The 65,822-nt window shown below is 32.7% G+C and overlaps 1 protein-coding gene across 26 annotated transcripts; it reads right to left on the reverse strand.

Moving 5' to 3' along the window:
- Nucleotides 1-35,203: 35,203 nt before the first annotated feature.
- Nucleotides 35,204-40,033, reverse strand: LOC129311191 (uncharacterized). Of its 26 annotated transcripts, none has more exons than XM_054953285.1 (7): nt 39,737-40,033; nt 39,297-39,402; nt 38,858-38,906; nt 37,984-38,063; nt 37,108-37,137; nt 36,509-36,537; nt 35,901-35,968 (listed from the first exon to the last, which is right to left on the reverse strand). In XM_054953285.1, the coding sequence occupies exons 1-5, from the start codon at nt 39,992-39,994 to the stop codon at nt 37,109-37,111; spliced, it is 522 nt and encodes a 173-aa protein (XP_054809260.1). In that variant the 5' UTR covers nt 39,995-40,033; the 3' UTR covers nt 35,901-35,968; nt 36,509-36,537; nt 37,108. The 26 variants fall into 26 exon arrangements, 24 of the variants coding, with proteins under 24 accessions (XP_054809261.1, XP_054809266.1, XP_054809254.1 ...); XM_054953284.1 differs by having other exon boundaries at nt 35,960-36,276; nt 36,493-36,537; XM_054953274.1 differs by having other exon boundaries at nt 35,960-36,276; nt 36,493-36,537; nt 37,876-38,063.
- Nucleotides 40,034-65,822: the final 25,789 nt, after the last annotated feature.

Here is a 65,822-nt window from a genome sequence, read left to right on the forward strand (position 1 = left end):
AATTATAATCCTTTAAGACTTCCATCCATTACCTCTGATGCATGTAAAGCTCTTTCTGATCCATAAGATATCTCAAATTCTTGTGATCATTGCACACATTAACTCTACCCCATAGGACAATGTTGCAAAAACTTAAGAGCAAATACCATAGCTGCTAACTCTGGCTCATGCGTCGCATAACTCTCCTCATGAGGTTATAGTTGCCTAAGCGTGTAAGCCACTACTCGATCACCTTGTGTTAGCATACATCTTAAACCTTTCAAAGAAGCATTTGTATAAACCTCATAAGGCAATCGCGGATTAGGAATAACTAACACTAATGTTAAGGTTAACTTCTCTTTAAGCTTTATGAAAGCCATTTCACACTTCTTGTCCTAAAGGAAAAGCTAATCTTTTCATGTCAACTAAGTTAAAGGAAGGATAATTTGTGAAAATCCTTGAATAAATCTTCTATAGTAACCAGCCAAACCTAAAAACCTTTATACTTTAGTCATAGTCCTCGATCGCTCCTACTGTAATACTGGGTCAACTTTGTGTGAATCCCATGTCTAAGAAATTGCACTTCTCATAGCCAAAACTCACACTTACTCATCTTGACATACAAGTGGTTGTCTCTTAAAGTTCTTAGCATAGTTCTTAAATGCCTTGCGTGCTCTTCTTCATCCTTAGAGTATATTAGTATTTCATTTAAGAACATGACAACAAACTGATCTAAAAAGGGATGAAATATGCTGTGCATATAGTCCATGAAAACTTCAAGCACATTCGTTAACCTGAATGGCATCACTAAGAACTTAAAGTGACCACATTAAGTACAAAATATTGTCTTAGGCACATCCTTAGCTTTCACCATCAACTGATAGTACCTAGATCATAAGTTAATCTTAGAAAATATAAAAGCTTCTACCAATTGATCTAACAGATCATCAATCATAAAAGGTATATACTTATTATTTATAGTCACCTTGTTTAGCTACCTATAATCAATACATAGACGCAAGCTGCCATCCTTCTTCTTCACAAATAGGATGGACGAACCCCAAGGCGACACAATAAGGTGTATAAAGCCTTTCTTAATAACTTCTTCAAGCTAATTCTTAAGTTTCATTAATTCAAAAGGAGCCATTCAATATGGAGATTTTGAAATAGACTCGGTACCAGGTACCAAATCAATCAAGAATTCTACTTCTCGCTCTAGTGGCAAACTTGAAATCTCATCTATAAATACTTCTAAAAACTCATTTACAACTCAGATCTTATCAACATTTCCAATACTACTGCCTTGGATTAAAAAGAAGACCACATAAGCTTGGCAACCATTAGAAACTAACATTTTGCCTGTACTACTAAAAGAAATCTTGACTGACTAGTAGCCACTGTAATGTCATTGTAGGGATCATCCTGATCATGCAGATAAGTTACAAATTTTAAAGCTGATTGAATTTCTTAATGAAGGCTTCCTCATCCATATCACCCTTATTGAAAGGCTTAAAATTTTGCCTCCTTATCTTTGAATGTTGTCAAAAAATGATGGTGAAAGAACTTTTCTTTACACTACTCTTAGTTGAGCCCACTACCATTAGAAAGTCTCATAGAATTCCAACAGTGCTTGGCATCTTCTACTAGCTACACTATAGCCAATACAACTTTTTGCTCTAAGGTACATGGAGTAACCTCGAAGATTACCTCCATCCTCTCTATCCAAATCTCTACATCTCCTTCCTTCACACTCCTATTAAAAGTTGGCAAATTCAACCGTGAGTAAGTCTTCAAAACCTAGTCCATGGGAATCTCCTGATCTTTCCTACCAGTCATTTGCCTACTCCTCGATACATGGGAGGTTACAAGCCTACTCAACTATGCCTCATAACACTTCTTTAGCTCTACCCTTACTTCAGCCTTAAGCTTTGCCTCTTATTTTGGGCTTAACTCCTCATGATACCTATTTCAGTTCAAGGCATTATGACCAGCTAGACTCTATTGTATATCTATCATTACTTTCAATAGTTGTGCCATTAGCTGGTCATTCTCTTGAGGTTATTCCAATAGCACCTCCAGAATCTATGCCTCTTGACCTTGAGCACGTCGTGGATTCTCACCATGCACTCTCATAGCTACTGTTGTCTTTCTCCCCTCCTAATGAGTAAAGTAAGAAAATAAAGGAAATAGGTGATTAGAGACTGAAAAAAGAGTAATGAATGTATAAAAGCTACTAACTACTAGGGATGCAATGTATAACTAGGGCAAAACAAAAGTAAGCTAATACCAAATTGTAAAGTCTCACTTTTCACCTCAAACTTCACTTGCATCCATTACAAATCATAACAAAATACAACATCATAAATATAAACAACCCTTTAATTTTGTTTTTAAAATGTAGGATCTTAAATTCAATTGAAAACACATCAAACATAAATTTAAAGTTCAATAAAAAGGGCTTATAGAATCGTAGATGCATACCCAACCACAAGAAAAAAATGAATAATTGTTTTTCTCAAAAACATGCCATGCGTTATGACATGTAGTACAAAGCTATGAGATCTTACTCTGTGCCATGTATTGTGCCTTACCACCATGCACCGAGGCGCATGTATCAAAATTTGCTATCAAAATAACTAATACAAACTTCCACTATGCGCTATTTTCATATCTAGTGTTCGATTAGAGTGATTCAAATGTCCACAAAAAGCTTGCAAGATAAACTATTTAATGGGATAAATTTGGACACAATCTAATAATCTGATCTCAATTTGAAGACTCAGGCATAAAAAGTTACTTTCCTTTTAAAAACATGCACCTTAAGTCTACAAATTCTACATCTTGCCTCATCAGATTACTTTAGGCCTTGAACCAAGTCTAAAAGAACTAAACACACCTGATAGGCACATAAAATTGTATATAACACCTCAAATGCATAATTTCCCTCTCAATGCCACTTTTCAAACTTGTGATCTTATATGAGGTATCGCACAACATCACATATACATAGTTATACTTGTTCTACTTTCATCCCTTTGACTTACACATGTATGGCCAAGCCTCACTATATAGTTAAGGTTTACGACATACTTTACTCACGCAAGTGGGGTTAAGCCTCTCCATTTAGTCAAGTTTCACCCACATGCATTCATCACAACAATCATGTATAAAAGAGTGGAACAAGTCAAACAATTATATTTACAAATATACTTGAATAGCATCTACGCCTACCTACATATTCACCAAAGTGATACACTCAGTAAGATGCAATGCGGAATATACAAGCAAGTCTCCAAAACAATACAAATATGATTATGCATCCTAGTTGGCAACCGAAATTGTAAATACAATAATATACATTCATTACTCAACAAAGTAGTTATACCACTACTCAAAGTGAAGCTACTCTTTCCTTACTTCCTTTTCTAGCCTTTTAAAACTTTCATTACCTACACATAACAAATAACGGAGTAAGACATATGTCCTAGTAACTTAGATAAACCCTAAATATCGATTAGCAAGTAAAATCAAATACAAAGGATAGAGTAACATCAATTTCAATAAAAAAATAATATAGATAAATGTATAAGAGATATCATGCTCAATCATCCACTCTTGCTTTGCACTAGCAAAGCATACTCTACGCTCATATTAGGACTTCCTAGCCTTACCGAAATAGGGCCCACCAACCACTGGCTTAGACTAAGATATCACATATGGGTGGTGTGCTCTCCTATATCCCCATTAGTAGATAAAAATCAATGCTTGGACTACTAGGCATTCCTAGCCTTACATAGAGTAAGGTCACAACCCCTTACCCTAGTCTAGGGTACACTCATATATGTATTCCTAGGTCCTTACTAGGGAATCATAATCAATGCTCTGAACCTCTAAGACTTCCTAACTTTACACAAAGTAGAGCCACAACCCCTTACCCTAGTCTAGGGTATACTTGTGGATGTAAATGCACATGTGTCACACCATAAACACATCAAGTATCTCTACTCACTAACACATGCATTACTTTTTACAATATTATTGTTCTATCATTTTATAAAATAGAATGCATGTAGTTAATATAAAATGCTTGTAAATCATTTTACAAACTAATAGATAAAAGGGTTACTCCAGTTATCTTTTACCCTTATTACCAAGGGTTACCATTCGTACTATTTCACCTCGAGAGTATAGACTCCCACAAATGATTTCTTAAGTGCTCAACCTACACAATTAGGCATCCTTAGTCAATTTCCACGCTCAATACAAAACTCAAGTTGCTTAAGCTACTCCACTTGGCATAACAATCTTAATGGCATTCTTTGGTCCATTCAACCCATATACCAAAATCACACACACCTAGGCCTTTAAAGTGACCAAAACACCTTCTTAACTCACCCAACTAGCATTCTCACTTTATTTAACTTAACCATTCAAGATAATTTGGGCTATATCCTTAAGGTTCAACCATTAAACCTTAGATCAGTCACAAAACCTTAGTTTCGCACCCAAAAGCCTTCTCCCTAATTTTCCTCGCATTTTAACCCTTTAAAATACCCTAATCCAATTTCTCTCTAACCCAAACTTAGAGAAATTATGGTAGACATTTAGTATAGGGTGGTGCAAAACTTACGCGGCAAGTCACTGGTCATAGCTAACCCCTAAACTTCCAATAATCCTTGCCCTAGCATAGCTCAACATCTTCCCATCTCTCCTATACATTTTCTTCCCTTCCTCCTTCTAATTCACGAGCTAATTCACATTAGCTTTGTCTAAATTTTATGCCAAACATCATAGCACATGCTACAGTATATGGCACAGTGAGACAATTTTCATCATTGCTTATGTGTTTTGATTCTGTTCATTGTTTCGCCAGTCGATCCTATTAACATACCATTTAAACAACACCAAAATCAATCTACTATCCAAAACCATAATTAATCTATAAATTATTAATTTACCCATAATTAGTAATTAGTTTCTCGATTCAAAGTTTAAGATGTTAAAGGGCCAATTCACGACACAAGCATAAGTATCAAAATTGTGACTAAGTCATCATTGCATCATAATAACGCATTACCACCCACATATTCACACATATACATGTACAATTCACTACTTATAATTAATATAACTACTTACATATGTCTATATGTCATATTTATGAAGTTTATGTACTTGAATTAGCATTCTAGCCCTTCATTACATGAAACCAAATAGGCTAGAATACTGACTCCTCAAACTCATGCAAGTACATACAATTTAAAAATACTATGTATTCCTAGTTAGAACTCATAGTTTACATAATAATAAATGTACACACGCTCAAAACATTATGGCTATTACCATTCTCCCTTAACCCTTCTTAGAGTCTACACATGTAAAATAGTAACCATGGAGTAAGATACAAGATCTTAGTAACCAAATACTCTATACTACTAATTAACATGTAGAGCAATCACAAGTAATAGTATCATCAATGCCTATATATATAAGGGGCATATTATAATTTACAACTAACATATATCACGCATGGATATGAATTCCATTTGATCCTCTATTGCTCCTTAACTAAATTCATAAGCAACCACAATGGACCAATCCTCAAAGAATGAGTCCTGTCACCCCATACATAGGAGTAACTACCCAGCCAAAGTTTATCTTCCTACTTTTAGAATATGAAATCCCCCTACTACAAGTAGTTGGGATGTTGTTGACTACAATTTTGCACCTTTACTGGTACTAAGGAGTGCCTGAAATGACTGTCTAGATTACCTATGGTAATAGTCTGAATATGTCTGCCACACCTAGCATCTTAAGGTGTTAGCAATACTATATGGATTTTTTATATGGATTTTTTACTATTGTTTCATCACTTTTCTCCATGATTAATCTCCCCCTCATAATGTAAATCACCACATGCATAAATCATTAACCATTAACCCATGCACGTAAATTACCACATACTTATAAAGATATTAATCGACACTTTATTTTATGCACTTATCACACACATATGCACATGTCATTTTGCAAATATCTAATAACATACCACTATGACTTATCTTAATTACGTTTATAATTTCATAAAACATGCTCATATGAATATAATGTATAATACACACATGTAGACTACTTGTACATACTATTTAGTTACCTTAACCCTATTATCACAAAGGGTTACCAGTTGTTTGTAAGCATTGCAATCACTTATTGAATTACAACAAGGTCCCACACACCTCAATTTACAACAATAAGTACTATATATTATTTTTCACTAATATAAGTACTTTTCATAACCCAAATCACCTTAATTTTTCCTACTTATCACCCTTTATCACACTAGAAGAGCTGGTCAAAATAAAAACTAGCTCCCACCATCACTATAGGTCCCTACCAAATTCAATCACAACATATCATTATATATCTCAACATGTCATGCCTCAGTACCCTAGCTAGGGCTTATTCCAACTTCTCCACATCTCACCTCTTTGCCTAAAACCACTTTGGCTTAGTCCAAAGAACCTAGACCAAGCTATTAGAACCATATGAAACACTTAGAACATGAATTCCTAGCATGTCCAAGACAAATCATCTCTCCCAACCCTTGAAATTTATAGTGTAGAAGTAAAGGGAGAGGAAAGGCTTTCTAAAATGCACAATTGTCTAAATTAGCTACCAGGATCTCAATGTGACAAACTCTAGCGGACCCCTTCATTTTCTCCTCTTATCTTGCCTCAAAACCTAATTTTCCTCTTTGCCCTAAATGTTGATCCATGACCTATTAATTATGATTATGGGCCATATGTCGCAATGCAACATATACATGGCACAAAATGTGCTATCTACTATTTCTCTCCCAATTTGACTTTAATCCATTTTCAACTTCTTAGCCTAATCCAAAAGCTACCTAATATTTTGAAACACCAATTAGTTATTCGAAATATGATTAATCAAAATAATTCACTAATAAACTAATTATGCTCTTAATTAGGAATCAATTTGGTTTAGAAACTTCTAGATATTACAATTAATTATTAATAGTATTTTGATATATGTTGGTTATCAATAAAATGTTAAATGTGAATCTTTGCCTTATATACCTGTATTTACAACACTTTTATGCACTTAAGTTTATGTGCCTTGGTTATTGAAATTTTAAAATTTCACTCTTGCTCATTGATACATTTTACTAAGTAACATTAAAGGTAGAGTAAAGGGGAAGCATCCGAAGCTAAAGACACATAGCTTTCATTGTATAGCCACTAACTTCTTTTTACATGTGTAATTTGAATACTTAGTTACTAACTTATGCATTTATCATATTGTTGGCACTATTGCATTTACATGAGCCTATGATATTAACTTAGGAATTATGGCATAAACTTTTATATGCCTTTTAAATTGAGTCAAGTGATACATGTAAGTACATGTTATGGTGTGAACAATTTGAGAGGATTGTTAATTCCCTCCAACTTGAGTAACCTCCTAGTTGATAGTAAACCCTGAGAGGTTAGACTTGGAACATTTACAAGTCATGGATACGAGTCAAATGTTATTCATGTGTATCTATGTGTGTTGAGTAGTATATGCATACCTATCTATGAATTTAATTAATGTGTAATGAAGTTTGAAATGCTAAAGGCTAGTTGTAAGGGAGATACTTGGTTGTTATTATTAGACATAATGACTTATCACATTATGTTTAGTTTAAGTTTTGATGATGACAAATAAAGAAAAGTTAACTATATACTTATGCCTAATTGTTTTCTTATATAAATGTATATAGAGTAGTTAACTAAGACTATGGAATAAGTGCTTTAAAGTATTTTCACTTATATTGTTCCATATTATATGAGATTTGAAAAAAATGATTTATGTACATAAAAGTTATTTTCTATTATTATAATTTTTTCTTATCTTAAAGTAACTTTATATATATTGGATATAAGGCTTTTCATATGCATAGCACCATAATCTTCATACCTATACTTATATGCATATTGATATGTGGACTAACTATTTTGTTGATGATATATCATTCAAGGTTATCCAAAGTGAAGATGAGGGTGAGCATGAAGAGGAAGAAACTAAAGTCATCATCTACATGCTACACTCATGATTGAAAAACATAAAGAAGAAGAAAAGGATGATCCAAGAAGAGTTTAAATGATTGAAGACATTCATACAAACTTAGATGTATTTTAAAAGCCTTGGACTTGATAGGTATAATATCATTATGCTAGAGGTCTTTATGTTAAACTCATTGATTTAGATATGTAATATTGGCTTAAGGTATTTTAAATCAAAACACGCAGTTTAGCTCTTAAGAGAAAGAGTGAGATATATTTTTTTACAATCATATTTTTCATCTTTGATCATATATATCTCACAAGGTTTGCAATATCTTGATTATTAACTCCATTAAGTTTTCAAAATTGTTCTATTTACTCAAAAAGGAGTCAAGTTGAAAAAGTTATGAACACTTAAAGTCTAAGCTTTTAAATGAGAATTATGCAAAAAATTAAATTTTACCTTTGGTCATTTTTTTAGTCATATCTCTCACTATACAGATCATTTTAATGTGAAACATATCTCATTTGAAAATGAATCTAATAAATTTTCAATGATAGTTAATTTATACAAAATAGAGTTCTATTGAAAAAGATACGAATTTTAGAAGTTGAGTGTTGAGATATTGTTTTTGTATAGTATTTCAAGTAGACCTTCAATCAACTGTTTTGATCATAAATCAAAATTTACATTGAATTTAAGTGAACAACTTTTTTATTGAAAACGACACTTCAAAAGCTTTTCATCGATATATAATTTGTTTGATTTAGAATTGTATTGAGTAAGTTATAGCCTTATGAAGTTCTATGCAGTGAAGCCCTCTGATACTCGCGTGAATGAAAATGATACACATATTTGAAACATGCTTAGAACACTTCAGTGTCCAATTCAAATGTGAATCCTTACTACATCCAAATATGAATCTGCCTCTAAAGCCTTATTTTAACTTAGTAGCTTCTTTAATCCAATTCAAGCATGAATCACTCTTTATCCATACATAAAATGTCATCCAAAGCCTTATTTTTCATTGAATAGTTATATGATCCAATTCAAGCTTGAAAGAAAATAGCATCCACATGTGAATTATCATATATATGAAGCTTGGAGTTTCTACTAGCCATTTCATGCTTTAGAGTAAAGAGCATTCAAGTTTGATTTGTCACAAAAAATGGTTTGAAGTTTACACCTTACAAATCATGCTTGAATATGCTAGTGTCCATGCTTGAAACGTCATGAGTGAAACAATGTGAAGAACTCACCTACCATTTCAAGCTTGAAATAGACCAATTGAAGCCTGAAATGTCATACAAACAAGCTAGAAGCTTTTGCCATCCATTTTAAGCTTGAGGGCCATTAGCATTCATGCTTGAAATATCACTAGTAAACCAAGAGGAAAACAAGCAGCTCCAATTCAAGCATGAATAGGTCTATTTTAAGCTTGAAATGTCACTAATGGCTATAATCACTGTGCAATGGCTATAAATGGTTATATTATGCTCTAACACCTATTTCACTTCATAAGCTATAAATATAACACTCCAAACTTATCTTAACAAGTGGATTAAGACCAAAAATCATTGAGTTTTGATATTTTCCTTCTTTATACTCTTATTATAGTCATTATACTTAAGCTATTATATATATCTTCATTATTTAAGTATTAAAACTTCATTGTACTCAACGTCATTTTTAGAGGGAGTTTCAATTGAGTGATTTACATATTCAAAATCATTTTAAATGTGAGCAAGAGGTTTCTTTTAAAATCAAGAGAGGTGTTCTCTTTAAGAAAGAAGTTCATTAGTAGAGTGAGTTGCTGTAAAGGCTCACAAGTTCTCGAACTAAACTTATGGTTGTACTATGATAGCAAACACTCATGTAAGCTTGTGTTATAGTAAAGAAATCTCAAGTTGTTGTTTAGGGACTGGATATGGGCTTAAGTGGTGGAGCTGAACCATAATAAATCATAGTTTGCACTCTCTCTTCCCTTAACTCTTTATATTTCCATTAATCTTAGTTTATATTATATTTTAGTATGCAAAATTGAATTTGATATATCTACATGCTCTTACTTAAACTTCTACTTAGAAATTGATTTTACACATATTGAACTTGTAAAAATTACTTTAGCATTCTTGCAATCAAAGTTTAGAACTTGAATTTACTCAAACTTTTCGTTCCACATAGTTTTGCTAAAAAAGTTTTGAAAAACTAAAAATTTCATAAACACCTAATTCACTCCCCCTTTTTGGTTTGTTGCCATATCTAAAAGTTATAGTTGTAAGTGTAACAAAAGTATTTATAGCCTCAAGAGTTTAGGATCCCCGTTTGGAGCTAGATTGAAGTGAAACCGGAGCTATTTGCTAGTTTAATTAGTTATCTATGTATGAACGCTTAGATCAACCTAATTGAAGGTTTGAGTTGAAAATTGGGTGTTAAGTTCTTTGTTGTCATATATGTGTTGTAATGCCATATGTGATGTGTAACCTTTTCCTATATCCACCAAATACAAAAGAAGATTAACTAAGGGCCCGTTTGGTTTTCTTTCGTTTCACATTGAGAAAGTAAAATTTTATTTTTAAAAGTTGGAAGTTGTTGGGGTAAAATATTTTGCAAGAAAGCACATACTGAAAGTACATTCAAACAGTAGTTGAAAGTGATTTTTGAAGCATAACTATTTAAAACTTTTGAAAAGTAGATTTGAAAAGTAGGATGTTGTTTGACCATACTATCCTAAGTTTAATCTCTTATTCTTTTACTTAAAAAATAGTTAATTCATCAAAAATATATTTATTATTTCAATAATAATAATTACGTATCAATTTTTTAGCATTATAAATTGAATAATTAATCATGTTAATTTTTACATTAATGTATAATAAAAATGACAAATCTTTATCACATTTTCTAAAATTACAAATAAAAAATACAAATAACTAGAGATTAAATTTTTAGCATTATAGATCAAAATTCATGTTATTTAAAATCTTTATCATATTTTTAAATATATTACATTTGTATAATAGAAATTTTAAATCATCATAAATCAATGTTTTTTTTGGTAATTGTACATTCAAAAGCACATTTCACTATCACAAACCAAATAACTTTCAGTGTATCAAACTGACTTTTGAAAAAATGTATTCAAACACAAATTTTGTTATAGCAACTGACTTTTACCAAATAAACTTTTAGCAAATTGAAAACCAAATGCACACTAAATCACCACATTAAAACACCACATAGTAAACAAATACTATATTTGAAAAGCTTGGACCCTAGACTCATTTGCAAAATCATCAAAATCATAATACATTCAAGCAATATGAGTGAAAATAACCTATATGCATTCATAATCATTAATGCATGCATCAAAAACTATAAATCATGTTGAAATATGGGCCCTGTGCTACAGAGTTACACTACAACATGTGGCACAGAACCACATGCCCAGATCTTCTCTGTGTCATGCATCATATGCACATGTCCAATTTTGCTGTTGTCATTTGACAGTAAATGACAAACTTCTAGTGTACGCTGTTTTCATATACGATGTCCTATCAGAGTGATTCAAATGCCTACACAAAGCTTAACTCATAGGATAACAAATGAGATAGGTTTAGACAAGATCTACATATCTGATCAAAATTTAAACACCCAAATTTAAAAAGTTAATTTTTATAAATCTTGCACACCCAAACACTCAAATCAATTCTACTGTCTCAGTAGACTATACTAGGCCTTGAACTATATCTAAAAGGATCTATCACACCTGATTGACTACATTTCATCACATATATACACATATATCAAAATTTGACCACTCAACAGCCCATTTCCACATTTACAAAATTTATACAACTTGGCTTAATTATTTGTCATAATTTGGCCCTCTTGGCCTTTTTCACCACAAAATCACGTATATCCACATGGTCATCACTAAATTTTAGCCCATACCATTCATTTCACCACATATTTCAACATATAGGCTAAGATTCACCAAAATCAACAACATTCACCATAATCTCTGCATTTAACAATTTATAAACATTCAAATCATGCATGCAACCTTATGGCAACTTATATACACAAAATTCATACTAAACTAGTTCATTACACAAACTCAGAGCTTCTACATGACCACAGTACCACTATACTGATCTAGACTTATTTTCCTTACCCTAATCATTGCTCTGTCCTGTGAACATATAACTATAAGGGTGAGACAAAAATCTCAATAATGGAATCTCAGTGAGATAAAAATTCACACTAAACTTTTCTTTCTTTTATTTTTACCTTCTTTTCTTCTTTCTTTTGTTTCTTTTTCTAGCACTTTGTTGCTTTCATTTTCATATGTTTTTTTAATCTTTCTTTTCTTTTTCTTTTTCTTTTGGCTACCTCTAACTCTTTGAAAAAATAATTAAAATAATGGATATAATGGTATAACAATAGAAGATAAAAATTAATGGGTAGAAAAATGACAATAGACATCCACTCACTTGATCTAGAACATGCAATAATGCATATTAAAAAGATATAAAAGTGTAACATGCACCCCTTAGGGAAAATGGGGTGAATATTTATTTTTGAAAGAATCAAACCAAAAGGTCAAAGTAGCTAACAAAGGGTAATCAATAATAACAAGGTTGGCTATTTGGCTCTTGGTTACTTTTTATGAATGCCATCTTTCATCTTCTATCAGGCAAGTACAAGACATGTGGTCTCAATTAAGAAGTGGAACAAATTTTAAAGGGTAACATCACTAAGAAACTAATCACACATGAGTGTTTGGCCTCTTCCATGAAAGGATAATGTGCAACTCTAATCCATTAATTCCAGGTAAAAGAATGTTCACTTCACACCTATTCAATCCTAAAAATTACCACATCTCAAGCATCAAAATATTCATTCAAAGAGCAAGGTCATTAAGTAACCTCAAAGAAAACAAAACAAAGCAATTTTTCTAATTTTTGAAAGATTTTTTCAAAACCAAACAAATAAAAATAAAATGTTTTTGTCTCTTCTCTATACTTAAATCATGCATTATTCTCAATGTATGCATAGACTAATGATGGAATAAGGTAAGATCAATATGGATTCATGCATAACAAAAGTGTAATGTAGATTTTTTTTTTCAAAAAAAATAAATAACCAAAAAGAATGAAATTATACCTTTTCCTACTAGATTCATCTTCCCCAAACTTGTGATTTACTCAATCAACAAATCAAAGAATAAAGCAAAGTAAAGAGAAAGGGTGAAAAAGACACAACCCAATTTAAATCTCCATAAAATCTTGAAGTTAAAATTTTCATCTTTAAGGAGTAGCATAAAGCTACTCATTAACATCTTCTTTCCAAGCATCTTGGCTGGAGGCTTGGGATCAATTGCTAATGACTCCAAGATGTATGATATAATATCTCACTCGACTAACCATAATTAACCAATAAAACTCATGGCAATCAAAGTATTATCTCAAAAGGAGATTACCAAGTTTTAATTCAAAATTAAGGGATCCTGAGTTTTCCAAATAAAAATGAATTTAAATCAACCATAGTCTCTTATATCAGAGTAAAAATAAGTTATGAAAGTATGAGATACCTAAGAGGAGTAAAAGAAATCAAAAACAATTGAAAACAACTAATTCATTATGAAACAGGATAATGCATTACAGCTCGTGCACGTTACACCACAGTGTATTGCCCTCTATACCACGCGTTGCAGTGTGTTACATAAAAATATCAGCAGATTTTGCTATCATTTGACAACAGATTCTGCTATCATTTGACAGTAGATTTGGGGAACTTCTGACATTCCAAATTCTCCGTTCAAATGATATGATTTAGGTGTCTATGGAAAGCTGTTCTCATAAAATAGCTGATGGCACAAGTTCCACTTCCAAAACAAGTCACACCAAGAAGTTGGACACCAAAACACATTTTAACCACTTTTCACAACTTTCACACAAAAAGGGTGTCCAAAACCCCCAAGTGTCAAAAGCATTTTCTAATACCTGGACCATGTCCATTGGACCTAGAACTATCAATACAACACATCATACACACTTAAACACTAATATAGCATAAAATCACTCCTTAATTCCTTTTTACCAAAAACAGAAGGGGAGGTAAATTTGCTTTACATTACATCAAAACCAATCAAAACATGTTTAAAATATCATTTCTATACTTGTATTAGTATTTTGACCCTATAAACATTCATATCTTACCATACACAATTACTTAAGGCTCAAAATACAAATCAGACATTTGCAACAACAAAATAGTGCAACTAGATGATATGTAACTTAGAATTGGTAATCATATGCTATTACACAAAATAAATAGATACAAGAGGCATACTAAAGGAATACAGATATTCCTAGTGTAACCTCCTCTTATATCCACTCAATATAAGAGAAGATTATGGTGTTACCACTTCATTCACAACCATTAGTAAACAAATATTTTATTTGAAAAGCTTTGGCCGAAAACTTGTTTCAAAAATTATTAAATAATACAACACATTAGAGAATATGCAATGGATATAAATTATATGCATTCACCTCTAACATTGTATTCCTTAAAACTATAAAAATCAGGTTGGAAATAGATCCGTGCATCACGGCGTGTAATACGTGCGCCGTGGTATATGGCATAAAGCCACACGCTCAATAATTTTGTGTTGTGCGACGCAGCATGTGTCACCATGCTTCATAGCGTGCCTATTTGATTTTCTACTATCATTATGATAGCAAAAATGATGAACTTCTGGCGTGCACCATTTTCACATACAACATCCGATTAGAGTGATTCAAATATCCAGACATAGCTTAACTCATAAGCTAACTAATGAGACATGTTTGAATATGATCTAATGGTTTGATCTAAATTTGGATACCTTACTGTAAAAAATCACTTTTTATGAAAAATTTTGGGCATCCAAGTGCTCAAATTGATCCCTTTCTCTTATTAGACCACACTAGGCCTTGAATTAAATCCAAAAGGAACTAATACACCTAATTGACCACAATTTAACACAATCATACTCATATATCAAAAATTGACCCTTCTACGGAAAATTTCCACAATTTTACAACTTTATACATTTTGCTACTTCTTGGCAAAACTTAGGCCCACTTGGCCTTTTCTAATCACATTCATATACATTCATGTTCACAATACAATCTTAGTCTTTAATTACTCATTTCATCATAGTTTTCTCTTGGGCTTAAGATTCACCAACACAAACAACCATTTCAACATAAACATATTCAATCATAACCCCTGAATTCATTTCAACACATATACATACAATCAAGCTAGATTTCATAAAATCTTAATTCAATTCATGCATGCAACCCTACGGCAATTATTCACATACACACACACATATATATATACATAGAATCTTGGTTCAGTTCATTATATAAACTCAAAGTACATAGCTTCACAACTCAAGCTGGTCCAAACTCTTTTTCCTTGCCCTGATCATTTCTTGGTCCTGTAAACATGTAACCATAGGGGGTAAGATAAAAATCTCAATAACAGAATAACTCACTCCTATTAACTATCACATGCAACAATATAGAACTAAAGCATATTATATCATTCAAATCTCATTAGAATAACATATATATACCATATATCTCATTTATTCTTAACTTTTCATCAATCATAAGGGATTCCATGCCATTTCATAACTTATCTCAACATATCACATAGCATGCTAGCATAATCACTACCGACCGAACCTCCAAATCACCTCAACATAAAACCATAGGCTTACTTTAAACTAATGTACACTCTCATTAGCCTTGAGATCACTTGTAGTAGGAATCACCTGGCTAAAGATGTTCTAACGTACAATACGGACTATGGTTTCCCCCAATAAACATGATAAGGCATCGTTGACTCTAACACTATATCACAAAGACACTAAGGAGTCTCTTATCTCCAACACCATATCTTAATAGGCACTAAGGAGATCTTCTCTAACACCACACCTCAATAGGTACTAAGGAGAATTGTTTCCAACACTGCACCCTATTAGGTACTAAGGAAACTTTATCATATGGTCTTTATCATCTCCTCCACTCAGGTGAACTCCCAGTCCTATGATCATGCTTTTTTCCGAACCATTTAAGGTTTTCATTTATCATTTTACTCATTTCTCAAACATAACACACACACACACACACATTACATTCTATCTGAAATACACATTTCAATGCTTTATTTCAATTAAAAACCATTTCACACAATAATCACACAATGTTATAAAACATGCTCAGTTTAAAATCATTTCATCCATTACATAGCATACTAACATACAGTTACAATAAATAGTCAAACAAAAAATTATTCAGTTACCTTAACCTTTTTGTCAATAGAAAGGTTACCCGTGAATTTTAATAACCTCTATAGCCTATCTCAAGCTTCCTTCCTCTACTCACATGTCTAATATGCCAATCTGAACACATTTTAGTCATTTAGTCCATTTTGACTAAAAACTTATTTCTATTATTTAGGGCTATATTCATCCGCAAACTTTTTTCCATTAATCCATTCTAGATCTACTACTACCCAGTTACTACTTTACATCACCTCAATTGATCTTATTTTACCCAATTCATATTTTTGCCCTAAAACTCTCTCTCTCTAAGTTTAAATTGAGCCTATGAGTTCAAAGCTCTATCATTCAACTTTAAACTAGTCACAAGGCTCTAATATAACTTCTAAGAATATTTTCATTACCATTGGGCAACAATCAAACCCTTTAAATTATACAGGTTCAATTTCTCTATAACTTATTTTTAGAGAAATTTGTGTAGAATGGAAGATAAGAGTTATACATAGCTTACTTGACAAGTTATCAATCCGAATCACCTTCTAATGACTTGAAATGGCTTAACTTAGCTTCTTAGCCCTTCATCTCTCCTTTCTTATGTGTTTCTCATATTTTTACTTCTGAAAATCATCAAATTTCATGACTTAAGAAGTGATTTTCTAGTCTATGTACCATAACGCGTGCAGCACAAGCTATGTCATATGGCATAGTAAGATTTATTCTCACCATGCACACTTGCTTCAACCTAAAACGTACTTATCTCTCCTGTATTTATTCATACAACATACCAATAAGTCAAAACATCAAGTAATCATCCAAATTCTAATCCATACTAACTACCATCCTCTTTTGATTAACCACTAAATTCAAGATCAAGAAATTTAGGATGTTACACCTAGGCCTTAGTAGCCTTGTCCATCACAGCACCAGAGCTAGAGTCTGAAAAGTGTTAAAGAAGCGAGGTGAGTCTAGCTACTCAATAACCAAGGTAAAACCTACCTTATGCAGTTATATATCAATTGTAAATCAAACACATGCATATGAAACCCAGTACTTAAAACATACTTTAACACATGTTAACACTTATTAATCCAATTATCATGTTTCATCTCACACATGCTAGGTATATAATCACAAGACACTTAGACATATGACCATAACCTAATTTATCATACGACTTGTTACAATTCAAAACATGTGACACGTCATAAGTTTACATAGGCAATGATTAACCAACCTTATATCCTCCTTATTTCCTCAAATCAAAATCGTAGGCTATGACATTGAATAGGGCTCCGTCTGTGTAATTAGACTACCCAAGCTCACTAATCATAAAGTGTAACCCGGCCAAAGATCACATGACTCACTCTCGGACCATGGCTTTCCTTACTTTTAAATCTCTAGAATGTCTTACACTTGACTGAAATATTGCATGACAAAAGGGATGTGATATGGTTGCATGATAGGTTACATCGAATTATCGATCCCCATATGAATTGGGTAGTTGCAATGTTTTGCTAAATGTTACTTGTGACTTGTGGGCTAATAGTGTAATTAGCCTACTACTAATTTCATATGGATTTATAGGGTTGCACACAAAAACAGTCCAACTCAAGCTATAATGCCTAAGTTCATTGAATCTGGAATATGTCTAGATTCAATGAATATAATATAGGGTGAATGAATTATATATATATTTGAATATTTATTTGATAAATATTTATATATATATATATATATATTTATATGAAATATAAAATTTAAAATATAATTTTATGTGTGTATATATATTTATGAAATATATATATATATATATATATTTTTATGTGTGTATGTATGATATATGTATATGTATATGATATATATACTATATATATTTGAAATATATATGTATATATATAATATAATATGTATATGTGAGATATATTATATTATATTATATTATATTATATTATATCGTGTTAGTTTTAAATTTAATTTTATTTGATAGATTAAATTTAATAACTAACATGATATGAAACAACATCATATTAATTTTATAGTTTGAATTTATCTTTTATAGTTTGAATTTATAAGATAAATTCAAATTAGACATGATATTATAGATTTTATTTATGAGATAAATTTAATCTAAATTTCAGTTGGCTCTTCTAGAGAAGGCAAAAACCCTAATCTATATATAATAGATACAAAGAGACGTGCAAAGTGTGAGAGTTAGAAAAGTCCTAATGACCAAATACTTTGAGAGTCATGAAACATTCTACAGAAAAAAAAAATCAACGTTCAAAGAAGAACAAATGCTGGGAGTGCTAGCACGCTGTTCGAGTTAGAGTTCTTTGTGTGGATATCGGTAGAGGGAGTATATCTATATTGTCAACTCCTGAAATCCAAACTCTTGAAGAGAACACGCGTCAAGTTTGAAAAATTAAAAGGAAACTCTTCTATCTACCTTGACTTAAACAAGTTCATTTGGTTCATACCAGGATAGGAATTTTAAAATTTTAATATTTCACTGTGCCTCCCTATCCAATAGTAGTACCAGAGCTAGGTCAAATTTTTATTTAAGTTACGTTTTGGTTGATTACATTCTTAAATCTTCATGTGATGAACTTCTTTAGATAAACATTGCTTTGAGATTTTCAAAATTTATATGTGATATTTTCAAAGTCCATAGATGTTTTTTGTATGATGTTTTTGAAACATATATATATAAACTCATTTTATATATTTAAATTTATATGAATTTAAATAAATTAATATGATTAATATTTAGCCATATGATGTGCACTCTTAATACACCTAATGTTTGTCCATATGATGTGCGTTCCCAATGTCACTATTATTCGTCTACATTCTCATATGGTTTAGCAGGACTGCTGTGGCTAACTCTGTATAGTGCAACCTAATTCATAATTTATAGCCTTTCATTATATATGAATTGTTTATTTGTTGTGTTTTATTTTCCTTGAAGTTGTTTGGATATAGTGACATATATGACTCTAGTTTTATCAGGGTTATAAATTTTAAATACAGCCTACATGTCGTGCCTCTCTCTATAAACTCTAAATGTACATTCTCTTCTCATCTCAATCCCCTCATATGTATAAACAATATTTCTTGATGTAATTTATCTTCTTAAAGAGGTCCTCTTATTGGCTTGGGATGGACATAGGTTAGGTGAGCCATATTGTATCATGTTTAATTATGCTTTTGATTAGAACATAATATGCATGATTTTGTATGAGATACAACTACTTCACTTTACACAGTTATTAAATTAATAAATCAAACCTTCTAATCAAAATCTTAAGTCATGATACCATCAATTAATGAATACTTGTCAAAGATTACTCAAATGTAGGATCTACTAAAGTGGATACATTTGGGTTATCTTAGTGAGACAAACGTGAGTAACGGTGCTACTCATAAAGATTCATTATTGTTTGACTTAATTGAGATTAATAAAACAGTTTTAGATCTCAAGGCATTAGATAAGATTGAACATGCTGGATCATATGACGATTGAATCCCATAAAGATCTAAGAGTTACATGTGATGTAATTGGTAAATGAGTTACCTACTTAAATAACTTATTTTTAAGTGTCCTGCCAAAGCGGATTTAAATTTAAGTCAAATATGGGTCTTTACCCACTAATCAAATTTGAGGGTTGTTAGTTTTAGTAGGAGATATAAAATTAACTGTGTATTTTATTGTAGAGTCATGTCAACTAGTAACACTGCTACACTATTGTTACGATTAGTTCTTGAGAAGGACAAACTCAATAGGACGAACTTTATTGACTAGTTTAGGAACTTAAGAATTATTCTCAAGCTAGAAAGAAAAGCATATGTCCTAAATGAACCCATTCCTGACGAGCCTACGGCCAACGCTTGGTTCAAAGGGATACTTAGATAAAGCACATTAATGACTCGGTGGATGTAGGATGCCTAATGCTAGCTACTATGGTTCTAGAACTTCAAAGAGATTTAGAACACATAGATGCTTATGAGATAATTGTACATCTTAAGAAAATGTTCTAACAATAGGCAAGGCAAGAGAGGTATGAGACCATAAAGGCCTTACACTCATACAAAATGGGTAAGGGTGCATTAGTTAACACTCATATTTTAAAGATAAAGAGCTATATTGATCACCTTGAGAGGCTCAGATTTCCCCTAATCTAGGAGTTAGTTAGAAATTTGATCTTGAACTCGCTCTCAAAAAGTTATGACTAGTTTGTTATGAACTATAACATGAATGGCATGGAGAAATCCATTTTTAAACTACATGGGATGCTTAAAACTACTGAACAAAACATTAAGAAAAAGCTTAGCACTGTTTTGATGGTTTAGAAAAGAAAGGGTAGGAAAAAGAAAGGCAAAGGAAAGGGTAAGGGAAAGGGTAAAGGTTCAGATGGTAAGACTAAAGAGTCAAACAAGCCTGAAACCAAACCTCCAAAGGAAGGAGTTTGCTTCTTTTACAATGAACTGGGTCATTGGAAGAGGAACTACAAGCTCTACCTGGAAGTTTTGAAAAAGAAAAAGGATAACAAGGCTACTCCTTCAGGTATTTGTTATAGACATTCACCTTTCTACTTCTTTTACATGGGTATTATATACTGCATGTGGTTCTCACATTTGTACAAATGTGTAGGGTCTCAGAGACAAAAGAAAATTGATGAAGGGTAAAGTAGACCTATGAGTTAGAAATAGAGCAAAAGTTGTTACTTTAGCCGTAGGCACTTATTAATTATTTTTGCCCAGTGAGCTTTTGTTAGCTTTAAACAATTGTTATTATATTCATGCTTTAGCCATAGTTTTGAACATTTGTTAGTTCTGTCTCAAAGACAGAAGAAAATTGATAAAGGGTAAAGTAGACCTATGAGTTGGAAATAGAGCAAGAGTTGCTACTTTAGCCGTAAGCACTTATGAATTACTTTTGCCAAGTAGGCTTTTGTTAGTTTTGAATAATTGTTATTATGTTCCTGCTTTAAGTAGAAACATTGTTTCTCTTTTTTATTTGGATAAAGAAGGTTTTACTTTCATTGTTGGGAATGGTAAATGTTCTATTTATTGAAATGACATTTTTTATGCCAATAGTGATTTGCATTTTGGTCATTGTCTTTTAAATCTGGAACATTCGAGTAATAAAAACATCTATAACATAACTACTAAAAGGATCAAATTGAATGATTTGAATCCAACCTACTTATGGAATTGCTGTCTTGGCCATATAAATGAGAAACACATTTCTAAGCTCAATTAAGATGGACTTCTCAAGTCATTTGATTTTGAATCTTATGACACTTATGAATCTTGTTTATTAGGAAAGATGATAAAAGAACCTTTTACTAGGCATGGTGAGAGGGCTAATGACTTACTAAGACTCATACATATAGATGTATGTGGACCAATGAGTACAACTACTAGAAGGATTTATCTTTACTTCATTACCTTATTGATGACTACAGTAGAGATGGATATATCTACCTAATGAAACACAAATATAAATCTTTTGAAATGTTCAAAATATTCCAAAATGAAGTACAAAACCAACTTGATAAGACTATTAAAACTATTCGATTTGATCGAGGAGGTGAGTATTTAATCTAAGAATTCATTGATCATCTTAAGAGTTGTGGGATAGTCTCACAATTAACTCCTCCAACAACACCACAATGGAATGGTGTTTCTAAGCGAAGAAATTAGACACTATTAGATATAGTTCGATCTATGATGAGTGAAGTAGATCTTCTACCATCCTTTTGGGACCATGCACTAAAAACAGCTATGTTCACACTGAACTGTGTTCCATCTAAGGCAATTAAGGAGACACCATATGAGATATAGACTAGGAAGAAACCTAGTTTGTCTTTTCTCAAGATTTGGGAAAGTAAGGTTTATGTTAAAAAACATGCCTCAGACAAGTTAGCACCTAAATTGACAAAGTATCTTTTTATGGAGTATCCTAAAGAAACAAAGGGATACTATGTCTACAATCCCACTAATAACAAAGTGTTTGTAATTCAAAATGGTATCTTTCTTGAAAGAGAATTTATCTCTAAAAGAACTAGTAGGAGTAAGATACATCTTGAAGAAATTCAAGAACCATAAAATAGTACAAAGTCATAGATGAAAACCTGAGAAGACTCACAAGAAGTAAATGAGCCTACTCAAGTAACATAAGGCCTATGAAGGCCTGATAGGATATGGCATCATCCTCAGAGATATGGATTTTTTATTAATGAATGTCGTGATATGTTGCTTATTGAACATAGTGAACTAACCACCTACCAAGAAGCCATAGTGGGACTAAATTCCAAGAAATGGTTAAATGCCATGAAGTTTGAAATGCAATCCATGTATGATCATAAAGTATAGACCTTAGTCGATCTACTTGAAGGTATAAAAACTATCAGGTGCAAGTGGGTTTCTAAGGAGAAAATTGACATGGATGTCAAAGTAAATGTCTTCAAGGCGCCATTGTTTGCAAAAAGATTTACCCACACTCATGATGTAGATTGTGATGAAACCTTTTTCCCAATCACAATGGCCAACTATGAAATATGGCAAATGGATGTTAAAATAGCATTCCTTAATAGACGTCTACTTGAGGAAGTGTACATGATACAACCTAAGTCAGAGCACATACATAGACAAGATACTGTATAGGTTCAGTATGCAAGATTCCAAGAGGGGTTTCATCCCCATGTCTCATGGCATTCATCTCAATAAAGACTAGTATCCTAATACACAAAATCAACAAGATTGCATGAGTAAGGTTCCATATGCCTCAGCAATTGGATCTATCATGTATGCCATGCTGTGCACTCAATTAGATGTTTCATTTTCCTTGAGTATAACCAGATACCAAGTAGATCTAGGAGAGGATCATTGGACTGCTGTCAAGAATATCTTAAAGTACTTAAGAAGGACTAAGGATTTATTCTTGGTATATGGCGGATTTGATGATGAACTAGTTGTAACAGGTTACATAGATGCAAGCTTCCAAACTCTAACTAAGATGACCTTAAATCATAATCAGGATATGTGTTCACCTTAAATGGTAGGGCAGTGAGCTCGAAGAGCTCCAAGTAGAGCAAAATAGCTAATTCTGTACTAGAAGCTGAGTATATAACAGCATCAGATGCAGCTAAGGAAGCTATTTGGATTAGGAAGTTCATTACTGAACTAGGAGTGGTACCTAACATATCAAATCCAATAAATTTATTCTATGATAATAGCTGTGCAATTACACAGAGTAAGGAGCCATGGTCACACCAAAAGACCAAGCATATACTCAGGCATTTTCACCTTATCAGAGAGATCAATGATAGAGGTGATATAAAAATATTCAAGTAGCAAGAGAAGACAATGTTGCTGATCTTCTTACAAAGCCTCTTGCACAAGCAAAGCATAAGCATCATGTCAGGACAATGGGAATTAGACAAATTAATGATTGTACTAAGTGCAAGTAGAAGAATGTTGGAAATTATATGCCCTAAGGCGAATCATTATACGATGCACATTGTTATTTAATGAATTTCTCTTTTGTTATCATATCAATTGCATGTTTACTATGATAACTGTATCCGTGGACAAACTATAGTGATTGTTCTAAATGTCCCTAGTCGATCATCTATGAGGGATCATAGATGAAACAAGACTAGTATAACTTTAATTAATTATAGAGATAGAAATCAAAATTATATGCACTTGAAAGAGTATAAGGTGCTGGACCAACCCACTATGAGAAAGCTACATGGTACAAGTCAAAAGCTTATCTCATATGTAACTATATCACTAAGCCCTTTAACCTGAGTTCATCATGGATTCCTACATGATGACCACTGAATCTTGACCTAGTCAAAAGTCACCTTTGGCTGGGTGATCATAAAGGCTATGATTGAGTTTAGTGATATTCATGAAAAAGAATATAAGTAGTCAAGATGAAATTTGTCCCTTACTAAGTGAGAGATATTACTGGGCCCCTCAATGAGTAAAATTGAGAAAATGTATGGCCATACTACAATGGAAAGGGTTTTTCCATTGCTATAGTCAATCCACTTAGAGATTGAGAAAGTAGTGGTTAGATAAAGGAGAATGACAATTCCATGTCTCACAGTTAATCGAAATATTGCGTGACAAAAGAGATGTGATATGGTTGCATAATAGGTTACATCAGATTATCAATCCCCGTATGAATTGGGTAGTTACAATGTCTTACTAGAGGACACTTGTGACTTATAGGCTAATAATGTAATTAGCCTATTGCCAACTTCATATAGACCTACAAGGTCGCACACAAAAATAGCCCAACTCGAGCTATAATGTCTAAGTTCATTGAATCTAGAATATGTCTAGATTCAATGAATGTAATATACGGTGAATGACTTATATATATTTATATTTGAATATTTATTTGATAAATATTTATATATATATATATTTATATGAAATATAAAATTTAAAATATAAATTTATGTATTTATATACATATTATATTATATATATACGGATATATATACATATATATTTTGAATATATATATTTTTTATATTATATATATTTAATTTTATATATCATGTACATATATATATATCATATATACACACACAAATATGAATATATATATGTGTGTATATATATATATATATTATATTGTATTGTATTAGTTTTAAATTTAATTTTATATGATAGATTAGATTTAATAACTAACATGATATGAAAGAATATCATATCAGTTTTATAGTTTGAATTTATAAGATATATTTAAATTAGATATGATATTATAGATTTTATTTATGAGATAAACTTAATTTAAATTTCGGTTGGCTCTTCAAGAGGAGGGCAAAAACCCTAATCTATATATAATAGATACAAGGGGATGTGCAAAGGGTGAGAGTTAGAAAAGTCCTAATAGCCAAACACCTTGAGAGCCACAAAACACTATAGAGAAAGGAAAACTAACGTTCACAGAAGAATGGATGTTGGGAGAACTAGCAAGCTGTTCAAATTAGAGAGTTGTTTGTGTGGATACCAGTAGAGAGAGCAGATCTACATTATCAACTCTTGAGATCCAAACTCTTGAAGAGAACACACATCAAGTTTGAAGAATTAAAAGGTAACTGTTCTATCCACCTTGACTTAAACGAGTTCGTTCATTGTGTATCAGGATAAGGATTTTAAAATTTTAATTTTTCACTATACCTCCCTATCCAACATATTAAACACATAATTAACAACATATTACAATTAACACATAATACCCAAAGTAGAGTTCCCCCGGTTACCCCAAACCTTTGAGAGATCAAAGGTTTACCCCTTAATGTTATAGTTTCCAAGCTTGCATTTCCAAGCCAAATATGCATTCAAGAGCTTAATCTACAACTTACCAAGTTGGATTTCATCAACAAAGTCGATTACATAAAACTCTCAACTCACCTTCCACTTTTAACTCACCCAATGCCCACATTGTTCAAATTTGGGCTTATCCATTGGGTTTATTAACTATCTTTAGTCCCCAATAAGATTAATAAGCCATTAAACTCTCATTAATGGCATCACTCTCTTTCCTACAACCCACATTAATGAAATTTCACATATTTATGAAGCCTAACCACCCAAGATACCAAAACTCATTATACTTAACTTTAAATACTTTAATATACTCCCATTAACTCCATTTAAGTGAACAGATTTAGAGCCATAACTTATATGGACTGAAAATCATCTTTCACTATTAAACTCTAACCATAAACTCCATAATGTGGAAGAAAATGGGAGATCAAGAGGTATAATACTTACCTTAGGTGTTTGTAGCTTCCAAAACACTCCCAATGTCATCCAAGAACAAACCTTAGCAAAGCTTGACATGCCTCTTCATTTTTTCCTTTCTCTCATCTCTATTTCTGACTCAGTTTCATGTCTGATAAATTGTAAAAAATAACCATGCATAGTGCAGAAAGGCCCCCATTTTGCATCTGAAGTGTCTGTGCACCACGGCGGATGCTCTGCATGCCGCAGTGTGTAGCACAGCAATATTAACCCTCCATTTTCTTCTCCTTTTGATGCATGGGTGGTCCGACTTGATACTAGACCTACAATTAGGGTAAAATACAATTAAATATGATTATTAGACCTCCCTAGCCACACATCACCTTAACTTACTTGATCATCGTAATTAAGCTTAGTAAATAGGGAATTAAAAATTGGGATATTACATATGGTGTAGAATCTTTCATAACTCCATGTTGTTGATCTTCTTCATCATTAGCCAAGTTCTATTTTATTGCAATGATAAATTCTCTAAGTACATGAGGATTCTTGGCCATATCATCATGTAGACCTATAAAATCAATAAATAACCCTTCCTCAAGCATATTGGGTTCCAAGGAAGTGCACTCATGATTAACTTCTCACAAACATGCATTATCAATTATTTCATCAAGTAAATGAGTGCTACTCTTTTCAAGCACAAATGAATCAATTTCCATACAAATTTTACATTGAGAATCATGTGAACAAGCACAAGTGAATAGAGAATTAGAATAAATACTATGAAACAAACCCAAGTCATCATCAAAATCATTAAGCATAAAATCAATATCATTCACATTACCATTGGGCTTTGTAAAATCAATTCCTTGAATTCCAACCTCTTCATCATCTTGAGTTATCATCAATTCCTTGCTCAAATCCTCACTAGGAGCCATAGCCTCTTCAAGTTAAGCAGGTGCCTCCTTGAAATCAAGATATAGTTCGGCCATATTATCTTGTTCACCTACAAAAGAAGGTAAACAACCTTCTCAAGCATATCATGAATAGAAGAAACAAGTGTATGTGCACTATTAACAACATCACAAGAAGGAATTGGAACTTCAAGCACATAAGATACATCATGCTCATTCTCCAATATATTAGGGGACTCACAAATGATTTTCTCATCTATATTACCATCATTATATGAATCCTTTGAAAACTCAGTAGATAAGGTAGGAAACAAAGAAGAATCTACTTCATCAGGAATAGGAGAAATTACCTCTTGAAGCAAAGGTTGGATTGACTCCTTTTCTTTTAGAGATTGAGTGGCTTAAGGTATATTTATGATCTCAATAGCTTCATAAGAAACTTTTTATGTATCTTCAACTTGGAACATGTAATTTCTCTCTTTTAGAGCTTGGACTACTCCATGTGGTTCAAAATATTCTTTGAGAATCAGATAATCATAATAGAAGTGGGAGATAGCCTCACAATGCACATAATAAAATTTACCCCTTTGTGTACATAATTTTTATAGATGCTTTATGTCAATAGGTGGTGTATGCTCAACATGAATTCTTAGATTAGATTCAAAACTCGTGGGATTGGAAAATTTATAATTGTGACTTGGATGAAAATGATCATAATATGGGGGTGGACAATCAAATTCATATTGTTGAAATTGATAATGGAAATGGGATGTATGATCAATGTTAAGTACTAAAAATAGATAGGAATGTATGTCAAATGAAGGTTAGAATGAATCATGATGATAAAACTAAGCCATAAAATGCAATGAAACTTATATCCACAAGTAATGATACAAATTCAAGCTCAAAACGATGGAATGACCATGAAAACTCAAATATTATGTCCTCTACAAGTGTATGAGTGAAAATGCATAATAATAATGTAAAAAAAATCAACAAAGAAAGAAAACAAATAAAAAAAAAAAAAAATTCACTAAAAAGTAAAGGGGAAAGAGTTAGAAATACTCATTTGAAGAAACTTTGCTAATTTTGAAAATCCTACAAAAGGCTCTCTGAAGACAATGAACTTGTGAATTTTCTACCAGCCAATCCACATGAGAAATTCGCTTGAAACTTTTACAAGAGATACAAAAGATATACAGGAAAATTATATAAAACTTTTATATCAAAATGCCTTCCCAATCATTCCTAAAATTTTTCGCAAATTGGTCCACGGTTCTAGAGAAACAGGATTTTGTCTAGAAAATCTTTAGAGTTTCTAACAAACTTTCAAATAGGAAAATAGAAAAATTAAATAAAATTATAAACAGAGAAAACAAATCTAAGACAATAAGGAGAAAAATGAGATTTAAATGAGGTAATTTGGACACAAAGAGTGAGAGATATGCTAACTCAAAGTTGCTATAAGGTTTTGGAAATCCTCTGTAATAGTTCCATGAAACTTGTTAGATTGTAAAAGTTTCATAGGACAATCCCCATGTCCGAAATTGACCAAACTAATTTCAAAATGAAGCTAAGATATAAATAGATTTCAAATTCAAGAAATTTCAATCAAAATTCCCCCAAACTCATTCCCAGTTGAATTTTAAATTTCAAATAGAACACTAAAAATAGAGTATTTTCAGCTCTACACTAAACCAACAAAAATTGTACTAATTTTTTTCCTCTTTCCAAAATAGAACACTAACACTCACAACACACCAAAACACTAAGAAAATCACAAAACAAAATTTTTTATGATTTTTCAAAAATTTTCTATAGACACTAAAAATGCTAATTAAGCACTAAACAACCCTAAATCAAACCTAAACACATTCCTTAGCAACGATGCCAAATTTTGGTATGATCGTCTCGCTCAACCCTCAAAATTAAACTAAAACTAACCCTAATATAATATAGGGCCAACCTTAGGTCATCTCCCAAGGAATGGTTCAAGTTTAACAAAAGGATACCTAATGCAATAAGTCACCTAAAAAATTGAAATTTAGTTATTTAATTATCTAAACTAATTACCTAATGTGCAGGTAATTAAAATGCTAATTAAAGAGAGAGAAATAACTTTCCTTTTTACAATAATAGAACCCTAGAGATTAGTTAATTTTGGACTCATTATCTTCTCATAATTAGGCTAAGTTAAGCTTCCCTTTCCTCTTAAATAAAACTGTCATGACTTAAGAAAATTATCCTAAATCAATTAACCTAATTAGCTAACTTTCCTAAGTATTAGATTAAAGTCCCTAGTTCAATTAACCAATTGGTGAAGAAATTAATCAAGTGAATCACTTAAAATTCTTTCCTAAGAGCCACGACCAAACCAAGGAGTTAAGTAACCACAAGATTATGTCAAATTACTCAATAACTCAATCATTAACATCACAAGATTATGCAACATTAACAAAAGTAATTCACTAAATGAAAAACACAAAATTATATGCCAAACACTTAGTGGCTGAAACACCATGGCTGTCCCAAGAAGGAATTTAAATGAAACAATCCTCTCCTTTACATTAACATCAAATTCAAATTAGAATTTACAAGTTAAGATGATCAAACCATAAATTAAGGAATCTAACTATCTAGTAAAAAGAGAAGAGGATAGGAAACAAAAAAACTTAGCCAATTTGAAGCTCGAGATTATCCTCCATCTTCATCCCGCTAGGATTCCACAAAAGAACTTAGCCAATTTTTATCATCTTTAAGAACTCTAAAACTTGCTTGTGAAAGCCAAACTCTATAACTCTTAAATAATGGAAATGAGCTTCAATCCTTGTGAAAGTGGGAGTGGTAGGATGAAATTGAAAAAAGGAGAAGAATGGTGTGATTTTCGTGGATGTTTGATGGTTAAAAATGAAAGATATGGTGCTGAAAAATGAAGAATAAAAGAGAAAAAATGAAGAACACTATGAACAAGTGAGAGAAAAATGAAGGAGATGAAATGAAATGGATGGAATCTGAATATGGGTGAGAATGGATGTGCTCCTAAGTGTTTTCCATCAGCTGAAATCTAATTAAAAAATAAGAAAAGAAAATAAAAATAAAATAGGAGCCTTGTCACATTTATAAGGTGGCACCATCCTATTAGCATGTAAATGATTCCAATATATGCCTAATTTTTCATGTTTCATCTACATTTTTCAAGATAATTTAATTCCTTAAATGAAGCATAAAAAACATCCAAACCATTGGCTTTAACCTTAAGGAGTGTTGGCTTCAATTGCCCAATTGATGCACAAGTCATATGCCACCTATGTCACATAAATCACATAATTCAATTAAATAACATGTGACATAATTAAATATAATTAAAATCCAGAGTTAAATTCATAATTAGAAGGAAGAATTTATTAAAATAACCAAGTTTCAAGCTGCATAAAATTATATAAAAATTTTTATACAAAAGCAAACTGAAAACTAGGTCAAACTAAAATACTTAAGAAAGTGCTGATTTTTCATTTAACTATTTTGAAACTAAAATGAATTTCAAAAATATAATTTGACCACTCATCAATTGAACATAAAATGAACTTTGTCAATTTTTCTTGTATATTTTTTTCAAAAATTAATTTTAGACCTAAAATACCCTTAGTGCATTAAACCTAAACACTTAAGCAATTTTTCCAAATCTAATGCAATATGTACACTTTGAGGTTATAAAATATTAATAAAAGGGTTCTAATTAACAAATAAAAGTGTATAACAAATGTGTTCTATCACTTGTCAGGCACTAAGGAGAATATGCCATATGATCTTATCACCACACTCTATACGGGTGAACTCCCACCTCCATGATCATGCTTTTTCAAATCAATTATAGGTTCCAAATCACCACCATACATGTCTTCTAATTCATAGCGCGCACACACACACACACACACACACACACACACACACACACACACCCCATATGAAATATCATGTTTTAACTCTTCTATTGAATCAAAAGCCATTTCATGCAACATTCATAAAATACCATAATTCATGCTTAGTTTAAAACCATTTCATGTACTAAATAGCATACTTATACATAGTTACAATAAATAGTCAAATAAGGAAAGTTATTCAATTATCTCAAACCCTTTGTCACTAGAAAGGTTATACGTGGATTTCAACTACCACTACATCTCTCTATAAGCTTCATTTCTCAATTCACACGTGCAATATGCCAATCTACACACAATTGACACAATTTAGTCAATTGGTCCAATTGATCAAAAACACTTAACTACTACTTATGGCTACATTTAACCGTCCATTCTTTTTCAATTATCCATTTTAAGTTAGTTACTGCTCAATTATCACTTTACATCACTTTTAATTATCTCATTTCAACTAAACATGATTTCCACCCTCATTTTCCTTTAAGTTAGGGCCAAATGGAACCTACAAGTTTAAAGCTTTGTCGTTTAGCTCTAAACCAGTCTCAAAGCTGTAATTTAACTCCCGAAAACCTTTTTATTACTATTGGGTAAGAATCAAACCCCTTAAATTTCACCGATTCAATTTCTCTATAACTCATATCTAAAGAAATTTGGGTAGAATGGAAGGTAAGGGTTATACATAGCTTACCTGACAAGTTACTAGTCAGAAGAGCCTTCTAATGATCTAAAATGGCTTGCCCTAGCAAACTCTTGCCTCTTCTCTTCTCCTTCTTATGTGTTTCTAATTCTCCCTTTTGAAATTCACCTAAATTTCATAACTTATAGGGTCATTTTCTAGTCTATGCACCGCGACGTAGGCAAAATTTACAGCGGCGTGTGGCAAAGTGAGGAAAATCCTCACCACGCGTACTTGCTTCAACTCGAAATGTGATCCTTGCTCATTTAACATCCAAAGAACAAAAATCATCAACTAATCATCCAAATATCTAATCCTTTATTAATTACCACTTTACCCCTAATTAACAACTAATCATAAGATTAGGAAATTAGGATATTACACGATATAGCAAAATGCTTTATTGGCTGCAATGGATAAGTCATTTATGTTGGCCACAAAAGGTGTCGTTGGCCGTGACCAGTGGTCTTTATGCCATAAGCTTCAGCGAGTGAGGGCTTGGCCGTGGCGGATTTGCCTAGAAATGCTAAAAAGACTCTTTTGCCACTATTTAATCTATTTTAATGCTCAACTACTTTTCAGCTTCCATAACAATGTGCACTTCATTTTTTGATGTTTTCAAGGGCTTAACTTAGGGTTTTCAAACTTATTTTATCTTGGGATTCCATTTACTCAAATAGTATTTTATAAATGAACTTTAGAGTTTCAAATTGTCAAGATTAATCATATCTTTCTTTGATTTCTTCCTTAATTAAATTAATTAGTTTAAGTGTTATGGTTATGTGTAGATAATATTGGAGGTCATTACATCCACCACCTCCCTAGATTTGCAAGACAAGATCCCAACATTTGATGTGCTGAAAATGATCTTGTTCTCAAGGACTACTTCTTTATCTACATCCATCCAAAATAATGCAAGAATCGTTGCTCATTTTTTTGTTTCGTTAACAAAACCTTGCTCATTTAAAACTACATCCTTGCACTAATGCAATAGCTCTAGCTCCCTTATCATTGCGCTTGAGCCATACAACAAATTGCTTGAGAGAAACAACCCAGTACAAGAACAAAATCATTTGTTATTCATATCCATGTGAGTTTCAATAGAGTTTTATGTTAATTGTCAATGGCTTAACATAAACCTCCTCCTTTACCCAAGCTTGAGATCAACTATAAACATGAGTGAAGTTACCATACACATACACACACATATTTATAAAATTATGTTTATTTTCATTGTTATAGTTATTTATTTTAATTATTTACATGGTTTACAAAATTGAACTAGATCGGTTAGTCGCCAATGAACCAACCGTGTGTCTGATCCAAGTTTGTGGTTTCCTTGGGTTTTAGTTAGTCCAAGTCACCTAAATGACCCAGGATTAACCCAGATTAACTCGCCTAATCTCATGGAAAGTTGTTTAGGGGTTTATAAAATTAAAAAGAAAAAGAAAAAATAAAATTAACAATTAGAAGCCTTAGCTAAATTGCATGCATTCAGACCTTCTCCATTACTTCTAGCCCTCAAAACTTCACTTCTTACATGCGTTCTCGACATCTTTGGCATCAAGCATCACTAAATCAACAACTTCTTTCATCTATATCATCTTCAAGGCTCAAGTAGCTTCTTGCCCAAAAAAGATGAAGAAAGAAAAAGACAAAAGTAAATGAAGAAGGAAGAAGGAAGAAGGAAGACGACTCAATATGTCAAATAAGGTCTAAAAGGTGAGGTGATTGATAAAGCTGGGAATTCAGGCGGGCCGGGTCTATTCGGGCTCGGCCCGAATAAGCTCGACCTAAATAGGCCCAAACCCGAGCAGGCCTAACTCCCCAAAAAGCCCGAATAGCTAATCCCAATCCAAATTCCTTGGGCTTCGGGTGGCCTAAATACCCGAATTTTATTTTAAAAATCTTTTTAAATTAAATTTTTTACTTTAAAATTAATTATTTTATTTATAAAAAAATATAAAATATATTTTTTGATACTTAAATGATGTATAAGACTTAAATATATGATATCTTAATATAAAATGGCCTAAAACTTAAATAATTAATTAATATTTATCATTTTTTATATATTTTATAAAAAATTTATTTGGGTATTCAGGTCAAGCCTGAACCCAATCGAGCTTAGCCCAAATTTTCTTGGGCCTATTCGAGCCTGAACATAAAAATATCATAATTTTTCTAAGTCTAGCTTTAACTTTTTTTTGGCAGGTTCGGGCTAGCCTGTTGGGCTCGCCCTGAATTATCGACTCTAGTAATTGATGTAGGTGCAAGTCTGCTACACATTGAAAAGGGCAAAAAGATTATGATATTTGCTAATCTACAAAAAGATAGGTATATGTCTAAATATAGTGATTATGAAAAAAAAAATCTATATATTTTAAATTTTATATATCAACATTATTTTTTAGCAAAATATTTATTATTTACTATATAATAAAAAAAATACTATTTTATTATGATCAGTCAGATACCTATTTGATCTTCAATGCCAATTGAAATCCTAACTCCTAATCTTGATTGATTCAATAATCAATCTATTTTTTAATACCTTAATTATTTATATAATTTTATTTTTCCTTTTCTAAATATTATTAATTTTTATGAAATTTCGAATATCTCATATAAATTTTTAATGTCCCCATGCAGGATATAGAACTAACTTTTAGTACTTATTCATTGAAATATTTTGATACATCATTTTCCTCCATTACCCTCTAAGTCTCCAATAGCCATAGGACGCCTAAAATCTAGTTGCATATATATTACCTCAATAGTCAACAAGACCAAAGCTGCATTTTTATACCAAGTGTAATACAAATGATACCAATTTGGGTTCCTTAAACAACATCTCAGAGTTCAATTTAAAAAAAGCTTCATCTAGAAAAAAAAAAAAACTCCTTAAATAACATTCAAATTTCTCGAGAATTTAATCTTGTGGTTACTGGCTATTAGAATAACTTGGGTAACCAAAGAAGCTGCATTTGTATGAACTTCTCATGTTACTTCATTAAGAGTTATTTGCCTACGCCTATTACTAAAATTGCAAAAAGATTGTAAAGAAAAAGAAAAAAAATACATATCCATGCAAAATGTTTAGAGCAGTAGTTTGAACAAATTCAAAAGGGTCTTCCAGAAATAAAATTGCAGTCCAGGTGCCTTTTGGATCAGTAATCCCATGATGACTGATCAATTGCCAAGGAAATGCGAACAGTGCTCAGCGCAAGATTCACCTGTTAGCTGGGAGAAGAGTGCTGGAAATGAATTATTCAAAACGGTGTGCTGGCAGGTTAGTTTTCATTCTCCGTTTTGTGGTGAAGATGCCATATTTGAACATTAAATTCAATGCCAAGTTTTGAAGCTTCGTAAGAACAATATTTCCAACGCCAATTCCATAACTCAGCTACCAAATCCAATTTGGCAGCAAATGAACAAGGGAATCAGAAGTCTCCTTGACAGCAACCAAATAGCAGCAATCAAACAAGAAAGAAAAGACACTATATGACAGCAACCGACACAATTTCACATAATTTACCAAGGCAAAAATCTTCATCAAGTCAAAATCAATACAACAACAAACCTTTATTCCACTAGATGGAATCGGTTATATAGATTGCAAGATGTCATTGTGCTCTATCATTTATCAAGATTTTATATTATGGTTTGGGCATAATATAAAATCTATACTGACCATTAACAAACCATGATCAGTACAGCTTACCGAAGATTTATTTCAATGCAAGTGAAACAATGAATAATTTTACACAGATTTCACTAGTTTACTCAACTGATACTCATCTGCAATCTCACTAAAATCTATAAATGCCAAAGAAATACTAGAGATAGTCTCCTCCTGCTTCACATACGCCAAAATGCCCATGGCTGAAGTCATGCTCCCATGAGTTGACCACAAAGGAGAGAAGAGAGTGGAGCATGAAGAAGGGAACGAAATGGGCGGTGGCAGGCTTCCATTCCCACCAGGAAGGTAACCCTCGTTTCAAAGTTTGAAGAATGATCTGACCTCCCCTAGATGTTCGTTGGCTATTTCTGCATGTTTGTAAATCCAAATCCCTCATTTCTGGTTATTTTTCCAGCTTCTCTCTCCACACCATCAGATCAATCAGATAGTTGAAAATGTTTGCATTTTGGATGACAGTCTCCCAGCAATTGGATGAACCTTGCAGTGGATATTAGTGCTCTTCCTGAGCAATTCCGCAAACAGCCTGGGAGGAGGGGATATTTGAATCCAAACACCAAATACCGAAGACTGAAATATTACATTTTTTCGGGGTCAGGTTAAATTTTACATTTGAGGTTACCAAAACAAGCCAAGGTTATTTTGCAAGTTTGAAACAATGAAGCACGTCATTGGGGGCAACACAGATTGACAGATTGCACAAAGCACCTACAAGTTTCCCCTCCCCTCCCCATCACCCCCCACCACAAAATTAAAAAAAAAAAAAAAACCAAAAAAGGCTAGTAAATCTGCAGTGGATTGAATTCCATATTTATGGAGAATGAAGAAGCTTGTTAACAGCTGAGTCCAGAGAATCCACATTCCTTCGTAGAACTTTTCTATCAAAGCATTAAGTATTCAAAATGGGGGGGATCTTAATAAAAGAAGGCATTGAAAGAAATATCTAACACTTCAGGGGAATTCCTACCATGTCTATGGCAGTTTGTATTCTACAAAGAATAATAAAATTGACTATATCAGTAAAATCTATTTACCAAGAAGTGCAATGAGAAGGAAGAAATAAGTTAATGAAATTAATTAAAATTATTGGATACAGTTGAGAAGCCAGACCATTAATGCTCTTCATCTCCTCGTTCAATCTGCAACCAAGAAATTTAGGTCAGTAGCCAGCCTCCTCATTCAATAGGGGGCTTCAATTATTTTGGGTTTTTGCTGATACATTTTTCATCTATCTAAAAAAAAATACACAAAAATAAGCTTATTTGTTTCTAGTCAAACAATATAGGGTTAAAGATCATTTCTCCCCCTAAACATTTTTTTAAAAGAAGCGTTGGACACCCTAAATTGAAAGGTGAAATAATATCCTGTCTAAACAATTTTTTTCCAAGAGCAAAATCACCCTTCCATCAAAGATCCATCTTCTCTATTATCTGCTAATGTGGAACAGTTGTGAGACACACACACAATGATGGCAAGGCATTCTAACCCATTTTTCCATCATTTCGCCCCTAAAATAAAGCACGGTTCCTACCACTGCTACTTCCAACCCCTTTAAGTTACATCAAATGGTTAAAATGGATCAAAATGTCTTGTTGCCACTGTGCATGAGCCCTACGACTAATCAAACATGTCAACAAATAACAAAGATGAGGGGGCTTTGATGGAAGGGCAACTTTGCTCCTGAAAAAATTGTTTAGGAGGGATATTACCTCAACCTTTAGTACAGAATGCCCGTACTCCTGGAAAAAAAAAAAAAAAAAGAGTTCAGGGCAAAAATAATCTTTAACCCAACAATATAATTAACATCAGACCAGAAGCAGGTCTAAGTTTCCTTAGTGTCAGCTAGAGACAACAAAATAAAACACAAATTTTAAAACACAGTGGTGAAGCAGAAGAAGACAAAAGAGAACATTCATGAAAGTTGTTGAACAAGACTTCTTAGTTACTAATATACCCAAAGGCTTGGTTGCTAATAGAGCACAATGGTATTGTGCAATCCATGTATCTAACCTCATCTGGTGAGATAGAGTTTATTGTTGTTGTATAGTGATGGAGAATAAAATGAGACTAGAAAATATATAAATTATTCATAAATTAGGAATTATAGATATAGGAAGTAATATTTTATTTAGGATAAAATTAAAAATTATTTGTTTAAATGATGAAACATTTAATTTATGCTTTTATCTTAAGTTATTAGGAGCTATTAAGGCCTTAGCCCTTGCCAATTCCATTCAAGTAGACCTTAGGCCTTATTTGGCATGATGAAAGAGTTTTTAATGGAATCGTTATAGGAATTGGAATAAAAAATGGTATAGAAATCAGAATCAGCATTAGGATAGAATTATAAAAACATGTTTGGTATGTAGATAGAATTATGATATAATTTTATCTTATGTGCATTTAAAAAATATGAAAAGACAAATGCCCTCTCCCAAGAAAAAAAAAAAAAGAACTCTCATCTTCCTCTCTCTCACCTTTGCCTCCTTGCCAACCATTGATGGCCACCAAAGAACCCAACGGACAACAAAATAGAAGAAAAGCAAGAACACTGCAAACAAAGGTGAGAAGCCATGATTGTGCACCTCTTCCTTTGCTCCTTTGCTCATCTTTCTCTCTCTTCTTGTTCCTCTCTAACGGTGCGCCCCAATCGTCAATTCCACCACTGCACCATGACCGAATTGCTAAACCAATGACAAAAGTAAGAACTAAGAAGCTTGACAGAGATTTTCGATCTTCCTACTTAGCAATTCGCAGTGGGTCACGGTCACCTCCTCAGCAAATGGTGGTAGTCAACAAATCTAGAAGAATGGGGGGTCATTGTCAATAATGGAGAAAGAGAAGGAAACCGTCTAACATCACTGGAGGAGGAAGAAGAAGGTGAGGAAGAAGAGCGATGCATTTGCATTGAGAAGAAGAAGATGGTTTGTGGAGGAGGAAAAAGGAGGTCGCGGAGGAAGAAGGTGCAAACTAAAGAAAGGGAAGCATAGATTCAGTTTCTATCATGGGCATGATGGAATAGGATTCTACCAAATTTCCTTGAATCTAGATTACAAAGAATCATAATTATTACATACCAAATACACATGTCAATAGATTCCATTTCCTTCTCCTTGATTCCAAGCTACCAAACACAGCCTAAGGCTATTGAAGAATATTGATCAGTTGTAGTGTCCCTCTAAACATTCCTTCCCAATATTCTCTACCCCCTCATTATCTCTCTTCCTTTCCCCCTCCCTCCTCAGATCTTTCTACTGGCCCTTCTCCTCTTAGATTCCTCTGCGTTTCTCCCTCATCATCTCTATTTTAGTATTTTCTCCCACTTTTTCATATCTCTCCTTCACTTCAACACATAATAGCCAGGACATGCATTAAATTCAAGTAGTCTGCTTGATCTTGCACACTTGAAAGTCAGAATATCCATTAAATCAGAAGACAAGTAAGATGTCAAGATGATACCTGAGACATGAATTAATATACCGGTTCCCCTTGGTTGTTGCTTCAAGCACTGCAAACCACAAAGATAAAATTAACCTGTGCTCAGAAAGGTTCATGGGAAAAGCAAAACGTTTTAAAGGTACACCAAACAAAAGAAGATGAAAGACACAAAAGTCTAGTTAGCTAACTATAACAGAAGAAATATAGAAATACAGATCTTCTCCTTGAAAGTTTTTTTTCAGCATATAATAGTTTATGCAGTCTGCCAACACTGGATGCAAGAGATTATCTATATACTCTCTAATTTCTTAATTAGACGTGACCTCTATCACAAAATAAACAGTGGGTGTTTTAAATTTCACATAGCCTATATAAGGAACGAAAAAACCTAGAATGCAGATCCAATATTCTAAAACAATAATCCCCAAATTATCACAAGATACCCAGTATTAAACTGTACATGATATTTCAGAAAGACCTACTTCACATGGATCTCTACCAGATTCCTGAAGACGACCTGTAGCATCACAAAAGCATTGCATATGATCAACTGAGCTGCCAGTAACCTGCACTTTTGCAATGTCAGACTACTTGCTTGGAAAATTATGTTGTTTGAACATAGTAAAAGCAAAAATTACTAAGTTAAATAAATTGCATGTAGCATATGAATTTAGGGGAGAAAAATACAAAACGTAGCGATCCCATATGTTGGCTCTCCCTTCCTTGAGAAATAATGTCTCACTAAAAGAAGCTAGACGTATAATTCTACCCGAAAAAGCATCGCTCCAATGTAGGTTGTAACTAAATTATTACTTATCACTTAATCTAAACACTATAGTCTCACTTCTTCGCGACTAGCAGAAACCATTCAAAGATAAATTACACAGAAATTAGACGAACCTCAGAGAGAGCCAAGCGAAGAGAATCGAAGAGGGAAACAAAACTCTCGGCAATAGCTAAGGAATCTCTCTCGACAACTTGAATAGCTCTGAAAATTTCACTCTGGTTGAAAGAAACTGTTGATTCACCATGACCTTCAGCTGAAGGATTGGATGTGAGTTCGCCACCAGTTGGCGGTCGATCGATGGGTGATTCTGAAATAGGGTTTTCGGAATTATTCAAAGACCCTCCATGATCGTGTTTTCCTTTGTCTTCCATTTCCTCCACGTTTGACTGGTGCAGCTTCCGATTCTCTCCGATGATGAATTCAGAATTGCTGCCCGTGTTATCGGGTATAAAAGGATTGTAAAATTATTTTAAAATATGTAAATAATAATTTAATTTTATAAAATATCATAACTCTCATAAAAAAAATTTCAAAATTTTTTTACTATTAATAAATTTATGTAAATTACTAAATTATCTTTATTAAAAATAAATCATTCACAATTTTTTTTTCTTAAATTCACAATAATGTAATAGTAAATTACAACTTCACATATTAAATTTTTTATTTGTTGTTGCATTATTACAAATATAAAAAAAATTAAATATAAAAAAAAGTTGTGAATTATTTACTTTCAATAAGGGTAATTTGATAATTCATATAAATTCATTAACAATAGAAATATCCTATTATGAACTTAAGGTAAATTATGATATTTTAAAGAATTAAATTATTATTTATATATTTTAAACAAATTTTATTATCATTTTCTCAAAAAATAATAATAATAATAATAATTTATGGGACATGTTTTTTTTTTTCTGACAAAAAATGCAACTATTGGCCCTGCAATGTGTGTGTGTGTGTGTATTTTTATTACAAAGGCCAGCAAAAGTTTGATAAGAAAGGAAAAAAAAAGATCATTAGGATCTTATTTTGTTATTCATTTTTGTATTTTTTTTATAGATCTCTATAATTTTATATGAAAATATATTTTTAAGTTTCTACAGTTTCACTCAATTTTAAATTAAGTCTTTATAATTTTTTTATTTTAATTAAATATTTATAATTTAATCAATTAAATTTTTTAATCCTTAAAGATTAAAATTCTTAATTTTTTCATTAAAAAACAAAATAAGAACTTTTATATTTGTATTAAATAATTATATGACTTTAGAATTAATTACATAATTTTTATAACTCTAAATTTATAGAATTATCTTGTCTTCTAAATATTTTTTATACATAAACAATTTTTAGAAAAAAATTAATAAAAATGTAAAAAAGTAAACGAAATCAAAATTTTTGCATTGTTTTGGCTAAAAAGTATTAAATTAAATTTAAGGGTTAACATATATAATAGATCTAACTATGAGGACTTGATTAAAGTAAAATAAATTGCAGGGACCTAATTTAAAATTGAGTAAAATTGTAAGAGTCTGCACATAGATTTTCCCTAATTTTTTCTTGCATGTAATGTTATTCCCTCTATTTTTAATTATATCTTGAGAGATGATGATGATAATTTATCACTAATGATATTAAACTATTGACTTTTAACTAACATCATTTTACTGCGTGTCAAACTAGTTAGTTTTATTTTGTTCATTTTTATAGTCTTTGAGCTTACCTCTTTGATTCTATTTTGGTTTTGTTCACCACACTAAGATACTCTTTTTTTTATTTATATTCACAACTTTTTTTCTTAAATTCACAATGTAATAGCAAATTACAACTTCACGTATTAAATTTCTTATTTACTGTTGTATTATTGCAAATGTAAAAAAAATTTGAATATAAAAAGGAAAATTGTGAATCATTTATTTTCAATAAGGGTAATTTGATAATTCATATAAATTCATTAATGATAGAAATATCCCTATTATGAACTTTAAGGAAATTATGATATTTTAAAGAATTAAATTACTATTTATATATTTTAAAGAATTTTATTATTATTTTCTCAAATAATAATAATAATAATTTATGGGACATGATTTTTTTCTGACAAAAAATGCAACTATTGGCCCTGCAATATGTGTGTGTATATATATATATATATCTTTTTTATTACAAAGGCAAGCAAAAATTTTGATAAGAAAGGAAAAAAAAAAGATAATTAGGATCTTATTTTGTTATTGATTTTTGTACTTTTTTTATAGATCTCTATAATTTTTCATGAAAATATATTTTTAAGTTCCTACAATTTCACTCAATTTTAATTAAGTATTTACAATTTTTTTTATTTTAATTAAATATTTATAATTTAATCAATTAAATTTTTTAATCCTTAAAGATTAAAATTCTTAAATTTTTTCATTGAAAAAACTAAGAAATTTTATATTTTTATTAAATAATTATATGACTTTAGAACTAATTACATAATTTTTATAACTCTAAATTTATAGAATTATGTTGTCTTCTAAATATTTTTTGTACATAAAGAACTTTTAGAAAAAAATTAATATAAATGTAAAAAAGTATACTAAATCAAATTTTTTGCATTGTTTTGGCTAAAAAGTATTAAATTAAATTTAAGGGTTAACATATATAATAGATCTAACTATGAAGACTTGATTAAAGTAAAATAAATTACAGGGTCCTAATTTAAAATTGAGTAAAATTGTAAGGGTCTGTACAAATATTTTCCCTAATTTTTTCTTGCATGTAATGTTATTCCCTCTATTTTTAATTATATCTAGAGAGATGATGATGATGATTTATCACTAGTGATATTAAATTATTGACTTTTAACTAACATCATTTTACTATGTGTCAAACTAGTTAGTTTTATTTTGTTCATTTTTATAGTCTTTGAGCTTACCTCTTTGATTTTATTTTGGTTTTGTTCACCACACTAAGATACTATTTTTTTTCCCTAACTTTGAAGCCATTGATTGTCATTTTTGTTAATATTGATGTTGGAGTTTATTTTAGGAAAAATGATGTAAAGTTTCCCTTAATTAATCAATACTTAACTAAAATCTCAACAATAATAATGGGACTAACCCAAATAGATTACCATCTCATTTGAAATCATTAAAGTAAAAAATAATTCAAGTGGGATCCCAAATTTTATAATTTTAAAACACTTCTATTTTGGCATTAATAAGTTTAAATCAGTAAAAACAAGTACAAAAGTATAAGATACCATTCAAAAGTTAAATATTTGAAAATATGTTGAAAACAAGTACGATAGAGAAAACAAAAGGTGCACCATGATTTGAAGCTCATGTGCCACGACCTGTTTGCTTTACGCCTTATAACCTCTTCAATTTTCAACTTTGAAGTTTTAAATATTTAAAAGGATTAAAATGATAAATTGAGTAATTAATGAGTTAATGGTGTTTTTGGATGGCTTATGAAGTTTTCAGGTCATTGGATAGCCTTAGAAGAGGGCTAGATTAGAGTTCATACAGATCGAGTAATATGTAATGCTCAAATTTCACTTAGAGCTTGATGCACCATGTACCGAGATGGATGGGCAAAAATTTGATTTAATCAGATTGCAAGCATAAGCTAAAGCGAAGGGAGAAAACATAAGAATGCAAGTAAGGTGATGGAGAAAGCATTTGGCTCTACTAAGGCTTCATTTTGGGAGTGATTTGGAGGCATTTTGAGCTTGCTATACACTTGGGTAAGTTTCTTTTCACTTCCTCCTCTCTCCATGCGAAAGTTTGTGTAGATTTGGGTATTATGGGGTTTGATTTTGTTTTTCCTTAAGTTTTGACCGAACTCATTGGCTTATTTAGAGCCTTGAGGAGTGAAATCAAATTTTCAAACATAAGTTAAAGGATTTTGTCTTGATTTGAGGTTTTTTGTTAGGGTTTGGACAAACCTTACGTAAAATTTGAGACATTGGGAGCAATACGGGTGAAGGATTGATGTCATCTAAATGTTTAGCTGCTAAATTGAATTAATAGAGTGTGTTATAAATGTTAATGGTATTAATAGGAGTTTGTGTATAGTGGGTACCAAAAAATTAGGTGAAAAAGGGGGTTTATTTTGAGTGATAATTGATTATTGGTATTTAATCTTATAGATTAAGTATTGATTGAACCCGTTTAATAAGTTGACTTTTAAGAAGTTGGTATTTGGCCATGATAAAGCAACTGGATAAGATAATATAGTATTTTTACTTGTGTATTTAAGTAGTTATAAGTTTGCAAAATTATAATTATATACATTATTATGAAAAGTTGAATTATGCACTATTTGTGATATTTTGGAAAAATAATAAGTGGTATTGAACTAAATTATTATTCTATACATAAAATCCTTTTTATGAGTTTTTTGTACAATTTGTGAAGTACTACTGTAAAATGCTAGTATATGTTATAAGATTATTTCTTGTGAATGATATATATTATTGGTATGTATGAGCATGATCATTATGAGAGGGTGGGAATTCACCTTAGTGTTGGGTACACTAGTATCGTGCAAGCCTCGGTGCACAATTGTATTTTTGTTTAGAAGTTTTAATACTATTTAAGATAGATTAGGCATATGACACCATGTGTATTTGGGGAAAGGAGGAATCTATAGTCCATAATGAGTGAAGGTGTCTTTAGTTAATGCTGCCTCCTATGATTGGTGAGTTAGGCTAGTCCAGTTACATGGAATTGATCCTATTATATTGTTTGCCCACAAATTTAGTTGGAGGAAATGAGGAGGATATAAGGTAGAGTTTATTGATCATGCATTGTATGGAATGTTACATGATATAATATGCTTGAAATGTATTTGATAAATGTTTTATTTTCTACTTCACACACTCATATACTATTCTGGCATGCTTGTGGATAGATTATATTATTTAGTTAACAAGTTCTCAACTCACCGTAGTAGTTATATTTTATAGGTCAAAGATCCGACAAGGGCAAAAGGAAAGAAAGAGCCACTGAGAATTAAGAGGCTTCTGTTTGTAAAGTCGCCCCTCTCTTTCTTGGTAGCTTGTAACGAATGATTTGTAAAAATATGCCAACTTAGGGACATACATTGATTTTGGGTTCACTTGCATGAGAATGTGAATTGTAGGTATCTTGGCCAATGATAATATAACTATGATGAAATTGTTGGAATTAAGGGGTTGAGAAACTAGTACAATTGATGTTATTGGGTTGTTTGTTTGTTTAAATGGCCAAGAGAATTGATATATGTGGTTCCCCTTATATTATTGTGAAAAGGGAATTTTAATGGTTAATTTATGTTTGGAATGTAATAATTGTTGTATAATTGCTTAATCAAGTTGATTATGGTCCATTTGAATTGGTTCAAGTGATTTTAAGGTTATTGGTACTTGGTTGGTTGGGTTAGACACCCTTGTATGTGTTTTGAAAGGAAATAAAATGATTTTGTGTCTGGGTGTTCAATTTTATCTAGCTAAGTGTTTCATTGTGAAATCAGTGCCAATAACTAGGGGGCATAAAGAGTTATATATGGACACTTGAATTGCTTAAATCAATATTGGGTGGCAAAATGACGAGCTTCGACAATTAGTCCTAAACTACTGTCGTGATAACAGAGTACACTGCGGTGCACTAAAAAGTGAGGGAATTGGTCCATTTGTGCCATCCACGATAGCAGAGGACTCATGCACCATGACAGATGGTGCATTTTGCGGACTATCTAGAATGCCCTCATTAATGCTTAAATGGGTTGTTATTTGTTTGCATGCTTTCGTTACTTCTTTTAACTATTTTTAAATCATCATTTAAGCTCAAACATCTTTTTGAAAAGGGTTTTCTTAGGATTCTAAATCTTTTAAACATTGATGTTAAACTCTTATGTCATGATAACCTTATATAAGGAATTAATTAATCATAATTATCATATTGATGTTATGTGTTCATGTTCTGTATTCTGGTAATGTCAAGGCAGATATTACATGCATGGCACCACAATGTAAGCACCATGGGCCATGATGCGTTGCACATTTTTACTTACACAGGGGCTTCGTTTCTAGCACACCCTATCTCTCCGTCTGACATTTAATCAAGGTGATCTAGGTTTCTACAAAAAGTTCTTCACATAAACTAGTTGGTGGCATAGGTTTCAAAATCAAATGTTTTCATACTAAAAAGTTAGATACCTAAACACATTTTAACCGCTTGTTAAACTTTGACATAATAAGGGTGTTCAAAACCAAACCTATGTGCTAAAAGCCACATCCAATATCTAGACCACAATAATGGACCTAAGACTATCTGTGCAACATACCACAACAATAACAAAACACAATTCTTATTTCTAATTCTCAATACTTTAATCTCCAAGAATAAATGGGGAAGGTCATAACATTGCATATATTCAATATCTATTCATGGGAGTCTATACAACCATAACCACACTTGTACTAGTATTTTGGCTCTTTGAAAATAATTCAATTACTTAACAAGGACTCTAAGGCCCAAAATGCACAACCCATTCACAGGTTCAACAATAGTGCATAGTGTAAGTATAAATCAAATGCATTCCTAGTTGGTAATATGATCTATAATTACACATATAACCAAATAAGGTGAAGAGGCTTTACAATAGGAACTATTAAATCCTAAGCCTCAAAAGCTTTCCATTTATCCTGACTTGAGCTAGAGTTTGTAAAATGTTAAGAGAGAGATGTGAATACAACTACCTAGTAATTAAAGTACATCTATTCTATACAAATATATGTCAATTGATATTAAAACTTGTGAAAGATGCAATCAAACATACAATCCACTATATAATTTCATATAAATCGTGTCATAAATATCACATGTCATTAAAGGCTCTTACAAAGTCATTGCAATATTCATTATCACAATCACTAATGAAAAATAGGCTTTCTACACCCCCATACCTATACTAATTCACGCACATACAGTGTAGAAATAGGAGGCAGTGGTGTTTTTGTAAATAAAAAAGGTGGTTGTAATATTATCTACATCGAGTCCTCTTGTAACTAGTGTAGATGTTGATATCTACACAAGTTAAAATAAATAATCAATATAGATAATATATTCTATTTTTTCAAGAAAATATTTTTAACATATCTACACTGGTTATTATTTGCAATTGGGTGTAGTTATATATTATAATTTGTTAAAAAATTATTTTTAACATATTTACACAAGTTATTAGGTATAACCAGTGTAGTTATCTATTAAAATATTTTAAAAAATCTTTTTTAATATATTTACACCAATTTTCTTGAGTAACCAATACAGATATGTTTTTTGTTTTTCAAAACCTATGTACTAGTTCATCGTCATCTACCTTGGGCCTACCACCGTCTCTCTTTCTTACTCTCAAAACCTAATAAGTTCCAAATATCTACCTTGAACCCATAATCAGTTTGTCACACTCAAGCAATTGAAATCTATAATCATATCATCATGCCCTAAAACCCTCGTTTCTATTACTCATATATCTTCATCTTCAATCAATGTTGGTGCTTTGTCTTCAATCCTATGCTTGTGCTCATTTCTGTTGCTTCTCTAGCTTTGTCTTCATCTTCTCTAACTGTGTTAATGTTGATATTGAATAATTGAGATTGTTAAAATTGAGTGAGTATCGTATATGGCATGATTAGTGGGTGGGAGTTCACCTAGGGATTGGGAGTAGAGAAAAAATCCATATGGTATTTAGGTTATCCTTTGGTGCATATGGGTAAAGCCTTGTCCTGCAGTTTATTGAGGGACTGTCCCATAATTTGTCAAGGGACTAAAACCTAGCTTTCTCCACTAGTTTAACGAGGAGAATAGCTTAGGGTATGAGACACCCTAGAGATTCGAAAGTAGGGGAAACTATGGTCCAAGAGTGAGTCATGTGATCTTTGACTAGATCACACCTCATGATTGGTGAGCTTGGGTAGTCTGGTCACATGAACGGAACCTTGTTCAGTGTTATAGCCTATGGTTTTAGTCTAAGGAAATAAAAGGGGTATAAGGTTGGTTGATCATTTTCTATGTAAAATATATGATGTGTCACACGTGTTGAGTTGTAGCAAGTTACATGAATAATGGGCCATGGTCACATATCAAAAAGTAATGTGACAATGCACCTAGTGTATGTGAGAAAAAGATGTTATGAAATGAGTAATGATAAGTTATGGTGTGTGAGTAAGCATGTTTTTAGTGCTTGGTTTCATATGCATGGGTTTGATTTACAATTGATATATAACTGCATAGGGTAGGTTTTACCTTAATTATCGAGTAACTAGACTCACCCTTTTCATTTAACACTTTTTAGGCTCTAGCTCTGGTGTAGAGAGGAAGAAGGCTCAAGAGGTTAGGAATTAATATATTCCTACTATATACCTCTAGTTTATATTTATTTTGTGTAATAGAAGATGAATGCTAATTCTAGGTTGCATACTATTGTACTTGCACTATTTTATTGCGAATGCCTGAGTTGTATTTTTAGGCCTTGAGTATTTGTGCATGATGATATATATTTGTTGATAGGGCCAAAATACTAGTGCAAGTATAGAAATGATGTTTTGAACATGTTTTATTTTGGTTTTGATGCAATGTAAAGAAAATTACCTCCCCTTTTTATTTTTGGTGAAAAGGGGTTAAGGAGTGATTTTGTGTTATATGGATATTTAAGTACGTATGACGTGTTGTACTGATAGTCTTATGTCCAATGGACATGGTCCAGGTGCTATAAAAGGCTTTTGTCAGTTGTTGTGGGTTTTAGACAACCTTTTTATGTGTAGTTATGAAAAGTGGTCAAATGTGCTTGGGTGTCTAACTTCCTGGTATGACTTGTTTTGGAAGTGAAACCTATGCCATTAGCTAGATTATGAAATAAGCTTTCCATAATGTAATGCCCTCACTAAAATTACCATACGCTCTACTACAAAGTCTCTAATTACTTTGGATATTTGAGTTGAAACTATTAAAAACATTGGGATCCCTATAAAAGATTTTCAAAAATTGTTATATAATTTATACAAATATAAATTTTATTATACACAGCAAAGCAATAAAGCATTGTGCATTAGAGACTTAGAAAACATGTGCATCATTGAAAAATAAAGTAAAAATTGGCATCGTGTACCGCAGCTCGTGCCACATGCGCTGCGGCATGTGGCACAAAGGCCATAGTTGCTCGCTCTGTGCCGTGCACCGCGGCATGCGAGTACATGCACCACAGCACACAGACATGAATTTGCTATTAAATGGCAGTTTCTGATATAAAATTTAGATGCACATCATTTCCACATACGAAGTTTGATTGAGATGGTTCAAGTGCCCACATGAAGCTTGTTTTGAAATCTAACTGATGACACTAGTTTCACCCTAATCCAATATTTCTATCAAAAATTGGACATTAAAGTGCACTTTGACCATTTTCTATCAAATTTTTATCATTTAAGTGTCTTAATTTGAAACCAATTGTCATTAGCCACTTTTTGGGCCTTGATTAAGTCCAAATGGACAAAACACACCTAATTGACCATACACATACACAATATAACACACATACACAATTTTGGCCTATAAATCGCCAATTTCTCCCTTTGGGCTAAATTCACATTTCATTTCTTTAATCTCATATATGGCCAAAACACTATAAATAACCTTTACCCATCTCATATTCACACATAATTACATCCATCCACAAGCCCTTCCAGTCTTTTCATTATTCACACATATATAAGGGCTAGGGAGTTCAAAATCCAAAAACATGCAACAATCATATCTTATGCACATGTACAAATTCTTTAGCAACTTATACATATACAAGACTAATATCAATCAAATTCATTACACCATATCTTACAAAGATTTAGGTGAGAGATATCAACTCAGCCTATATCTTGTCCCTTTGACCTACTAATACCTAAAAAATATAAATAACCACGAGTGAGATAAAAATCTTAGTAACCAAATATAGCTCATTAAATATTTATGACCACAAATAACTATGCCAAAGTAACTGAAATCATCATAAAACACACACACACACATATATAAATATCAATACTGAATTATCACTTTCGTATATGAATCACATTTCAAATACTTTTATGCCTTAGCATGATCAACTATCTACCAATCCTCTAAATCTCCCTGATACAAAACCATATGCTCTTCTAGATCAATCACTTGTTAACTTGAGCTCACTTTCGATGGTAGAAATACCATGCCAAAGGTAATCTAAACTACCTACAGACTATAGTTTTCCCTCTTTACTCACTTGTAATAGGGGTGTCATTAGCTTCTAACCACACCTTAACGGGGACTACAGAGTTGCCAAACTGCCCAGATGTCTCATGGTAATAGTCTCATAATATGCTGTACTGGATTACCCATAGTAATAGCCTATATAATGTTGCACCGGATGTCTCATGGTGTCAGCTCGACCATATGAATTTTACACTCACATATCTCCACACCAAGGGTATATAAAATTGGACTGGTCATTGAACCGGTCATGGCATTGGGTCACGGGTTAGTGGTTCAACCAGGGTTGAATCAGGGGTTGAATTGGTGGCAAACTGGTCATGATTAAAATAATATAATTTAAATAAAAAGACATTAATTATAAAAATATTCAACCAAATCCAACCACTCAAAAGTATAACAATAATAAAATACAACACTTTAAATATTTATCCTTATAATTACAACCCTTCAATCTCAAAAGTCTAGAGAAGAGATAGAGACAGAGCTAAAGAAGAGACGGAGATTGAGCTGGAGAAGAAAATGGAGAGTTAGAGACTAAGCTAGAGAAGAGACAGAGACAGTAGAGACGGAGATAGAGCTGGAGCTTGGAGAAGAGACAGAGATTGAGCTAGAAAAGAGACGCCAATTAGGTTAGGGCGAGAGAGGACAGACACAGATGAAAGGCTAAATTGAATGCTGTCTGGAAATCTAGATTGGACTTAGCGTGCTTTGCCTCTAATTTTTTATTTTTTTGACTTTAGTTTCACTTTTTTTTTTGTTATCTTATTTTTGAACTCAGTGCTCTACAAAATCAAAAATAAAAAAAATCCCCCAAAACGATGTTGTTTTAAGGGTTTTTTCTGAAAAAATAATAACCTGATTAACCCAGTCACCCACCAGGTTATCCGGGTTACACCAGGTTGAACCCGAGTTGACTGGGTTACACCGGTTCATTCTCTCACTAGTTTAGGAGTAAACCCAGACCGGACAGGGACTGGGTCATTGGTTTTCAGGTTAACTCGGCCGGTCCGGTCTAGGTTTCAATACCATACTCCATACACACACAACCCCACATATCTTGGATGAATTCCCACCCCCTTTGATCATGCTCTTTCACAATTTTCACTACTTATACACCTTTCCACAACATATATACTCCCATATCATATATGTATATATCAATTGAAATCAATAACTTTTCAAATTCATTTTACAATGCAAAATTCATGCTAAAACCATTTCAATAACAATCAAACATAAAACTCATAAATTCACAATTTATCATTTGTTATTCACTTCTACCTAGTTATAATAGTTAATAAACATAATAAACTATATAGTTACCTCAACCTTTCTGTTCAATAGAAAGGGTTACCTGTGTAACTTCAACCTTATTCAAGCTCCTCTCTCGTAATTCATGCATCACACACTATAATCTACACAGAATTGGCATTCAGAGTCAATTTCTCTATTGATCAAAAGTGCCAATTATTACATTTAAATACTTAATCGCTATCAAAACCACATTTCATATTTGATTATGCACATTATCACTGATCATCCCTCATTTCAAGCTTTAACATTGTCTAGCAATTTTCTCTCACTGCTCTCTCTCTAAATAAAGGCAATTCTTGCCTACAGCTTCAAAACTTTATCGTTTCAAGTTGAACCAGTTACAAAGCACTAGTTTAACTTCCAAGAACCTTTTTATTACTATTGGGTAAGAAATCAACTCCTTAAAACTCTCGAATTCACTTTTTTATTAGTTAAAACTAAGAGAAAATAGGGTAGATTCGGATGTTAAGGCAGTATATGACTTACCCGATAAGTAATGAGTCAGAGACATTGTCCTTGCTCTTGATTTAGCTTGCCCTAGCATAGCCTTTTCTCTTCTCCACACCAAACCTCTCCTCCCACATTTCTCTTTTCTATTTTTCAAGCTGGACACATCCCTATTAATATGATTTCTGCTCCATGCACTGCGGTGCATCTATTACCCATCATGGCACGTGGCACAATGAGGGAAATCCTCACTCTGCTCACATGCTCTACTTCAAAACTATGCTCTTCTACTAATATCTATTCATATAACATCCCAATGAGTCAATGTAACACTTCACCACTTAGAACCCTAATCCCACATTAACTCACTAATTCATCCCTAATCAATCATTAATGTAGGATTAAAAATTTAGGATGTTATAGTTCTCCCCTTATGTTAAGAATTTTGTCCCTAAAATTGAAACAACCATTAACTCAAACATACCTAAGGGAATAACTGAGGGTATAGTTATCTCATCTTAACTTCTGTCTCCCAGGTTGCATCAGCAAGGGTCATACATTTCCAAAACACTTTCACCAATTGAATAGTCTTATTTCTCAATTGCTTATCTTTCACATCCACTATTTGTTCCAGTTCTTCCCTATAGGTTATATTTTCTTACAATTCTACTTTTTTAGACTCAATCACATGAGAAGGATCTGGTTGTTATTTCTTGAGTTGAAACATATAGAACACATTATGAAGCCCAAATAACTGTGAAGGTAAAGCAATTTGATAGGCAACTAGTCCAATCCTCTCCAGGACTTTGAATGGACCCATGAATTTATGAGTCAATTTCTTGGCTCTAATTGATCTCCTAATTCCTGTTACTAGCGTAACTTTCAAAAACACATGATCGCCTATCAAAAACTCCAATGGTCTCCTTCTTTAATTGGCATAGCTCTTTTGCTTGCTTTAAGCTGCCAATAACTTCTATCATATCAACTCAATCTTCTGAGTGGTCTGATCTACAATATCAAGTCCCACAATGCTTTTTTCACTCAACTTGGTCCAACACGATAGGGATCTATACTTTCTTCCATATAAAGCTTTATATGGAGCCATTTGAATGCTGGAATGATAACTATTATTGTATGTAAATTCGGCCAATTGCAATTAGCTATCCTAACTACCATGCAACTCTAATGCACAAGATCGCAGCATATCTCCTAGAGTCTGAATGGTTTGCTTTATTTGTCCATCAGTCTGAGGATGATAAGTGGTACTAAATTTCAAAGTAGTACCTATGGCTCTATGTAATACTCCCCAAAACCTGGATGTGAACCTTAAGTCTCAATCAAAAACTATATATTTAGGCACTTCATGTAAATGTACAACCTTACGGATATAAATGTTATCCCACTTCTCTAGAGAATCACTAACCCTGATGGCTAAAATGTGAGTTGACTTCATCAATCGGTCAACAATCACCCAAATAACATTATACCCCAACTAAGTTCTTGGCAATCTGAAGATAAAATCCACAGAAATGCTGTCCCATTTCCACTTAGGTATTTATAATGGCTGTAGTGTGCCAGCCGGCCTTTGATGCTATATCTTCACTTTTGGCAAGTCAAGCACCACGCTACAAACTCTATCACCTCTCATTCCTGGCCACTAACAATAATGCTTAACATCCTGATACATCTTCATAGCTCCTAGGTGAATAGTGTACTTGATGCAGTGTGCTTCATTTAGAATCACTTTTCTCAAATCTCCATTACTGGGCACATAAATTCTATCCTGATAAACTACAAATCCATCATCATTAAAGCTGAAATTCGTAGCTAGATTCGACTCAATCTCTTCTCAAATCTTAATAAGATACTCATCTTCCAACTGTGCCATTCTCAATTCCTTCTAAAAATCACTACTAATTATAGTAGTATAGCACCAACTAAGGCTTTTAACGGTGCATCTTGTTGAGAATTAATGAAAGACTCCATTAGATTGTGTTCTCGAATCATCAGACTAGCTATATGTAGCGTCTTTCTGCCCAATACATCAACTACTACGTTAGCTTTCCTCAGATGGTATTTCAATTCAAAATTAGTCTTTAAGAAATTCCATCCATCTTCTCTTATCTCATATTCAACACCTTCTGATCCATCAGATACTTCAAACTCTTGTGGTCACTAAACACACTAAACACTAACCTAAACAAGTAATGACGCCAAATCTTTAATGCAAAAACCATTGCTGCCAGTTCTAAGTCATGAGCTGGGTAGTTCTCTTCATGTGGCCTGAGTTGTCTTGATGCATATGCCACTACTCTTCCATCTACATCAGTACACAACCCAAACCTCTTAAGGAAGCTTCTGTATATACTTTATATGGTAATCTTGGATTCGGAATTATTAACATAAGTGCAGTAGTTAATCTCTCTTTCAACTTCTGAAATGTAGTCTCACATCTATCATTCCAAATGAAAGGTTGATCTTTTCGGGTAAATTTCGTCAACGGGGAAGCAATCTAAAAGAAACCTTAGATAAATCTTTGGTAATATCTAACTAATCCCATAAAACTTCAAATCTCTGTAACTAAACTCGGCCGTTCCCATTTCAACATAGCGTCAACTTTATGAGGATCAATAGAAATCCCATCTGTTGATACCACATAGCCTAAAAATTTAACTTCTTTCAACCAAAACTCGCACTTACTGAGCTTGGCATAGAATTTATCCTCTTTAAGAATTTAAAGGACAATCCGAAGATGTTTAGCATGTTGTTCCTCATCTTCCGAATAAACTAGAATATCATTAATGAAAGCTATAACAAACTGTCTAAATATGGTCTAAAAATATAGTTCATGTAATCCATAAAAACTGCAGGTGTATTAGTCATACCAAATGGCATGACAAGGAACTCATAATGCCCATAATGCATACGAAAAGCTATATTAGGTACATCTTTCTCATAAACCTTCAATTGATAATACCCTGACCTCAAGTCAATCTTGGAAAAGACTAAAGCTCTAGCCAACTGATCTAATAGATCATCAATCTTGGGTAAAGGTTACTTATTCTTTACTATCACCTTGTTCAACCGTCAGTAATTGATATACAATTGCAAACTACTATCCTTCTTTCTCATAAATAACATCGGTAAACCCTAAGGTGATACGCTCGGCCTGATGAATCCTTTGTCAAGCAAATCCTCAATCTGCTTCTTCAATTCATTCAACTCTAAGGGTAACATCTGATAAGGGGCTCTAAAAATTGGTTCTGTATGAGGAACTAAATCTATTGAGAATTCAACTTCTCTTTCCAGAGGTAATCCATACATCTCCTCAAAAATACCTTGGGAAATTCACACCCTTGCTTGATTAGCTTTTCAATTTGCACAACTGATAGAAACCTAAGTTGCTCAGTAGAACTAGTTCTTGCCAACGACACTGGTAAAGACACTAGCTTTCTGGCACATTCTAGCGTAGCATTATTAGCTACTAGCTATTCCATGCCAACTATCAGATCAGTCCCTTTCATGGGAATGCAAATCAGATTGATCATAGATTCTCAATCCTCAAATACAATCTCAACTCTTTGATATGATCTGCTAGTAATACTTGAGAGTCCAGAAGGTGTAGTCACTTTAATTATCATAGGTAGCTCTTTTAGTTCTAACTTTAATCTATCTACGCATTCTTCTAAGACAAACAAATGTATAGTTTCTAAATCAAATAAAGCTTCAATTTTATTACCACAGACAAAAATAATACCTTTGATCAGGTTCAGAGACGTTTTAGCCTATTCTTGCGTCACAGCAAACACTCGTCCTAGAATCGTAGCACGTTACTCCACCATCTCAGCTCCACCTTTAGAACAATATTTGGCAATATGGCCCGGCTTCCCACATATGAACAGGACCAAAATTTTCCCGCGTGGAATCTGCTGTAGATACTACACTGGGGTAACTTCCAGTGCTAAAAGTAGGAGCTGGTGTGTTCGAGGCTTGCCTTGAAGGTTGTTGAGGCCTAATTCTGACCCTAGTGCTCCTCTATATATACCCTCTTTGAATTGATCGAGTCTAAGAACCTTTACCAAAACTCCTCTTCCCATAAGCTCTATAACTGCTTGAGTTATATATGAGCTTCTTCAATATGCCACCCAATAGACCCAAAGAAGGTATAAATCTTCCCATACTATCTCTCTTCTTCTCAACCTCTACTTCTCTACCTCTCTTTGTAGCTGTTCTCAACTTATGACATATGTCCTCATAAGAAGTGATGTCAAATAGAGCAATTTGCTGCCTTTACTCTGGACGCATCTTCTCTAAAAACCATTATGCCTTCCACTTAGTGTCATTGTGGTGCTATAGATAGGTTGAATAGGCTAATAAGTCATTGAATCTCTTTATGAATTCCTCTTCATCCAAGTCTCCCTGCCTAAACGCATGGAACTCTTCCTCTTTCTCAGTATGAAAAGATGTTGGGAAGTAATAATCGAAGAACACCCTCTTGAATTCTTCCCAAGAATACCTCACACTACTAGTCGGCCTCATTAATTCCTACTATCTCTTGGTTGCTCCAACTTGCTGGACCATGGCTAAGGTCACTTTCTGCTTTGAACTGCAAGTCACCACCTCGAATATTGTTTTAAGGCGTTTAATCTACATCTTAGCTTCTCCTCCTCTCATGGTGTTGTCAAAAGTAGGTGGACTGAATCTCACATATGTCTTCCAAGCTCGGGCGATAGATGGATCTGTAGCAACTCCACAATCTATCTACTACTTGAAGCTTGAGGCGGCTTAGGTCTATATGAACTTCTTTTGGTATTGGCCTCTCTTGAGCTTCTCTTTCCTCTACTTGATCTCTACCTCGTAATAACACATTATGGTCTCTAACTGTTTGTCGGATATCGATCATCATATCCCGTAATTCTTTTAACAAGCCATCTCTTCTATCTATTTGTTGAGGCATATCTGGTTGAACCTTAGGTACAGGTTCATCCTAAACCAGATGCCTAGACACTTGGGTGCTACATGTAGCTTGAGTACCTCTTCTTCTCATTTTCTCCCTTTTTGAGGATGAAAGTAACACAAAAGTTAAGGAAAAGGAAAAGAATAGATGTAATGAATAATATATATGTTACCAAAAACTAGAATGAATGCATAAACAAGCATATAACTAGATCAGTAAACCGGAGTAACTGATACTAACTAATAATGTAATGCCCTCATTGACAATACCATACGCTTCACTACAAACTCTCTAACTACTTCAGATATTTGAGTTAAATTATTGAAAACATTAGGATCCCTATAAAAGGTTTTCAAAAATCTTTATATAATTTTTACAAATATAAATTTTACTATACATAGCGAAAACAATAAAGCTTTGTGCATCAGAGACCTAGAAAATATGTGTATCACTAAAAAATAAAGTAAAAATTGGCATCGTGCACCACGGCACATGCCACATACACCGCGGCATGTGGCACAGAGGCCACAGTTACTCGCTCTGTGCCGTGCACCGCAGCATGCAAGTACATGCGCCACAGTGCACACACCTAAATTTGCTGTCAAATGGCAGTTTCTGATATGAAATTAAGATGCACGCCATTTCCACATATGAAGTCCAATTGAGATGGTTCAAGTGCCCACACGAAGCTTGTTTTGAATTCTAACTAATGACACTAGTTTCACCCCAATCCGATATTTCTATCAAAAATTGAACACTAAAGTGCACTTTGACCATTTTCTATCAAATTTTTATCACTTAAGTGTCTCAATTCAAAACCAATTGTCATTAGCAACTTTTTGGGCCTTGACCAAGTCTAAATGGACAAAACACACCTAATTGACCATACACATGCACAATATAACACATATACACAAATTTGGCATGTAAATCATCCATTTCTCCCTTTGGGCTAAATTCACATTTCATTTCTTTAATCTTATATATAGCTAAAGCCCTATAAATAAACTTTACCCATGAATTCACACATAATTACATCCATCCACAAGCCCTTCTAGTCATTTCATCATTCACACATATACAAGGGCTAAGAAATTTAAAATCACAAAACATACCACAATCATATCTTATGTACATGTACAAGTCCTTTGGCAACTATTCATATACATGACTAATACCAACCAAATTCATTACACCATGTCTTACAAAGATTTAGGCGAGAGATATCAACTCACCTTATATCCTATCCTTTCGACCCACTAGTACCAGAACCTGAAAAATATAAACAACCACGGGTGAGATAAAAATCTCAGTAACCAAATATAGCTCATTAAATGTTTGTTACTGTAAAAAACCATGCCAAAGTAATTGAAATCATCATATAACACACACAAAGAGATATATATATATATATATAACGTATCAATACTGAATTATCACTTTTGCATATGAATCACATTTCAAATACTTTTATGCCTTAGCATGATCAATAATCCACCAATCCTCCAAAGCTCCCTGACATGAAACTATAGGCTCTTAGATCAACCACTTGTTACCTCATGCTCACTTTCGGTGGTAGAAATACCCGGCCAAATATAATCTAACCCGCTTACAGACTATGGTTTTTCCTTTTTTACTCACTTGTGATAAAGGTGTCGTTGACTCCTAACCATACCTTAATGGGCACTAGGGAGTTGTCAGACTGCCTGGATGTCCTATGGTAAAAGTCCTATAATATGCTGCACCAAATGACCTATGATAACAGCCCGTATAATACTGCATTGGATGTCTTATGGTGCCAGGCCGACCATATGGATTTTACACTCACATATCTCCACACACACAACCCCACATATCTTGAGTGAACTCTCACCCCCTATGATTGTGAACAATGTATTTTGTCCAGGCATTTTTTAAATTTAATAAAAATAATCATAAATAACCAAAAAAATATAAAAACGCAAAAATAAATTTAATCCTTTTTAAGATTATATTTTCAAAAAAATATAATAGAGTTTAATTTTAGATAATCTTTTGTTGGTTAGGATTTTATTTCTTTTAGTTCATTAAAATAATCAAAAAATATAAAAATACAAACACAACATTTAACCCTTTTTAGAATTATATATTCAAAATAATAATAATAATAATAATTTAACAAAATTAAAAAAATCTTGTTTAAATATTTTAAAATCTCTCCCAAATTATTCCAACCATTTAAAATATTGGGAATCAACTTTTAAGAGTTAATTTTCTTTAAATCTTGCTATTTTTTTTTAAAAAAAGAGAAATATTCTAGTTTAACTCAAAATTAGTTTTTTTCTTCTTCCTATTAATCTAATTCTTGAAGTTAATAAACAAAAAGAAAAAGAGGAGCAGAACGTGCATTTTGCATGAGCTTGAGTAAGAAAATGAGAAAAGAAGCAGAATGCCAAGCACGTGCATTTTGCATGAGATTAAGAGAAACACAGAGAGTGGCACACAGATGAAAACACACAAAGAAAAATGAAGAAAGTAAACAAACATAGTAGATGCAAGAATAGTAAAAGCAGACATCAGATAGAAACAAAGTCAGACACGCGAGCGAAACAACAGATAGAGCACAAGCCTTTACCTCTAAAAAAGAAACATATGCACGTATGAAGAAGCAAAGAAAAATAAAGCTGGAGACGCACGCATGCAAATTGTAGTAGAAAAGAAGAGAAAAGTAAAAATTAAAAACTAGACACAACAAGAGAGAGGTAAAGAGGAGGATCTAAAAAGGAGAGAGAGACTGAAAGCAGAAAACAGAGCACGAAAGGAGGCTGGAACAAAATAGGAATGGAGCAGAAGTTAAGGGAGTGATTTTTGGAGAAAAAAAGAGAGCTGCCCGAAAGAAAAGAGGAGGACTGGATTTTTGCTCTTGGAGGTGAGAATGAAAAAGAAAGAGATGGAGGCAGAAAAATAAAGAAAAACAGAGCATGGAGATGGCGGTAAAAAAAGAAAACAACAAGAGAATAATAGCAAAGATTTCTTAAGAACGGATGAGAAAAAATAAGAGTGAGACTGAGTAAGAGAGAAGAGATTGAGAAGGAGAGAGCTGGATAGTGATGAGTGAGATCTGAAGAGACTGAGGAAGGATAGAAGAGGGAGTTGAGGATCTCAAAAAGGAGAGAAGAGATTAAGAAGGAGAGAGCTAGACAGTGATGAGTGAGATTTGAAGAGACTGAGGAAGGAGAGAAGAGGGAGTTGAGGATCCAAAAAACGAGAGAAAAGACTGAGAAGGAGAGAGTTGAATAGTGATGAGTAAGATTCGAAGAGACTGAGGAAGGAGAGAAGAGGGAGTTGAGGATTTGAAAAAGGAGAGAGAGACGGAGGTGATGAAAATGTTGTCTGAGAGGAAGAAGAATACATATCTAGAATCACAGGCTGCTGCAACTCGAGGACATAGTCATTGGTAGTTAAATCAGGTAATATTTAAATCATGTCATCTCCCTTAATCTAGATTTATTGATGAACGTATACATATATACATTCATATATATATATATATATAGATCTTGAAAGATATTGAGGGTATGGATTGATCTGGATATATGTTTAAGCATTAAAGATTCAGAGATCAAATATTTTATGCAGAATTTAGAACATACCTGAGAGGGTGTTTGACAAAAAAGAGCCTGTGAGAATATTGTTGATAATTAATGAGACTAGTTGTGGTTTGAAGCCATATCTATCATGGTTATGATCTTGCTAAAAGTTTATGCTCAATCTAGATTTTTTTTAAGAATATATCCTCAAGTCAAAAGAATAGTGAACTATCAAAATAGTTTATTTCTCTATTCTTTCCATTGCCTTTATTGCATAAATTATTTAGCCAACTATAATATTATGCACTGATTGCAAATGTAAATATTTCAATTATCTATTTGTCATGTGAGATTTTAAGAATCTCCATAGGCATTTAGAATGATTTCATATTATGTAAATCAATAAGATTTCGCAGGCATGAGGATCAATCTTATATGTATTTATATGGGTTCCAAAAGACCATTATTAAAATTAATTCTCTTTTTATAATAAATATTTAAGTCTCATGTGAGATTTCAAGAATCTTCATAGAGACTTAAATTAATCACATCATTGTGTGGGATAATAAATCCTTGTAGATATTACAATTCTCAATTTATATGAATTTTATAAAAAAATAATAAACATTTTTTATACTATTAATTAAATTAATAAATTTAAATTATAATTATATTGTCTAATTAGATCTTTTGATCATGTGAGATTTTTAAAACTCTGTAGACCTTTAGAATAATCATATGCCAACCTTATATCTTCCTGTTACCTCCTACATGAGACTAGTGGCTATCATATGACTACGTCCTTCATGGACTAACCCAGCTTTCTACTTATGAGGAGATATTGAGCTAGGGTAACTCACTCACTTATGTAATCTGGTTTCCCCCAATACTAACAACCATAGGGTGTCGTACCCCTAATCTAGCCTCCTCATGAACCGGTGGAGACTAGTTAGGTTCAAGTCCCTCGTAGAACAAGTGGAATAGTCCCAAATCAACCATGAGACAAGGGCTACCTTCCAATTCCAATGGTCAATGCCAAGGCTAGTTCTTGATTCCAACGATCACTACTAGTACCATGTGGATTTAGATCAATCTACTCTTCTCCCTAGGTGAAATTCTGCCAATGATCATGCTATGCACATTTATCATATAATATGCATTTCAAATAAAAATTTCATGGTGAACAATCTCACATACTCATATTAATTCATTCATACTTTCAACATATTACATAAAACAAATCTCCACTTTTGTAACAACATACCATAAGTAAACTTTTAAATTACAAGTAAGTAGCCTAATCAACATTTTCTTTCCCAAAATTACTTCACATGTCAAACATTGCTAATATGCATCATACATTTAAATCATTAATCACATTTCAAAAACTTCAACTATAAAAGTTAAGTTTCCCCCGGTTATCTCAAACCTTTGAGAGGTTAAAGGTTTATCCCTCACTATACCAATTTCTCAAGCTTTTCCTAAGCTTGAATGGCGCCAAAAACAAACTTCACTACATCCATACCACAAAAATACCATCATTGTCTAGATCTTGAAAATTTATCAACATATAACTCCACACACTCTATTTATCAACTCATAGTTACTATCCATTCATACCTAATGGGCTCATTAAGTTCCACAAATGCACATTATCACTGATAATACCTCAACCCATAATTAATGTACATAAACCTCTCCTAACTATCATATTTATGTAAATTTTTGGATATTAAATGCTCTTATGGACCACTTTCAAAAACATCAATGTGATGTTCGAATATATTACACAACTCCCATTATATTTATTTTAACCAATGGAATCGAACCCATAGTCTTATGGACCAAAAATCCAAATTCCAACTCAAACCCTATCATAACTCATCATAGATGAAGGAGAGAAAGGAAGAAGAAGGCACCATAAACTTACCTTAGGTGTTAGGGAGCTTCAATCAAGCCTTTATGTGATCCCACAACGTGCCCTAGCAGATCAAAAATAGAGCTCTTCATTTTCCTCCTTTCCTCTCTTTTATTTCCTCGCGTAGAAAGGAATCAACTATATCTGATTTTTGGCTATGTGCCACGGTGCATGCTATCCTCCGCAATGGCACATGGCACAAGGGACCTCGTTATTTAAATTTGTCTCTGTGTACTACGGCAGACTGACCACACACTATAGCATGTGGCACAGAGGACAATTCTTCACTTTTTCTTCCTCTTTCCTTGCCCGAGAGGCCCGCCATCGACCCGAAACCACTTTTAGGGCTGAAATCACCACAAATACACCAAGTTAAGCCCCTCTAGCAACACACTTCATTACCCTTATTAGGTTAATAAACCAGGATTAAATTTCCTCGAATGTTACATGTCGCGATGGACATGATAGCAGAAATTGTCAGAACAATTTGTTTGTTACAAACTTCCAACATACACTATTTCCATATATGAGGTCTAATTGGAGTGACTTAAATGCCTACATGTAGCTTCTTTTACAATCTAACTAGTGATAGAAGATTCACCTTAATCTGATATTACATTTGAAAATTGAACATCTAGATACAAAAGGATGACTTTTATCACTTTTACACATCCGAGCATCCTGAGTCACAACCTTGTGTTGTTAGCCACCATTAAGGCCTTAATCACATTTAATAGGATACTATTCACTTGATTGAGTAGTTATAATATCAATCATATATGTGTACAATGAATTGGCCATTTAAATGCCTTGATTTACACCAAAATAGAGCCTTTTTGAATATATACGCACATAATTATTCATTGGCCAATTTCATATATTACAACCATTCCAAAACATATAACTTTACACTTGTACTAGTATCTCAGCCCTCATTATTGCATTTCACATATTTTCACTTTATATCCAGGGCTATTATACACATTCACAATCATATAAGTGCAACAAAAAACATGCATGCTATAATGCTTGACTGACATTACAAAATTGCACCCTTTCATAACACACATAATAGTAAATAAGAGTCCTTAAACTCCTATATTACCACAAATTACAAATACTATAATACAGAAATTAATTATTTTAAATAGTTAGGATTCAAAAATATTTAGAACATATTAAAACACTAAAAACATGCATTTATGTAAAATGGAAGCATTTAAAAATGCACAAAAACCATATAACAGAAAACAAGGCCAAATAGTTATTTTGGCTAAAAGGGACCATATGCCATGACATGTGGTATAGAGAGCAAACTTATACCTTTGTTGTAATGTCCAAGAGACTAAATTGTAAGGTCTCCTTTACTAAACCATGTTTAACTTGAAATAATGGCAATCTAAGGTTTAACCCTCAAAGGATTACCAAATTGTAAAGTTTTATAAATGAAATTTCTCAAATTCTTTAAAAGGAATCCCAATTTCAATAATGTAGATCTCAAACATGATTTAATAAGTCTATATCAGAGTTTAGAAAATAAAGCAAAAGCTAAAAAATTAATTAGGACCTAAAATAATTAGTTTTAAAAACTCAAAAATAGATTTTATGTAGAAATTATTAGGTGCACCATGGATTACGGCAGGTACACCATGGCTTGTCTTTTTTGTGCCATGCTCGCGATGTATTATATGAATTTGACAGCATCAGTGCTTTCATTTGATAACATAAGGAGCAAACTTCTAACACGTCCTAAATCTTCGTCCGGCGTCTAATTGAGGTGGTTTCAGTGTTTACACGGAGCTTTTTCCTAGCTCTACCTAATAGTATTAGTTTCATACTCAAACTCATTTTTTATAAAAAATTGGATACCAAAACCTATTTTGACCACTTTTTCAATAAAATTGCACAAATGGGGTGTCCTAACTCAACCACACATACCAATAGCTCACACTAACTATCCGACCATATTCAATAGACTCCAACGGACCTGTGCAATGCACCACACACAATCAAAAACACTTATATCATAAAATCACCACTCAACCCCAATTTTCACAAGACATTTAGGAGGAGGAAATGTTATACAAAATCATCAATTTCATCCCAAATCCTTCAAAATACATATGTTTTTACTTGCAAAAGTATTTTGGCCCTATCTACGGGTTTACAACCAAAACTCTCTAACCCAAGGCACAAAATACACTAGTTATACACAAAATCATGCAAGTAGTACAAAAATCATATCAAATGATCCTAATTGATAATTACATTAACAAATACACATGAAAGTAATAAAAGAAAGGCATATAGAGGATTACTCCACAATCCTAGGCCTCTATATAGTTTCCTCGACTTGGATCTGATGAGCAAGGTTCTAAAAATATTGAGAATTGAGGGGTGAGTGCAACCACTTAGTAACCAAGTTTCACCTAACCCATACAGTTGTATATCAATTATACAGAGATGCAATGAGGCAAATAAGCATAAATAATACATAAAACTCAGCCTGATTTACAAAATTAACACCATGTGACCGGGCTTGCCACAATACACTTATCAGATATTCCACAAAAACATAACACGGGGTCGTAAAAAATAACAACCATGCACCCTTAACACATACCGAACTATAAAACTAACAACCATGTGACTAGACTTATATGCATGATTATATGCCAACCTTATATCATCTTGTTACCTCTAACACGAAACTAGTGGCTATCATATGGCTACATCTTTCATGGACTAACCCATCTTTCTACTTGTGAGGAGTTACCAGGCTAGGATGAACTCACTCACTTATGTAATCAAGTTTTCCCCAATACTAACAACCATGGGGTGTCGTACCACTGATCTAGCCTCCTCATGAACCGATGAAGACTAGTTTGGTTTAAGTCCCTCGTAGAACAAGTGGGATAGTCTCAAATCAACCAGGGGATAAGGGCTAACTCCTGATTTCTAATGGTCGATGCCAAGGCTAGTTACCGATTCCAATACTCATTTCCAGTACCACGTGGATTTTAACTAAGCTACTTCTCTCTTAGGCAAACTCCCACTAATAATAATACTATGCACATTTCTCACATAGTATGCATTTTAACAATCAGTTTATAGTACATGAACTCACATAAACTCAAATACTCCACAAACTCAACACATAATCTATCACAATTCTCCACCCATACTAATAATTCACAATCAATTTCGTAAAACACAAAGGGTGGCATAATTAAGGTTTTCTTTCCAAAAGCCATTTCGCAAATCAAACATTTTGCCATTATGCTCATTAATTTAAATCATAATTCACATTGTCACAAACACAATTAATATTCAACTATAAGATTAAGTTTCCCCCAATTACCTCAAACTTTTGGAAAGGTCAAAGATTTACCCCTCACTATACCAACTTCCCAAGCTTCTCCTAAGCTTGAATGGTGCCAAATGAACCTCACTACATCCATACCACAAGAATATTATCATTGTCTAAATCTTGAAAATTTATCTGCATATAACTCCACACACTCTATTTTTATCAACTCAGTCACTACTTATTCATACCTAATGGGCTTATTAGTTCCATTAATGCACATAAACCTTTTCCAACTACCATATTTATGTTAATTTTTGGATATTAAATGCTCCCATTGGCCAACCACTTCCAAAATTATCAGTGTGGTGTTCCCAATACCTTAAACAACTCTCATTATACTCATTTTA

The sequence above is a fragment of the Prosopis cineraria genome, unplaced genomic scaffold, assembly GCF_029017545.1.
Source record: "Prosopis cineraria cultivar Desert tree isolate PC_DT_omini unplaced genomic scaffold, ASM2901754v1 PC5, whole genome shotgun sequence".
Taxonomy (NCBI): Eukaryota; Viridiplantae; Streptophyta; class Magnoliopsida; order Fabales; family Fabaceae; genus Prosopis; species Prosopis cineraria.

What these genes read in the sequence shown, in the direction of transcription:
- LOC129311191 (XM_054953274.1), bottom strand. Translation starts at nt 39,994, where the DNA reads ATGGAAGACAAAGGAAAACACGATCATGGAGGGTCTTTGAATAATTCC. An exon ending in AGGTCTTTCTGAAATATCAT is followed by an intron (nt 38,907 to 39,296) that starts GTACAGTTTAAT and finishes TGTGGTTTGCAG; the next exon opens with TGCTTGAAGCAACAACCAAG. An exon ending in TATATTAATTCATGTCTCAG is followed by an intron (nt 38,064 to 38,857) that starts GTATCATCTTGA and finishes GTCATGGTGCAG; the next exon opens with TGGTGGAATTGACGATTGGG.